This window comes from Nicotiana tabacum, chromosome 22 (genome assembly GCF_000715075.1).
Source record: "Nicotiana tabacum cultivar K326 chromosome 22, ASM71507v2, whole genome shotgun sequence".
In the NCBI taxonomy this organism is placed as follows: Eukaryota; Viridiplantae; Streptophyta; class Magnoliopsida; order Solanales; family Solanaceae; genus Nicotiana; species Nicotiana tabacum.
In genome coordinates, this window is record NC_134101.1 from 3,178,737 (window position 1) to 3,250,825 (window position 72,089).

A 72,089-nucleotide genomic window follows, 5' to 3' on the forward strand; every position below is an offset into this window, starting at 1 on the left:
GTCTCTTTTTTATTATCTTAGGAGAAAGATTCTTCAGACTAAGACGTTTATCCTAGGAGAATGATTCATCACACTAAGACTTTGATCCTAGGAGAAAGTTCATCAGACTATGTCTTTTTTTTATGGCATCTTAGGAGAAAGATTCATCAGACTAAGATTTCTATCCTAGGAGAAAGTTCATCAGACTAGGTTTTCAATCTTAGGAGAAAGATTCATCAGACTAAGATTTCGATCCTAGGAGAAAATTCATCAGACTAGGTCTCTTTTTTATTATCTTAGGAGAAAGATTCATCAGACTAAGATTTCGATCCTAGGAGAAAATTCATTAGACTAGGTTTTCTATCTTAGGAGAAAGATTTATCAGACTAAGATTTCGATCCTAGGAGAAAATTCATCAGACTAGGTTTTCCATCTTAGGAGAAAGATTCATCAGACTAAGATTTTGATCCTAGGAGAAAGTTTAACAGACTAGGTCTTTTTTTTTTGTTATCTTAGGAGAAAGATTCATCAGACTAAGATTTTGATCCTAGGAGAAAGTTCATCAGACTAGATTTTCTATCTTAGGAGAAAAAATCATCAGACTAAGATTTTTATTGGGAGAAAATCCATCAAACTAGGACTTTTTATCCTAGGAGAAAAAATGTGAAGAGCAATGGCAATATTTTATGCACACTAGCAAGACAAATAAAGGCAAAGATTTGAGAAACTTCCCTTTGTCGGCTCTTTTTTTTTTTTTTTGTTCTTTCTTTTCTTCTTCTTTTTTTTTTTTGTTTTTGAACCAACTTCCTTGCACTGCTTTGTTCCTGTTTCAAACAAAGAAAATTTTGTCAGTTTTAAAAGTGGTGGTCGGTTTGTGGCCTTGAGTCTTGGGCAGCTTGGCCTTTGCTCAATCAGCTTGAGTCAGTTTCAAGAGACATTTTGCTCTGCATCAACCCTGATTGTTTCACACTCAGTACCATTTGTATTTGTGGCTCAATCAGCCTTATCCCAACTGGAGATCTTTGCTTAGGTGACCTTTTCTATGTCTTGAATATCTTTATGCTTTTTGAGCAATTTGTCTGTCAGAGAGAATCACAACTGGTAAGTGTCTTTTGCATAATGTGCACACTTCATAGTTCTTGTTCAGTACTACAGAGAGCCAGAGCCCCTGATCAACCTCGAGGTTATCTTTGCTTGCTTTAGCCAAGTAGGCTGACAGGGGTATTTTGGGGGGGAAGCCTTTGCATGAATCCTCAAGGCATGTTGACTGTAACACCTGACTGTGCTAGCCAAATTTACTTTGTGCAACTAAAAAGCTGGTAGCAGATTTTGAAATCTTTTCTTGCTTGTTTTGACAAGAACTGACTCAGAGTGAAGGGAAACAATGGTGCGAAGAAACGGTATTAACAAGAAATTCCCCTGTCGAGAAGGACATAAGGAGGAGTTTTTTAGTAGCTAGCCTTAATAAATCATGACATGCATTTTGGACTTAATGGCTGATCCATCAAACTAATCCAATCTTTCCTTTTACTATTCTTATAAACTTTGAAGTCAGGCTTGTTCGTGCCAATCCTTTGCATCAACTTCACGACTCACTTTCGACTAGTGGTGCCCCAAGGAATTTTCACCAACAAGCCTCTCTCATTTATTTATCTCTGCTTACTGTCGCCTTACAGTGCCCGTGAGGGTTTTCATTAGTAAGACTCTCTCATTTTTCTTTTATTTTTATTTTTCTTTTGCTTTCTTATGTGAGCAACTTGACAGTGTTCTATGTCGCATAACAACTTTTGCTCATTGCATACTTCTCTTGGCATTCTTGAAGGCATATCAGGAGGTCTTTATTTGGAAGGTTTTTGGATAGGGTTAAAAAGAAGGGTTGACATGAAGGCTCAAAGTAGACTCGAAATGAGGGGTTGTAGACTTACAACTCTTGGAATCGACTCTATCAAAAGTGAAATAAAATCTTTGCCCCAGTTTCAGATATTGGGGATTTTTTGGATTTTCTTTTTCTGAATTCTTATTTGGTTGGACCGAACCGTGTAAGGCTGCCTACGTATCCTTTTTTAAAGGAATCAGGTCAAACGTAGTTCATACATCTGACCTAACTAATTTTTTTCATCTTTTTTTTGTCTTTTTCTTTCTTTTTTTCTCATTTTTTCCTTCTTTCTTCTTTTTTTTTGTTTTCAAAACAAACTGCCCCGGCTTCTATTTTCTAGGGGCATGGACCTTCGAATGTCCTTTTTTCTTTTTCTTTTTCGCTTGAACTTTCTAAGAGTTTCCCTAGTTTGTACTTTGGGAGCATGAACTTTTCTTTTCATTTTTTTTTTGACTTTTGACTCTAAACTTGATTCCAAAAGAGGGTGATCAAAGAAAATAACACAGGCTCAAAAGGTGTAACAAAGGGTATAAAGTGTTTGGGTAGCAGAACAAAGGCCTCCTAGCCTCTAGAGTGCCAATCATGGTTTCCTTTCGCGACACAGCATTGATGAGCATGTATGTCTTCTTGGTGTGTCGTGGTCGGAAGACACTTTTCACCCATTAATGTCAAACTTTCCAATAAACTTCAATTGATTCTTCCTCAAACCCGACCTTCATAATGATTTGAAGGTAAAGATCATTAACCTCTACGGGTCATTTTATTCGAGCTTAATTCCAAAGTGTTTCAACTCTTTATTCATCCTCAAAAGTTCCTTTTTCTCATTTATCCAATTCAAGCTTAAATCAGTTTTCTAAGATCTGGCCAAATTTTTTGCATACATGTCATATCACTAAAACTAGCGGAAAAAGAACTAAGCATGGAATGACACAAAAGGACAAACTATATTTCATTGAGTAAACAACAAGACAAACAACCTAAAATCCGAGTTACAACCCTAAAATAACCTGGCTAATGAAAATAGCAACAAAATGGACAGACAAGACTCACACAAACAAAATAGAGGGATAGAAGGGTTTGACTCAGTAAAACAAATAAAATCTGGATCACACCCTGGAATAACCCAGGTAATACAAAAAACATCAAAACAAGCTACCAAGATTCCTTCCTAGTGAGGAGGGAATGACTTTTCAATTGCTAAGCTTGACATTTAGCCACAAATTTGCTCATCAGAATCACCATGGCCTTCTCCAATTTCAGTTGGCAAGTTTTCGAGAGGATTCTCATACTTCATGTCACCACACATCATCCCCACAAAGTGTGCATCATCATGTGCATGTAAAGGATTTTGCATGATATTCTGGGTGTCATTATCTTGGATCACAATCAGTTTTTCCTGGATCATCCTTTTTATTTTTCTTTTCAAATCCCGACAACTTTCAATATTGTGCCCCTAGGCATTGGAATGGTAGTCACACCTTTTAGAAGGGTCAAAGCTTCTTGCACGTGGGTCCACATGATTTGGAGGAATAGGTGCAATCATGTCATAATGCTTTAATTTCTCAAACATACTTGCATAGGACTCTCCTATTGGTGTAAAATTATCTTTCAACCTTTGTTCCCCTCTATACCCCTGGCTTGGATGTGGGTTATAGGGCTCTTGAAAATTTTGTGGAGGCTGGTGGAGATTTTGCGGTGCTGGTGCTCGCTTTCTAGGGTGTCTTGGTGGCTGGACAACATACTGAGTGGAGCAATAGAGTATTGTGGGTTCTGAGGTGGATAGTAGTGCTCAGGGGAATCATCGGAAACCTGATGAGGCTGCTCATACCTTCGAGATGTTCTCCTAGGACCTCTTCTCGACCTTATTGTCATCATGGTTTCTTCATCCTTCTCATTCGTGTCACTAAAATTATCAGATTCAATCTGGACAGCCTGAGTTGCAGCTTTGAGAACTGCTTGACTTATAATTTTGCCTGTCTTAAGTCCATTCTCAACCATTTCCCCAATTTTGATTGCTTCCGAGAAGGATTTGCCCACTGCGGACATCATGTTTTAAAAATAATCTGGCTCTTGAGCTTGAAGAAAGACAGTGAATTAGCTCGTGGTCATCCATGGGTGGCTTAACTCTAGCCGTTTGCTCTCTCCATTTAATGGCATATTCCCTGAAACTTTCAGTTGGTTTCTTCTTCAAGTTTGAAAGGGAATTGCGGTCTGGGGCGATATCGATGTTGTATTGGAACTGTTTGACAAAGGCCTAGGCCATGTCATCCCAGACATGCCAGTGAGAGGTTTCTTGATCCATAAACCATTCAGAGACTACCCTTGTCAGGCTTTCCCCAAAATAAGCCATTACTAGTTCTTATTTTCCCACCACACCTCTTAGCTGATTGCAATACCTTTTAAGGTGGGCTATGGGGTCTCCATGTCCATCATACTTTTCAAATTTGGGACTCTTGAAACCAAGTGGCAAACAAACACCGGGGAACATACATAGATCCTTGAAGGCAATACTCTTCTGACCTGCCAACCCTTGCATGTTTTTCAACTTTTGTTCTAAGCTTTTCACTCTTTGGGTCATTTCTTCTTGTGCCATCTTTTGGGCAGGCTTCTCAATCTTTGAAAGAAGATCAAATAGATACGAGTGGTACTCAGGAGAATGGTATTGTCCTTGATGGGTAGCAAATTGTGACTCATGACTTTTCTTTTATACCACTATTAGTTGTGGGATAGTGAAAACGGGCATAACAGTAGTGATTGTCTGATTGGTTATCAATGGCACACTTTGTGAGCGCGCAACAGAAGTTCCAGCTGTAGTCGTACAGTTGGGATAAAGACTGAACCCAAATGGATAGGATCGATCAGACAATGAGATATGAGTGGTAGTAGTCGAGATGGGTGTGAATTTTGGGAAAACATAAGAAAGGAGTGGTCCTTGACCATTGGCTGATGCTTGACATATTTCAGTCATTTGCTGTTTCAGTATTCTATTTTCCTCAACCATAGTAGACTCTTGTTGAACCCTCTGACCCTGAGTCTCTTGACCACTCATAACAGCTTCAATGTCAGTTGTCAATGACATTTTTCCTTTGGATCTTGTGTTGATAGCTTACCACAAACCGACCACCTCAAACTTTCTTCTATGATTCAAAACAAGAGACACGTTAGAGTGGACTCAGTCGGTCCTTATTATCATCTTCATTTTTATTTTTTTTTCATTTTTTTTGGTCGATCGAACCTGATGTGGGTTGCCTACGTATCATGTGGGAACATGAATTAGATCGTGCGTAGTTCGGGAAGATCAGGAATAAAAAAAAATAAACTAACTCTTTTTTTTCTAATTTCTAAAAGAAAGACTTATAAATAAGAAAGAAAATATTTTTGGATTTCGATTTTTTTTTTTTTTGATTTTTGAAAAGAAAGACTTCTAAAGAAGAAAGAAAATATTTTTTGTATTTTTGATTTTTTATTTTTGAATTTTGGGAAAAAACTTCTAAAAAAGGTAGAAAATATATTTTTGGATTTTGATTTCATTTGTTTTCTTTTTCTAATGAAAGACTCCTACAAATAAAATATTTTTTGGTTTAAATTTTTTTTTATTTTTTATTTGTTTGGGACTTTCTAAAAAAAAGACTCCTAAAGAAGAAATTAAAGGAAAATATTTTTAGATTTTAAAAAAATGGGGGCCGAAACTGATTAGGTTTGCCTACGTATCTCACATCCGATGAGAATCAGACCCGCGTAGTTCTGCCAGTTTTGACGGAACAGGGGAAAATGTGACTTTTTGAAAACATTGACTTATTTTCTTTCTCTATTTTTTTTAAATTTCGGCAGAGTTTCGAAATTTTTCAAACACCTACCTCTCACTTTTATTTTTGTTTTTTGTGATTTTTTTTTTTTTTCTGATTTTCCTCCCCTATTCTAGAAGCCAGTCAACATGCAAGCCGAAACAGACAGATGCGCAAGTAGCACGTAAGATGCATCAGGATGGTCTTTTTAATTTGGGTACACCTGTCCTAGACGGACCCAACCCATGTGTTGAGTCCCAAAGTCAAATGCACGTGATGCAAACAAACGTTCCTACTAGGGATCCGGCATGAGGCTATGTTATTCTAAGATTAAATCCTGGGTGTATTGTTCTAGACCTGGCTTACCCGAGCGGACAACTCGAGCCGGGAGGGGAAGGGGGGCAGCATGCCGGGAATACAGAAGCTTCACCAGCTTTGCAACTTGTCCGAACCTCGTTCTAAAATTAGGATATGACTCTAACAGAAAAGAAACCACGCGAAGCGCACGCTTCCCAGAAGATTTAGAAGACTCAGAGAGAAGAAGGGTTTCGTAACAGTTTATATATAATTCACACAATATCAAAGCGGTAAAAAAAAGCGACATTTAGCACATTAGACTCAAACACGTAAAAATCAGACAATCATGAAAGCCAATCATAACAGTTATTCTAAGCTCGAATTCTGAACCCCGAACCAGAGATTCTGGGTTCTTGTCCCCAGCAGAGTCGCCAGAACTGTCACACCTCCTTTTTTTCGGAGGGAGGGTAGGGGAGTTTTTCCAATTAAAGTGACATTAATCGAAGTGAGATTATTTATTTGATCAGAGTCGCCACTTAAAATAATTTATGGTGTCCCAAGTCACCGATTTATTTTGAAATCCCAAATAGAGGAAATTTGACTCTATTTTTTTTTTTTGGTCTGCGAACATAGAAGACCGGGTAAGGAATTCTATTAATCCGGGAGAAGGTATGAGGCACTCCCGAGTTTCGTAGTTTTAGCACGGTCGCTTAACTATTAATAATTGGCCTAATTATCTGATTAATTACACATTTAGAACATATTGTACATTTTTAACTTCTAACCGCTTTCAATTAAATAAATTACCTTTTTAGTGTTTATAGAATTTATTTGAACAAGTCGTGATGTCGCGCACTTATTTGTTTTTGTACATATTGCGAACCGTGTCACGTGAAACGCACCCGCAATTTATAACATGTTAATTTTAATTATTATTAAAAGTTATGATCGGGTCACATGAAATGCACACCCGAATGGGGTTTACGTATCGTGACCATGCCACGGGAACCGTACCCATGGCCACGATGATTTATTAATCGCGCCTAAAGCACAACTACGAATGTTCATGATAGTTAAAACAATTCTAGATACAAAGATCAAAACAATACTAATTTTATCCACAAATTTCTTCAGTAAACTTACCTATCTTTAAATATAGCTTCAGATTACAAGCCAAGCAAAGAAGTTATATCTTTTGTACCTATTTTCTTTTATTGTCTATTTCAGTAAATTAATGCTCATGTTCATCTCAACAATCATGCACCTATACAGATTTATAGACTCTATTCATTCTAAATAAATCATTGCGTTCATCCTTAATCGAGATACTGAATTGAGAACTCATTAAAAATGAGCAAATCCAGACTTAAATTACTTATAAAAAATTCTATAGATACAAAGACCAAAACAGTCAGTATGCAGCATTTCCACAACTAATATTGAAGAAATGCACCAAAAATTTCAAGCCACACTAGCACCACTATTTCACAAAACATGTATTAGAGCAAATATATAATCCCTTTGCCTCCCCTAAAATCAGCGAACACAAAACAATAGCTGAGAATCATAAGTTACCCGACTGGTATTGCTTTCGAAATTATAATACAAAGCTAAAGAAACATACCTAAAATTCACAGATTGCTTAAGGTGCCACGTAAAGACTAAGAGAATGAGACGGAGCTCGGCACAAGCAGAGATCGGTAGATACAACAGCAGCGCAGTAACGTCGGACTCGACTTAAATCCAGAAAAAGCTCGAGCATGCAACTGGTTTGGAGCTTTCTTCATCCGCATTCACTTATAGCAGTGAGCAAATAAACGATGATGAATGATTGACCGGCAAAACAAGAACAAAGCCAGCCAGATCTTGTTAGATCTGAAACACCATTAATGAACCAAATGGGAGCTACAGTTTCGCCGACTTCTAGCGAGTTTCATCGTAACGAAAAAAGGGGTGAGAGAGATGGGAACGAGGGTGAGAGTGAAGGGAAATGGGGATGGCTGCTGGCGGAGAGGTGAAGGGGGAAAGCTGCTAGAGTTTTTTTGAAAGGGAGGCATCTGATCTTCTTCTTCTCTCCTTTAGGGTTTGGGAAAATGGGTGTTTTAAAGAGAGGGGGGATCCGATTGGGCCAGGTGGGTCATGGAAATTGGGCTTCTAAAAGGATGGGCTTGACTAAACCACTTTGTCTGGCTAAACTATTATATATATTTTACTCATTAATTGACTAATGACCTAATTAATTAACTAGCCTAAGAATGCATGTAGAGTTACTAATGTATATTTTGGTATTTTGGTATTTTAGTATTTTACAAATGCAATTGTATGCAATTAAAATCTAAATAATGTAAAAATTAAAAATATTTTGTATTTTTTTTAGGATTTAAAATACAACTTAAAAATGCATCAAACATGAATACGTACAAAGCAAACTAAGTAAAAATATATAATAAAAAAAATTAAAGCTATTTTTTGGATTTTTTAGGAGTAATTTTATATTAGGGCAAAAATTCGGTGCTCACAGCACCTGTAGAGCTGAGAGAGTTGAAAGAACAACTTAGGGATTTGCTTGAAAAAAGCTTTATCGGACCCAGTACATCACCGTGGGGAGCACTTATGTAATTTGTGAGAAAGAAAGATGGTTCCTTACGGATGTGTATTGATTACAGACAGTTGAATAAGGCGACGATCAAGAATAAGTTCTCGCTCTCGAGGATTGATGATTTATTTGATCAGTTGCAGGGTGCCATGTGTTTCTCGAAAATAGACTTGAGGTCAGGGTACCATCAGGAAAGGGTTAGAGAGAAAGATATTCCGAAGACAGAATTCAGGAACAGATACGAGCACTTTGAGTTTCGTGTTATGTCGTTCAGTTTGACCAATGCCCCAACGATATTCATGGACTTGATGAACCGTGTGTTCAGACCCTTTCTAGATCTGTTCGTGTTTGTATTTATAGATGACATTTTGGTTTATTCTCATTCAGAGGCTGAGCATGCAGATCATTTGCGTACTGTGCTTAGAGATCTATAAGAAAAGAATTTGTATGCAAAATTCTCTAAATGTGAATTTTGGTTGAATTCTGTAGCCTTCCTTGGTCATATTATTTCGGGTGAGGGTATCCGGGTCGATACACAGAAGATTGAGGCAGTGAAGACTTGGCGTAGACCCACGACACCGACAGAGGTTCGTAGCTTCCTGGGTTTGGCAGGTTATTACATGAGATTTGTAGAGGGGTTTTCTTCCCTTTCAGCACCATTGACAAAGTTGACTCAGAAGGCAACCAAGTTTCAGTGGACTGATGCTTGTGAGCGGAGTTTCCAGGCATTGAAAGACAGATTGATATCAGTACCGGTTCTGACACTTCCAGAAGGGACCGATGGTTATGCTATCTATTGTGATGCTTCGGGCGTTGGATTGGGTTGTGTACTGATGCAGCATGATAAGGTTATAGCTTATGCTTCTAGACAACTAAGAAACCACGAGAAGAACTACCCGACCCACGATTTAGAGTTAGACGCCGTGATTCATACACTAAAAATATGGAGGCACTATTTGTATGACATTCATGTTGATATATATATATACCGACCATCAAAGCCTTCAGTATATATTCAAGCAAAAGGAATTGAATTTACGTCAGAGGCGATGGTTGGAGCTACTAAAAGACTATGATGTTGATATTTTATACCATCCAGGAAAGGCGAATGTAGTAGCCGACGCCCTTAGTCGTAGATCTATGGGTAACTTATCATATTTACAGCCAGAGAAGAGTGAGATAGCTTGTGAGATTCATCAGCTAGCTAATCTTGGAGTTCGATTATTAGATTCAGGTGGTACCGGAGTTACTATTCAGGACACGGCAACATCCTCTCTAGTAACTGAAGTGAAGGAACGCCATTATGAAGATCCTGTGCTAGCTCACTACAGAGATACAACCCCTTAAAAGGAGAAGACACCATTGGAGATTACATGAGATGGAGTCCTCAGATATCGATGTCGATTTTGTGTTCCTAATGTAGTAGGGTTGCGCCAGCAGGTTATGGGAGAAGCTCATTATTCTCATTATTTTATTCATCCAGGAGCGACGAAAATGTATCATGATATCGGGGGAATATACTGGTGGGACGGAATGAAGAAGGATATAGCATAGTTTGTTGCTCAGTGCCCTAATTGTCAGCAGGTTAAGATTGAGCATCAGAAACTGGTGGATTATTGCAGGCTATAGAGATTCCGACTTGGAAATGGGAAGTGATTAACATGGATTTCATCATAGGCTTACCTCGTACCCAGCGTAAGTTCGATTCTATTTGGGTTATTATTGATAGACTTACAAAATCAACCAATTTTCTGCCTGTCAGGACTACGTATTCAGCAGAGGATTATGCAAGGATTTACATTAAGGAGATAGTACGACTTCATGGTGTCCCTATATCTATTATCTCAGATAGAGGTGCTCAGTTTACAGCTAATTTTTGGAGGTCCTTCCAAAAAGGATTGGGGACTCAGGTGAGTCTTAGTACATCATTTCATCCCCAGACAGACGGTCAGGTTGAGCGTACTATTCATACACTGGAAGATATGCTACGGGCTTGTGTGATGGACTTCAGGGGTACCTGGGATGATCATCTTCTACTTATTGAGTTCGCATATAATAATAGTTATCACTCAGCATTCGGATGGCTCCATACGAAGCTTTTGATGGACGAAAGTGTAGGTCACCTATCGGATGGTTCGAAGTTGGGGAAACTAAGTTTGTTGGACCAGATTTGGTACAACAGGCAGTTGAGAAGATTAAGCTTATACGGGAAAGGCTATTAGCAGCTTAGAGTCATCAGAAGTCATATGAAGATAATCGACGACGAGACTTGAAGTTTCAGGTAGATGACTGGGTATTCCTAAAGGTATCACCGATGAAAGGCGTTATGAGATTCGGTAAGAAAGGAAAGCTTAGCCCCCGGTACATCGGACCTTATAAGATCATACGCAGAGTAGGTCAGGTAGCATATGAGTTAGACTTTCCTTCCAACTTGGAGTCAGTACATCTAGTTTTTCACGTATATATGCTCCTCAAGTGTATTGGAGATATTTCTAGAGTCGTTCCAGTTGACGATGTTTAGGTCACACAACATCTATCATATGAAGAAGCTCTCATTGCTATACTAGATAAACAGGTTCGGAGATTGAGAACTAAAGACGCATCTTCAATTAAAGTACTTTGGAGGAACAATAAAATGGAGGAGATGACTTGGGAAGCTGAAGAAGATATGAAGTCTAGGTATCCTCACTTGTTTCCGCTTCCGGAGGAGGATCAGACTAAGACGTCACAGCATTAGGTACGTATATGGTAATTTATTCTTATGTTAGTTAATGTCATTAATCGTGTGAGACCATTGGTGTTATTACAGAGAAGACTCTGCCAAAAGTTTTTATAAATATCTGAGAGTTTAACATTCGAGGACGAATGTTTCTAATGGGGGAAGATTGTTACACCTAGTGCGTTCCAAGGTGACGTATAATTAATATGAGACTTATTAATAATGATTTAAATGAGTTTAAAGTCATAATATGACTATATATGATGTTTGGATAAAACATATAAAGTTTGGGGAAAATAAAATTAAAGTTGCGGAAAAACCAACTAAGGATTTTCCCTGTAACAGAGCTTTTTGAGAAATAAATTTTGTGTGCTATATGAGGTCTTTTTGGGACATATTATATACCAAATTGAAGATCTTGGAATGTAGTTTTCAACTCTCTTAACCGTTCATTCATATGATATCCAGATAAAAATATATAAGCATCGGAAAATGGGCGAATCAGAGGGTCCCAAGCTAGCACCTTTTGACTTTTCAAAAGTTGTTGTATATGTTTTAACTCGTCTCTGTCTCTCTCTCTTCAGTTTTACACAGATTCTGACCAGAGAGAACCATAAAAATAGTCCTTGAGCTCTCTAATAGTGCTTCAAATAATACTAACATCTCGGGTACGAAATCGAGAAGCGATAACATCAGAACGATCCCTACGACGTAAGTATCGCTATATCGCCTCTCTCTTTCTTTGTAGTTTGAGTTTTGGAATGTATTTAATAGTTAATAAAAATTCCTAATTTCTGTATTTAAGCTTTAAAATATCAAGAAAAGTTGATAAATTCATTTCCTAAAGGTTAAACCTCACGGAACGGTGATCGAAAGCCGTGAGTTTGAGTTATTTGACTTGTAGTGGACTGTTTTGTGGGTTGTTTCGTGTTGCTTTTGGGTTGTCTATTGTGATGCTGATTTATGGAGTTTGGAAGGCTAAAAAGGACGTGGAGAAACACCACATGTGGTAGGGTAGTAGGTTGGTCGCTCGTTGTTGTAGTTACATGCTAATTGGTAACTTGTTGATTGGGTGTATTATGGTATATTTGGGGGGGTTGTTGTATTTAAGGTCCCGGATTGTAATTAGGTTGGTTTTGAGTTGCTAATTGTATTATGTTTGTATCTCGCCTATAGTAGGCTTGAGGGAATAGTAAAATCAGGGGAAATGCTGCCCGTTTCTTTTTAGAATCGAGTTATCGTTTGAGATAAGTAATATACTACCACCATCTAAATTGTACACGTATTTCTTTGTTATAGGGTTGGCGCTAGTTTTCATAAGCTTGTTGTTGAGTTGCATTGATGACTTGAGGTATGTTAAGGCTATCCTTTCTTTCTTTTTGGCATGATCCAAATAATACAAATGAAATGAGCAAAATACGCAACTTTCATAAATGACTCTATTCATAAAAATACTAGTGGTGTCTATATTCTTGATTCCCTATGTGAATTATTATTATATCCTCTATTCATGGGTCTAAAAAAAATGTATTTGATAAAGTTTATCCGAAAGTCATATTGATTTTATGATATTCGAGAAATCATATTAACGTATTTCTTATGCATTTCATGCATTTATACATGTACCTTGACCCATGACCAGAAGGCGTTATATACGTATATATTATATGTATATGGGATATGGAAAAAGGTTAAGGCGTTATATACGCACCACCACCTGATTAGCTGGTATATGTTGATGATTTTGCCCACAGTGGCCGAAATGATACGATGAGATACCCTCAGAGACTTGATGATGTTATGTACACTTATACATATGCATGATACGACATTTACACATACGTGCATGACATTATAAATGTTTCAGGATTCACAAAGTTATTTAGACTCACAGGTGGAATTCTTTACCCCATGTTTCATCTATGTCTTTCATGTACTAATTTTCATGCTTTACATACTCAGTACATTATTCGTACTGACGTCCCTTTTTGCCTGGGGACACTGCATTTCATGCCCGTAGGTGTAAGTAGACAGGCTGACGGTCCCCCTTCTTAGGATCCTTAATCAGCGAGAGTTGGTGTGATCCATTTGATCCGGAGCTGCTTTGAGTTTCGGTACGATGTGTTTGCATACATATATGGGTACGACGGGCCCCAGTCCCGTCCTTTATACAGTTGTACACTCTAATAGAGGTCTCTAGACAATCATGTATAGTTAGATAGTATGTGGCCTTGTCGTCTCGCCCTACCGTATTCGCCCTACCTACGTGGGAAAACATGCCCAAAAGACATATATATATATATATATATATATATATATATATATATATATATATATATATATATATATATATATATATATATATATATATATATATATATATGTCCTTTGGGCATGTTTTCCCACGTAGGTTGTTCATATGAATTAGTAGTTTATTTCCAGACCTTATGCATGACCTACACTTATTTCATATTTATATCTTAGACGAATGCTTAGGGGTGTTCGATAGGTAGAACTCAGACACTCGTCACGGCCCATTGATTTGGGTCGTGACAGTAAGGGACCAGAATCGAGGCAAGGATCCCCTCGAGCCGAGGTGCAGGCAAAACGTCTTCCCTCAGGAATATCGGGGCCACGACCCCCTGGACCGGTTCGAATCCCAAAAATCTCGGAGAGCATTACCAGATAATCGAGCATGACCAACCAAAAGGTCGTGATATTCGTGACCGGTCGTATATCACGGCGTGAATCTCGGCACGTATCGGCAGAAAATTAGTGATTAGTTAAACGGAAGATTTTAACCTTTTGTGGAATTGCACTTAGGGTAAAGATCTCCTATTATATAAAGGGGGTCTGATTATTCATTAGATACACTGTAACACGCATATCAAGGCAATATATTCTTATTTTCTGTGTTATTCAAAGTTCTTACTTCTTTTCATTAATTCATCAATAACGTGAGCCCGGGATCGAAGACAAGCATTTTATTAAGCTGTTACTATGTCCGGGATCACTCTTCTTGATTGGTTTGACAATTTATTACGTCCTTCATCTGTTTAATCGAACGTAATTCATCATTTGTATTGAATTAATCCAACAACTTTTTAGGGAACAGTTTTAAAAGTTTTAGCCATTGATATCTAGAAAATATTTGAAAAATATGAAGAAAGGTTGGGAGATGAAAGGTAAAAGCTTTACTCAGAAAGTCAAGTGCACTAGTTTGGATAGAAAATTAGTAAAATCTTGCAATTTACTGAGGAATCTCGAAGAACATTGGTAAAAATGTTAGAGTATGAATAAGGGCAGCGATATCCTGAAGACTCATAGATAGAAGCTTGATCAAAAGGTAAAAAGTGAAAGAATGAGGGGAGTATTCATATAGGCTTCGTGTCGTTTCACATCCGGGGATGACCTGCCGATGGCTGACATGCGTTTAAAGTCATAATGACGTGACTGACGGGACATTTCAGATCCTTTGTCATTTTTATCATGACGTATTGAAGTGCACATATCGTTTCTCGTCATTTCCGTAAACTTACTCTCCGAGAAACGAGGGGACTATTTGTGTATGAATAAAACCGAGCCCATGGGATGCCTCAGTTTTTGATGAAGTAAACGGAGGAAGAGACGTGATTGTAAGAGACCAGAATCGAGGCAAAGATCCCCTCAAACCGGGGTCCGGGCAAAATGTCTGTCTTCGAGAGTATTGAGGCCAAGATCCCCAGGATCGGTTTGAATCCCAAAAATCTCGGAGAGAATTATCATATAATCGAGCATGACCAACAAAAGATTGTGATATCCGTGACCGACCGTATATCACGGCGTGAATCTCGGCAAGTATGAGCAGAAAACTAGTGATTAGTTAAATGGAAGATTTTTACCCTTTGTGAAATTGCACTTAGGGTAAAACACCCATACTATATAAAGGGGTTCAGATTATTTATTAGACACATTGTAACATGCATATCAAGGCAATATACTCTTACTTTCTCTTTTATTCAAAGTTCTTACTTTTGTTCATCAATTCGTCAACAACGTAAGCCCGGGATCGAAGGCAGGTATTTCATTAAGCCGTTACTATATCTCGGATCACTCCTCTTGATTGGTTTGACAACTTATTACGTCCTTTATCTGTTTAATCGAACGCAATTCATTATTTGTATTGAATTAATCCAGCAACTTTTGGGGGAATGGTTTTGGAAGTTTTAGCCATTTATATCTGGAAAAAGTTTGAAAAATATGAAAAAGATTGAAAAAGTCAAGTGCGCTGGTTTGGATAGAAAATAAGTAGAAGCTTGCTATTTACTGAAGAATCTCGAAGAACAGAGGTAAAAATATTAGAGTATGAAGAATGGCAGTGATATCCTGAAGACTCGAAGGTAGAAGCTTGATCAAAAGGTAAAAAATGAACTAATGAGGGGTGTATTTATATAAGCTTCGCGTCGTTTTACATCCGGGGATGACCTGTCGATGGCTGACGTGCGTTTAAAGTCATAATGACGTAACTGACGATTTGTTTTAGATTCTTTGCTGTTTCTGTCACAGCGTATTGAAGAAAGAATCGAAGAGCACATATTGTTTCTCGTCATTTCCGTAAACTTACTCTACGAAAAATGAGGGGACTATTTGTGTACGGGTAAAACCGAGCCCATAGGATGCCTCGATTATCGATGAAGTAAATGGAGTAAGAGACATGATTGTAAAAGACCAGAATCGAGGCAAAGATCCCCTCAAGCTGGGGTCCGGGCAAAATGTCTTTCCTCGGGAGTATCGAGGCCACGAACCCCATGATAGGTTCGAATCCCAAAAATCTCGGAGAGCATTATCATATAATCGAGCATGACCAATAAAAGGTCGTGATATCCGTGACCGTCTGGGTATCACAGTGTGAATCTCGGCAAGTATCAGCAGAAAACCGGTGATTAGTTAAACGGAAGATTTTTACCTTTTGTAGAATTGCATTTAGTGTAAACTCCCCTACTATATAAAGGGGGTCAGATTATTTATTAGATACACTGTAACACGCATATCAAGGCAATATATTCTTACTTTTCTGTTATTCAAAGTTCTTACTTTTGTTCATCAATTCGTCAATAAAGTGAGCTCGGGATCGAAGGCAGGCATTTTATTAAGCCGTTACTATGTCTCGGATTACTCCTCTTGATTAGTTTGAAAATTTATTACGTCCTTCATCTGTTTAGTCGAACGTAATTCATTATTTGTATTGAAATAATCCAACAACTTTTTGGGGAACAATTTTGGAAGTTTTAGCCATTGATATCTCGAAAAAGTTTGAAAATGTCAAGTGCGCTAGTTTGGATAGAAAATAAGTAGAAGCTTGCTATTTACAGAAGAATCTCGAAGAACGGAGGAAAAAATGTTAGAATATGAAGAAGGGCAGTGATATCATGAAGACTTGAAGGTAAAAGCTTGATCAAAAGGTAAAAAGTGAACGAATGAGAGGAGTATTTATATAGACTTCGCGTCGTTTCACATCCGGGGATGACCTGCCGATGGTTGACACGCGTTTAAAGTCATAATGACGGGGCGTTTCGGATTCTTTATCATTTTTATCACGGCGTATTGAAGAAGGAATCGAAGTGCACATATCATTTCTTGTCGTTTTCGAAAACTTACTCTCCGAAAAATGAGGGGACTATTTGTATACAAAACCGAGCCCATGAGATGCCTCGATTTTCGATGAAGTAAACGGAGGAAGATACGTGACTGTAAAAGGCCATAATCGAGGCAAATATCCCCTCAAGCCGGGGTCCGGGCAAAATGTCTATCCTTGGGAGTATCGAGGCCACGACCCCCAGGATCGGTTCGAATCCCAAAAAGCTCGGAGAGAAATACCATATAATCAAGCATGACCAACAAAAGGCCGTGATATCTGTGACCGGCCGGATATCACGACGTGAATCTCGGCAAGTATTAGTAGAAAACTGGTGATTAATTAAACGAAAGATTTTTACCTTTTGTGGAATTGCACTTACGGTAAAACTCCCATGCTATATAAAAGGGGGTCTGATCATTCATTAGACATATTGTAACACGTATATCAAGGCAATATATTCTTATTTTCTCTGTTATTCAAAGTTCTTACTTTTGTTCATCAATTCATCAACAACGTGAGCCCGGGATCGAAGGCAGGCATTTTATTAAGTCGTTACTATGTCTCGGATCACTCCTCTTGATTGGTTTGACAAATTATTACGTCCTTCTTCTGTTTAATCTAACGCAATTCATTATTTGTATTGAATTAATCCATTAACTTTTTAGGGTACAATTTTGAAAGTTTTAGCCATTGATATCTGGAAAAAGTTTGAAAAATATGAAAAAGTTTGAAAAATTCCAGTGCGTTGGTTTGGATAAAAAATAAGTAGAAGCTTGCTATTTACTAAAGAATCTCGAAGAATAGAGGTAAAAATATTAGAGTATGAAGAAGGGCAGTGATATCCTGAAGACTCGAAGGTAGAAACTTGATCAAAAGGTAAAAAGTGAACTAATGAGGGGTGTATTTATATAAGCTTCGCGTCGTTTCACATCCGGGGATGACCTGCCGATGGCTGACATGCGTTTAAAGTCATAATGACGTAACTGACAATTTGTTTTAGATTCTTTGTTGTTTCTGTCACGACGAATTGAAGAAAGAATCGAAGTGCACATATCGTTTCTCGTCGTTTCCATAAACTTACTCTACGAAAAATGAGGGGACTATCTGTGTACGGGTAAAATCGAGCCCATGGAACGCCTCGATTTTCGATGAAGTAAACGGAGGAAGAGACGTGATTGTAAGAGACCAGAGTCGGGGCAAGGAGCCCCTCGAACCGGGGTGCGGGCAAAACGTTTGCCATCGGGAGTATCGGGGCCACGACCCCCAGGATAGGTTCGAAAACCAAAAATCTCGAAGAGCATTACCAAATAATCGAGCATGACCAACAAAAGGCCTTGATATCCGGTCGGCACGTATCGGCAGAAAGGGGTCTGATTATTCATTAGACACACTGTAACATGCATATCAAGGCAATATATTCTTATTTTCTTTGTTATTCAAAGTTCTTACTTTTTTTTTCAATTCATCAATAACATGAGCCCGGGATCGAAGGCAAGCATTTCATTAAGCTGTTACTAAATCCGGGATCACTCCTCTTGATTGGTTTGACAATTTATTACGTCCTTTATCTGTTTAATTGAACGCAATTCATCATTTGTATTGAATTAATCTGCGTATCCTTAAAACTACCTACAAATTTAATTGTTATCCGTTTTTTAGGGTAAACACTCTCGTACATCTGTACTGCTTCAGCACTTGATGCTCTCACAAATAGGTGGAAATTTAGCTTGAAATGAGGTTTAGCATTTGGGCAAGAAAGCTTGTTGTTCCTACAACTTTTGAAGAATGCACTTTCCTACTTTAGTAAAATTAACAGATGTAACTATATTTTGGACCTTTATGATCATTTTATACGTGGATGTCCACCAAAATTAATGTATTAAAAACTAATCCAAGAACATCTTTTTTCTAAAAAAGTTGGCAAATTTTAATTTACAACTAAAATCAAATCCAAACGGCACATTCAGGGTAAAGGTGGGAAAAACAGGTTGGCCCAAACAGCTTCTTGGGCCAACTTATAGATTGCTGGACAACATTGTGGACAATCTCATGGCTAGGCCCGATCTATCACCTTTACAACTTTATTTCTCACAACGTAAAGCAAAAAATGAATATTGGTTAAATTATTTATGAGAAATCATTTAATTAAACTGTGTTAGTATTATGGATACATAAATGAATAAAATAAAATAACAAATTTTTTTGAAGTTACATAATAAAGCTAGTAATATAAGAGAACACAATTCTGATCGCAGAGTTACAAATTTAGATTTGTCTACTTTATTCTCTATTGTTTATGCAAAAAGGTAAAAGAAAAAGAGAACTAAAACACTCTATCAAATCGACACAATCTTATTTGAACAAAAATTCAAAAGGAGAAGGGATATATACCAAACTACTTATACACATGTCCAGTTTTCATATTTCTCATTTACAACATTAAGAAATATGAAACTTTCTCTCTAATGTTTAATATTCGTAATATATATTCAATTAGTTTAAATTTGCGTCACATAAAAGAAACTAGTATGAGTATCAATTAGTTCCCTTACGCATTATGACATTGTGTTACTTTTTGATTCTAACCAAAATATTCAGTGAAGAGTTATGTTACTTTTAAATTAAGCTTGCCTTTTTTTGTGGGAGTATTTGATGGCGGCTACTATCCCTGTAGAGACGAAATAGAGGACAAATCTACCTCCGTTAGAAGTTAATTTAGTTACCAGTTTCCTAAAGCATAGTATCAATTGGGGAAGTTAAAATAATTGAGTGAAGTTGTTGATCGTTATATGGTCCAAAGCAAGACCTTGTTTTATCAAAAGCATTTGTCCAATGAAATAATAGAGGAACGTTCCTGCTGTAGGCAACTAATGAATAAATTATAATACATTCAAAAGTTAAAGCATGAGACACTAGATCAAATGATATTTTGATAATTAGAAGTAAGTTGGTGATTTAGAGCCTTTGACTTTCGAATCCAAATGCTGTGTCCTATGCACAGTTCACACTTGAGATACAAAATAGCTACTACACACATCTCCATGGACATAGCGGGAGTTACTTTGTCTACTGAACAAAACACTGAGGAATAAATAATTAGACAAAAGAATGAATTAATATTACTGTAGTAACACTAAATTTAGTTCATAATCAGTTTAGAAGAATGTGCAAGAATATTTGATCTTCTAGATATATATAAATCTACAAGACACGCAATAAGTGTTTACAACACAAATATATATATCTTAAAATTTTATTCAAAAGAACAATTAGGCCGACCCTCCTTCTAGGCAGCCAAAACCGATAGATAAAGGCCATATGATCGAGATGAGTTTGATTGCATTTAGTTACTTTTCATGCAACCTTTTGATAAATTAACATATATAGTTAAAAAAACAAACGCCATCTAAGAACAACACGATGCTAATAAACATTAAAGTCCAATAATCTTAACGAAAAAGTTTAACACATTTAAACGTGTTGAACATTTTTACTGTTTTAAAATTTATTTTTATATTTAAGCTACAGTCATTATTGAGAGAACCCATATGAATAACAAAACTATTGTACCTACACATATTCTCAACAGCTAGCTACGTAATAAAAGGAAAACATCAAAGTGGCAATAAGTTACTCAAAGAGCATCTTTGCCGACCAAAGAAAAAGTTATCCAAAGAATACATATTATAGAAATGCAAAGACAACATAAAGAGGTCAATTACTAAAGGGAAAATCCGCTTAACCCACATGAAAAAACTTATCTTTCAACATAATCAACTATCCTCATACTCACACACTATTAAGATCAGATTGAGCAGCAGGCAAATCACAAAGAGAACAAAAAAAGTTCCTCTTTCCAGTATTCCCTTCAACTGCATCCTAAATCGGTTGTTTCTGCATAGCATTGGTGACCTATTTCTGATGCCTCTAAATGCACTAATTTTTGGAGAACCTAACTATTTAGACATGTCCCAAACAGAAAACGTCAATAGAGAATCCTAAAATGATGCACAAATCAGACCAGCAGACCCAAATCCCGCCAAACCCACAAATCAATGAAAACAACCCAGTGAAAATCTCACAAGTGGACTCTGGGGAGGGTAGGATGTACGCAACCTTACCCCTACCCTGGGAGGGTAGAGAGACTGTTTCTGATGAAAAAACGAAAGAAAATATAGATCACTAAATAAACCAAGCAATTATTTTAATCTTTTTATACAATAATGGTTTTTATTTATCTTTTCCAAAAATAGTAAAATGGGCAGTATTTACATACCAATAGTGAATCTCATAATATTATATTTATGTCTCCAACTGGCCGTAGCTCAGGCTTGTAACTCAAGAAAACATATCTTCAGAAGAAGGAGAATAATTAAATGAAGTATGTTCGTATCTATAGATGCCACCATAAGCTACTAAACATGTATATTAGCCAATTAACCTTTGCGACGAAAGATCAAAGTTGGTTGTTTTTCAGTTAAATTGACATTCAATCTAAAGTACAAACATAAGAGAAGCCTACAAACATACTTTGCTTGGTAGAGAGCAAGTACATCCTCAAATGATTAATTGTCCACCTAAATTACGAAAAGATTATTGTTCAGTAAAGTCATGTTGTAAAAGTAAATAAAAAATGAGCTTAATTGAAACCCAAAAAAAAGGTTGAATCCCTGAAGCATGTTGGCATATGCGGATGCGATTGTAAGCAACTAACATCTACATCAAGCCAAACAACATTTGCTTAGAATACAAGACAAGCTATGTTTGACACTATATTGCAGTTAAATTCACGTTTTTATATAACACAAAATTTCTAATTTCTAAATACATCACTCCTTTTTGTACTCTTGTTTAGAAACAATTCAAGAACATTGAACCTGTTAGCTAGATTAATTGTTATTGTAGTAGTCGTCATAATAACCAGTGAAACTTATCTCCTACATCATTAACATTGTCATGCCACCAAATTCTCTAAGATTTATATTCAGATTTTTTCGTTGTTATCATGCAGTTTATGAGATTTTCAAACTTCAGAGTATAAACAGATTAGAAATCTGTTAGATAGATCTAGTATTTTCAAATGCTCCAACATATATATCCAGATGCCAATCTAGCTAAAGAGCATTAGCAACATCCATCTCTAGCAATTTCGTCACACACCATCTCTTCCCCTTTTCCTGTGTGTGTCTCTGTCTTCTCTACTTCTCTTCCTTGTCCAATTTTTCAAGCCATAATCCAAATTAATTCCAAAGTACCCAATAAAATATTGAACCTCTCCAATTACAGTTACATGTTCTATTTGATCATTCGTACGTGCTTAACATCCTAGAAGGGTTATGTTTCAAAAACCTTATGAAGTCTTTTTTATTCTAAAAGTTAATTGTTTTTTTAATGACCTTACTAACTTTCTTCTCACAAGTTATTTGTTAACAATTGCTTTGCTGATGTGTATATTTTGTATGTAAAAAGTAAAAGAGAAGAAAGGTACTAATAAAAAAAGAGTGAAAAAATGTTAAAATGAGTATATATCAAAGCTAAAGGTGTAGCAAGTTGAAGCCACTAATACACTTCAAAAACGTAGCCAAGGTAGTGTCAGAGACACCATCATATTAATATACAAATCTTATGTAACGACCCAAACCGATGGGCCGTAACGGATACCCGATACCTTATTTAACCGAGTACCAATCTAACGTATCTTTTCGTATTATACTATCATAGGAAAATGAGACGGAAAGGTTGCCGTGAGATAACTAGAATAAAACATGTAATACCAACTTATACATAAGACATACGGCCTATAAGACCAAAATGATTACTCGTACACTGAACATAGGTCGATAGAGCCATACAATCTTTCATATACATTACATCTGTCTACAAGCCTCTAAGAGTGCATAATTTTCATAAGGGTCAGGACAGGGCCCCGCCATACCAATTAATACATATCCAAATCATACTGACCAAATAAGCAACTCCGGAGCAAATGGAGCGCACCAATACCTTCCGTTGAGCTGATAGTCAACTTGGAGGACTCTCAACTTGTCTATCGTGACCTGCGGGCATGAAACGCAACGTCCCCAGGCAAAGGGACGTCAGTACAAATAATGTATCGAGTATGTAAGGAATGAAAATTAGTAAATAATAGGCATGAGAGAAACATGGAGTAGAAGACTCAACATGTAAGTCTGAATAACTCTATGAATCATTAACATTTACAATGTCATGAATATGCGTATAAATGTCATACCATTAGGTATATGCGTTCATAACATCGTCAAGCCTCGGAGGGCATCCCATTATATCATCTCGGCTACTGTGGGCAAATCATCAACGTATACCAGCTGATCAGGTGGTGGTGCATATATAACGCCATAACATTTTCCCATATTTCATATACATATAATATACGCGTATATAACGTCATCTGGTCATGGGTCAATGTTCATGTATAAATGAATGAAATGCATATGAAATACGTTAATAAGATTTCTCGGAATGTCATAAAATCAATATGCCTTTCGGATAAACTTCATCAACTACGTATTTTTCTGAGACCCATGAACAGAAAATATAATAATAATTCACATGGGGAATCAAGAATATAGACACCCCTAGTATTTCTATGAATAGAATTTATGGAAGTTGTGCATTTGCTCGTTTCGTTTGTATCGTATTGATCATGCCAAAAAGAAAGAAGGGATAGCCTTAACATACCTGAGCCGATTCTCTTGACAATCCTTCTAACACACGTCAATTGTGACAACATGTAACGGCGGATCGAAGTAGAAAAAAATTCGTATGATATTCTTGAAAAAGATTGCACCGTATTCCTTAAAATTGCAAAATCTCACGCTATATTGTGTTATGAAATTTCAAACGAAATATTTTGAGGCTCCATCGTTAGCAAGCTTAGCATAACGTTGTTGGTCTAATTCTAAGCATGCCATAACTTTTCCTATTTTCTAAATTACATTACCAAATAAGGAACCAAACCAAGGTAGTTATCCAAAGGACTTTTACGTGTAAACAAGGCAACTTGTGTCTTATAACTCATCATTCACGTTGGTGACACTTTGTCTTGGCTTAATGCCACGTGGCAGCCCCAAAAAAATCCTTATCCATGTAATCCTACCTAATATCACAATTATACCCACAATTAAGAATTATCCCAAATTACTTAAAATACTACTTATTTTTAACACATTGTATACACCTTACTATCATGGTCATGTGGTACCTTGTATGGTACTAGTCCATAAATACCGGGTATTATAGCTCGGACCGTATTTTATCTCAAAATGACAAACTTCGACGAAACTCATTTTCTTCGATTTGCTTACTCTCTCACCTTCACGAATTTACTTATCACTTGTTTGAAATAGCATAATACTTATAACCTTCAAATAATCTCATTCTCGAGCTTACGCCGATTAACTTACGACGAAACTTTAACGTACGAAAATGCGGGATGTAACATCTTATTTCCGAGCTTTCATCGATTTACTTATAGCATACTTCCACGTACAAAAATATGAGGTGTAACATCGTAATCCTAGTCTGTCAATTTTTCGTTGACAATTTTTCGTTGACGGTGTACTTGAGTTTCTTGTATCCACCATGCCGACATGCATTTCATATATAATGGCCTCTAGCACCCTAGATGATTTATAGTTCGCATCAAATCTGACAATAAACTTTTTGGTGATCCATGGCATAAAAATCAAAATAATTTTAAGTGGTTTCCACATACCATGAAATAGAATTTATCCAGTTGTAAAATGCCAAGCATTGCAAGGATGAAACCAATTTCATAAAAATTAGCCATTTGCACATCAATCAAACAAATAAATTAACGCTATTAAGATCAGATCGAGCAGGAGGCAAGTCAAAGATCCTCCTCCAGTCTGCCCTTCAACTTCATCCTATATCAATTATTTCTTCATAGCATTAGACTTAAATCAACTGTTTAATAACAAAAATCAAACACACCAAAAGAAAAAATGGAATACGAACAAAACTAACCCGGAAAGCTATTAAGGCAAATCATGACAGCAACAATTTTTTTTTTTCCGACTAAACCTTCAATAGCCAAAAAATATTTTGATATTCAAGACATACTAAAGAAAAAGTAAGGAAAATTAATTACCTTACAGAGATAGATAAGAAATTTGCAGTAAAGATATCTTGTCATAGTGGTGGAGTATAGAGAGAACATAGGCGCTCAAAACACATGAATAATTTAACCATAAAACAAAAAATTTCAAAAGTAAATTGAATTTAAAATCTCAGTATTAACTTAAAAATAAAATTAATCCTATGGATAATCTGCCATATACAATAGTTAACAATAAACAATATATGTCACTATTAGCTAGTAAAATCAAAAAGTTGAGAAGGACATACCTTTGGCAAAAGTGAATATCGATAGAGCGAAGAAAAGAAGAGGAAGAACTTGAGAAGCAAAAAAATCACAGAAGAATTTACAAGTCACAAAGAACACCACGTGTAGGGCTAGCAATACAAAGTCATCTTTACACATTAACATGAAATTATAAAGGTACCCTCAGACTAACTATTAATTCCAGGGAAAGCACACGTGTTGACCCGGAGGAGCATGTATTCGCTCTTATTAAGAAGTAGGAAAACACTCCATAGTAAAAAATTATTTCTAAAATTCAAATTCAAACAATTTAAATAAAAATTAAGACACTCTAATCATCCCCCGTAATACTATTTTCAACATATTCGATTCTCTCAATTATTAGAACTGGAAATTCCATCACCACATTCAAAAAGTAGAGTAGGGCCAAGAGTGACGTAATTGGCAAGTCATGTGCATGCGATTCCCATTCCACATCGGCATATTCTACCTCACACGTGTTCCCACATCTTTTCTAAATCCGTACATAACAAATTTCTCATTTTCTTCACCACTTCACTTCCCGGACCCACTCCCCATCTCTCGCGCTCTTCATGGATACTCTTCTTCTCCGCCGCCAGTCGCCGGCGCTGGCGATGGAGATACCGAACCCGAACCCGAAACGTCCATGCTGCTCCGCCACTTCCGGCTTAAACCCTAAATTCACCACCAGTTCCAATGGTTTCAGTTCCTATATCGATCACGACGTGCTCTTGGAATCGTTTCTCGGTCTCTCCGATTCCTCCTTTGACATCTCCTTCAATCGGCTTCTCGGTTCTAAAGCTTCCGATTCGGAACAGAATGATATGATAAACCGCGCACTTCGATTAGGATCTGCGCTTCTCGAAGCTGGCAAACGATCTGCCCGCGCGCGCGATTCCATGCATAACGCCGTCGTTTGGGCTCTTCCCTCCGATCTAACTATAAAAGTATGTTCTATTCATATATACCTTCTTTTAATTATTGGTATATACGTAATTGTTACAAATTGCAAATATGTGTAGCTTATAGTTACTAATCTGATTTTGCTAATGCTTGTTTTTTGCTTAGTTATTTTTCCTTTTCCAAAATTTTATTCTTTTGTTTCTGAGCTAGGAGTTTGAAATGTGTGTAGTTTGCCTATTCATTTCATGTTCTTTTTTGTGTATAGAATTTATCCTAATGGATGAATTATTTTGAGAGCTGTTTGTTTTCAGTAGTTGGTGTTTATTGATAATCCCGTTTATTATTAGTTATGTACAATCAGCGAATAGGATTGCTCTGGTTCGGCTTCCATACTTTACTAATCCTAGTGAAAGTAAGCCACTAGGATAGCTTTTGAAATGTGCTTTTGTTTCATTGTTTGAAATTTGAGGTCTATATTGTTGATACTTGATAGTTGTACTAAGTACTCAGATATTTGGTTATCCTTGAAGATTTTTATAAATTGGTTCATATAGAGTAGAATGCATAGAGAGTAGTTGGGGTTGAGGCATGGTTGTTCGAGTTGCTTGATATTTTTCTGTATCTGCGGAACGATGAATACTTGTATTATCACGGCATTACAATAAATTGGCGATAAAAATTGTTGATGGTAAGATATTGGCTATTACTAAATTTACAGTTGAGGATGGAAGCAATTTGTGCTTATAAAAATAAGATAATGTTTTGGTGGTTATTTTTTTTGGGCAGGTGTTTTCATTGCTTGACACCCAAAGTTTATGTTATGCTGCGATCACATGTTCCTTTTTCAAAAATTGTGCCGCAGACCCTGCATGCTATGCTAATGTTGACTTGATCACAGTGGTTCCTAGAGTCAATAATGCTGTTGTGGCAACAATAGTTCACCGTGCTGGAAATGGATTCCAGTAAGAGAATTGCCGTCCTCTGCTTCATAACTTCAATCTTCTTCCTTTTAAATTTTTTTCAGTTGGTTTTTAAAAGACTAATTCACATAAGAGCCCCGAAGAACAATAGTGAATTGAATATGCTGAAAAATACTGTTATCACTTTAGCGCTACAGAGTAGACCCATGAAAACATGTTGATTTAGGTCTTACATGAGTAAATGTTATGTAAGAGAGTGAGTAAAGGATGGTAACTACCTTATTCTAAGCGGATATCTCAAAGAACATTGGATTTAAGTGCACAAAAGTGGAATACTTGAGATGCTATTCATCTTGACCTCAAAAGGCTGTTATACAAAGAATATAAATTGGTATTTGCACTGGTGGACAAACACTGACTTTACTGAATCCAGGTCTCTGAAGCTGGGCTGTGTACCTGGCCCACTTGCTTCATCATCGGGGTCTTCTCAACCAATGGTTAATTTTATAAGGAAATCTACAGATGCTGCAGGATTCTCATGGAATGATAAGAGGTCCAGGCAGGGCAAAGAGTATTCTATTCTTACAAGGTCTTGCCTAGCACCTCTGAATGCTAATAATGGAACTCCAGGGTATTGCTCCATTCTTGATAAAGCGATGTTATGTAATTTTATGTACTGATTTTGTATATATAAATACTGTATAATATCTGGTTATTTATTAATTAAAAGCTGAGGTACTAAGTTGCTTCTTCGCTCTGCCTTCTTGGAAAACTAAGGGCTTGCTTGAGAAGGTTGCACCTGTACAATATCGAAAGACTGGACAATACTGCACTTAACGCTGCATTGTCAGCCTGCCCATCTTTGCTTGATCTGGAAATTGTTGGCCTGTAAGTACTGGAATTAATAGTTTCTTCTGTTTTATTCCTTTTTGGTCCAAAATTGCTATGCATACTGCTGAAAAGTAAGTAGAAGTACCATGGATTTAGTGTCTTCATGTCTGATTGTTGTTTTTTGACTTTCATTGAGAGGCTAAAGGCATTCATGAACAGGTTCTTGGTGGGGTATTTCTTTGTCTTATTAATCACTCAAGATAAGCATTTGAAGTTAAATAATAGGTGGCAGCATGAGTTCTCTTTTAGTTGCTTTGTGGGAACAGCACAAGTATAGCCTCATGTTTTCAGTTTGTGTTTGTTATTATTGTGAACGACACAAAGCCCAAGTGATTTAAGTACTTCGTCTGAAACACCATATTTTATATCACATGTTTCCGGTTTGTGTTTTTCATTCTTATCAACAGTACATTCCAAGTAATTGAAATACTTCGTCTGAAAGTCATTGGTTTGTTCAAGTAAAAAGCACATTACTTTCTTTATTAAAAAAAATAGAATAACTCACTACTTTTTAGTTCCTTCTGTCACAACTCATTTATTTTGTTGATCATTTACTTTGAATTCTTTGACAACAACATGGATAGTACCGGGGATCCAATAAGACCATAATTTGTTTATACTAAGTTCTAGTACAGTCATGATAAATTCTTATTCTATTTTTTTTTTGTGAACGAATGGCTCCATTTCTAGTTTCGTCTCTAGTTTCAATGTCAGTGATTATAACATGAAATGTTTTGTTCATCTGATAGTCATGTGGAATTAAGGCAGACACTGGAGTCTATAAGTAAATTTTGTCCCCTGATTGAGCGTCTATTCTTTGAATCGTCAAAAACAGGTGCATTCTTTTATCCTTCTATTTGCTTTTCTTTTGCTTTCTCAATAGCCATTTAAAGAATTTTTTCCATATTCCACCTTTGTATTCAGGTCGAGACGACAGTTTGAAACTGCCAACATGCAGTGATCTAGTGAGCAATTGTCCTCGCCTATCTTCATTGGCCCTAAGGGGATTTAAGTTGCATGATTATAAAGCTCGCATACTCGTTAAGGTCTTTTTTTCGAGAATGAAGCTTTTCAGTATATTGATCTTCGTTTGCGTTTCTATCCAGTGTTTCAAGGCCTTGTTTGGGTCTGTATGCCGTTCAATTGGAATTACGTGGTGTGTAGCCATGTCTTACTATACAACTTGAGTCTAGTGCAGTGAAGCTATTTGAAGCTTTCTTGCTTCTAGCTCTAGCAAGTACCTAGCGCTGTCAAAATAAAAGGCTAATGTCTCATGCTATACTATTTCTTTGTTGGTACCACCGTACCAGAAACCAGTCTAGACTAGCCAATACATGAATTTTGAGTTTAATCTGGATGACATTTGTCAATGGTGCTGATTCTTGCTAATTTAAGGTGAGTTGACAACTATATTAGAAGTTGCACGGTGAAGCTACTACTTTTGTATAGACTACATCAACACTGTTTTTGCAAGCTCGGCTTTATCACTTTAAGCTTCACGCTTTATAACACAAAGATGGTCGCATTGAGATTATCTGCACCATCAGTAACATAATGCTTGTTTTCATCAATGCATCAAATTTCCTCAAAATTTGGTACTTTTTCATTTGCCATTTGTAAAGAAAAGGAAGCGTTTATTTTAGAATCAGCCGCACATGGAAAGTTTTAAGAATTTTCTTAATACTTGCTTTGTCTATGGTTTCAAGGCTCATCCAGACCATGTGGCTGAACTGATGAGATCATTGACTGGTGTGTTCGGCGGCCTGGAAGTAGGGGTGGGCGTTCGGTCGGTTCGGTTCGGTTTTAAGAAATTCGGTTCGGTTATTTGGTTTTCGGTTTTGTAAAAGTAGTAACCGAAACCGAACTGAAATAAGTTTGGTTCAGTTCGGTTTAAGAAATTCGGTTCGGTTTTCGGTTTGAACATTATCATATTGGGCTCTCTCTATGTAATAATTGGACTGACGAATTTGTTGGTTTTCTTTCAAAATTTCGGTAAATTAGACTGAAACCAACCGAAAATTTGTTGGTTTGCTAATAATTCGGTTTTTCGGTTAACCGAACCAAATAAACTAATAACCGAAAACCGAACCGAAAAACTGAAATTTTAAAATTTTAAACCGAAACCGACCGAAAAAACCGAATAACCGAAACCGAAATAAAAATATTTTCGGTCCGGTCGGTTTTTTCGGTTCGGACCGAAATATGCCCACCCCTACCTGGAAGGGAATACTCTATTTTATTTTTAACAGATTCCCCTAGATTTAGTATAACCACATTTGCAAAAGTTTGTTGATCAGACAAACAAATGACTCAGATCACTAATGCAGAAAAATAGAGTGAAGTTCTTAGATAGGAAATAAGGCTTCAGTGATATAGATACACACTCAAGATAAACTATTTTAGCAGGGAGTGAGGGAGGGAATTTTTTCCTTTGTTGACACTATTCATATTCATTTAATTATACACCGTCCAATTTTGATTTTTCGTGGTTGTAACATTGAACTACTACTTGTTGATCCAGTCATTTACCTGGTTCCAGTGATCTCTCTGTGTTAGCTAGGTGCAAAGCTAGCTTGACTGCAAATAGTTTAGTTTACTGAAGAAGGAACTATAGAAACCTCTCCCCTTTTGGGGCTGTATGAAAAGACTGCACATTGGGTTTTTTAGCCTACTCTTTCTTTTGAACTCCTTAAGCAACATCGAATTAAAGCATCATCTCAGAATTGCTATCTGTTGAGCATTTATCTGTATACTGTTGTCATTTCTCTCTTTTGGCCTAATTGATAAACTCTCAGCTTGTGACATACTTGAGCCAAGAAAAAGTTGAAATGCTATGCTGTTAGCAATTTTACCCCTGATGTTGTTATTCACACTGGAACTTGAATGTTCCGTAGCCTTATAATTTGTCAGGTAACTTCGAGAAAATTTCTTAAGTTAGACCACCTTTGTTCGAGTTGGATTTTTCTACTCTATGTTAGAGTTTAGGAGGTGTGTCAAGCTATGTGTCAATCGTGTAAATGTTATATTTTGGGCGACTACAGTGCAGTGTTATCAAAGGCGAAAAGCGCAAAAAAGCTCTAAGGTTCGTTGGGGCTTTGCGCAAAGCGCAACTAAAGGGCGGGCTTTAATGAAAAAAGGCGCAACTGGAGAAAAAGTAAAAATATGTATATGTAGTCCAAGACTAATAATTATAAGCATGAATAACAAATATATGGACAAAGAATTTAAATTTTTTTTACGATAAAGCAAAATATCAATTGTTTAATGTCACCTTTTCAGGATTACACTCATTGGCAAGGAAAAGTATGCCTTAGAGCATGCGACACTAAAGCGCCCACAAAGCGAGGCGAAGCGCTCAACATGTTTTGAGCCCCGCTTCAGGGCTTAAGCGCGCCTTTGACAACACTGCTACAGTGGTTGCTTTTCCAAGGGAACCTAATTGTACAATCCTCGGTTTTGTTTATTTTTGTAGGGATTTCGTAAATTGAGGTACATTGACTTTTCAACATCCTACTCGATTACTGGCGCTTTTCTCAAGTAGGTTTCCCATTAGGCCCTCCGACTCAAGTTTGTATATGAACTTACGATCTTTTTAGCACTATTTTTATTCTAATAGCATCCATATTACAGGAATCTAGGAGGCAGTGCGGGTGGGGGCTTACTCCAGGTATTGATTTTGAGGGATTGCATGCATTTGAAAGAAGTAAGTGTTCTTTCCCCCGAACATCCTCGTTTCCCATATCTGGTAGGAAATAAATGGGGAAGTAAGTCAAGAAAGGAAGTGGTCTAACTTATGTGCATTGTAGGTAGAAGTAGCAAGGTTATTAGCAGCAGTGCTTGCAGGGGATTTTGGGCATCTTAAATATCTTGTATGTATAAACTTCTGCTCATAACAGTCTTATTAAGAAATTTGCACCTTTCGTTTCCTGTTCTCTTTATTGATGGTTTCACTTGAACTGCTTTCACACAGGATATATCTAATCGAGAGGGCCTGGTATCTGAAGGTGACTGGTATCGTCGATGTTACAGCCCTAGGTAGTACAACTTCTAGTTAACTTTTCAACATCATTAAGAAGATAGACTTTTGACTTTCTGGTTGTGTGTGCCAAACAGCTTTATTCCTATAGCGCGATTGTCGGAAGAAAGGCCCGATTTATGTGTTTTAGCAGAGTTTCCTTTGGAAGGCAGGTTGGTTTGTTCTTCCATTACTTGAACATGAAAATAATTGGTGATCCACCTGTGCCATTTATTTGTTTCCCTTTATCCGTCTTTCACAGCTTTAATGATGTTGAACAACATAACAACAGTGATGTGAATAGCGAAATTAACTCCTCATCACACTTGAGCAGTCTTGCATCTAATAGCTCTTCATTCATGAGTACATCAGAGAGCAGTTATAGTAGTGATCAAGGTAGTGGCAGCGAGGATAGTTCATTCATGTATGAAGAAAACTCAGATGAGGTGGACCAAGGTTCCATCTAAGTTGGAAATGCCCTTTCACAAGTGTTGACTGCATGACAACCGTGTATTTGGTATTGCCTCTCTCTCTCTGATTCCCCTTTCCCTGGTCCTCCCTTAAAAGGAAAAAAAAACCAATCTGCAATAAGTATTTTGCATCCCCAGAGTAAGTGTTGATAATGCTACTCTGAATTGATTGTGTTGCCTATAGAGTTGCTTATTTAACTGGTTTTGATGTTGGTAACAGCATTTTCGGGGAGAGTATTCCGTAGTATAGCATCTGCTGGTGCTATTGAACATGGGAAGATAGTAGAGCCGAGTTGAGATAGAATTCACAAGCTCACGTCAACTCATTTTGCCTGCTTCATACGGTAGCCGGCAGTTGCTTTACTGAAGCAATACAATGACAGCGATTAGTTTTACCTAGATAGAACAAGGACAACTTTCTGTTCTTTCTTTTACTTATGAGCATACAGGCAAATCTGTTTCGAGGTCTCTTATGTGATGAAGTCACCAATCAGCTGTATACTTCTGATCAATTTTTTCTTGGGAATGTGCTTACAAGGCTGTATACTTATATCTACGCTGATAATTGAAATGCTGTTCCCAGATAATAAAAAAACAAGCAGCATAATTCTTAAAGGTGGAGACTAATGTTTTGCGCCATTTTTCTGTACTACTTATTTTTGCTCTTTAGGATGAGGGGTTGGGGACCGCCTGGGTCGGAGATGTCGAACTAAGAATATACTTATCGATGGGTCATTTTAGTTGCTTGGAACTTAGATTAATTCTAGGTAGCTCAAGTAATTGTCAGTACTATACATTTATAACTAAGAAAGCTTTCGTAAACCTTGAAAATCAATCTTATAAAGGACTTCTTTATTCTTTTGACACGAAAATTATAAAATCGAATGATATTCCTAAAACCCAACGTCAATTATATTCACATGGAACTTGATGTCATTGCCTGCTGAAAATCTTATCTCCTACTGGTGCAAATGGATTGTACCCACTTCTAACGACCAAGCTAATCTGAACATAGGTATTCAAAAGTTCGAATTGGCTTCTTTTTCACTCCATTGCATATTATTTCCTTTGAATTACACGAAAATTGGCTAGAAGTCTCGCAACAAAGTTGGAAAGGGGCATGTTTCATTGGTAAAGCCTTTGTCGTTGCGATTACAAACTTCTTGTATCTGCTTTGGTTTACAACAAATAACCACTTAAAAACAAATTTTTTAAAAGCCCGCCGAAGATAAGAAAAACTTCCCTCATCACATCATTAACCGGTGGACATTGCATTAGCTACTGTGAAATTTTTTATTTTTTATTTTCATGGAAGAACCTCATATGTTGATACTTTTTTCTTCCTTTCTTTTTCCCTTAGAACTTCATATATTGATTAGTATCTCATAATGGACCAAAGTGTTATTCTCATACTGGGGAATGATATAGGAAATTTTACCTCTTATAGCAAACATTTACATCTTATTTATTATAAATAAATACCTTTTTAAAAAATTATTTTCTATAGCTACCTTTTAGGTTTTATAGCAAATTATTTATTTATGGTCACTTCCTACCGTTAAGCCTTTAAATACACTGTAAAATATTTTTCTCTCTCCTACTTTCTATTCTTTCTCTCACAATAACACCGTATAGTATACAAATTTGCTAAACCCACAATCTCTCTCCATTATCTCTCTCCCAACCCAGTATCTTCCCCACGAATACAACCACCATTATCAACTGATTCATCTCCATTTTTTCTCTCAAATTTCAAAATTGATTGCTCCAAAAAGTTGTGGTAAGTGTTAAACTTGTTAGATTTTCGCTGGCACATGTATTCTTTTGTATCTCTTTACTGTTTTTTTTAGAAATAATTACCATTGTTATGCTTTTACAGAAAACTCGAAATTTCTTCTCCAATGGCTGATTCAACTCCTTACAAGAGGGTTACCAGAGGTATACCGACCAAAGCACTCAATTTCGAAGGGCCATCTTTCAATTTGTAAATCACTCAAGCGGAACATGTATTTTCAGGTTCAGCAGCAAATACAGATGCAGAAAAGAGAATAAAAATACGCAATGACACATCGAAACAAGCCTAATTTGAGAAATCTCCTAAAGAATCAACATGTATTTGAAGCTAGAACAATATACAAAAATACGTAATGACACATGTATTTGCATGTATTCAAAGTGTTTATTTAGCAATTTACAATTTCAAAGCTTCACTTTGTTTCAATATTTTGTGCAGCAGTATAATTTCAGCAGTTTGTATTCATATGTATTCAGCAGATGTATATATGTATTCAAATATATCTGGAGTATGTATTCATATGTATTCAAAAATATACATACAATATGTATTCAGCAGTTTACTAAAAATAATCCTTTAGTAAACTATGGAATGTATTCATCAGATGTATATATGTATTCAAATATATCTACAGCATGTATTCATACGTATTCCACTATATATTAAGCATTATGTATTCATATGTATTCAGCAAATTGTAGTGTATATATACTGCAGTTTGTATTCATATATATTCAAATATATCTACAGTATGTATTCGTATGTAGTCCACTATATATTAAGCATTATGTATTCATATGTATTCAACAGATTGTAGTGTATATATACTGCAGTTTGTATTCATATGTTTATTTAGTAAACAGAACTTCCACGAACGATAGCAACAAAGAGAGGCAGGATTGAATCTCTAGAGATTGCTCTGTTTTGGGGTAATTTTCGACTGAGAATATTCTATAATTGGAAATACAAATTATGCGTGTTATAATTGAGTTAGTTGAGTTATATTAGGAGTCTATCACGTTAATTGATTCACTTGCCGTTTTTAAACAGCTGAAAGGACCATTTTTCGCACATTTACGTTACTGCATTCACGAATACAGCTCGCGAATACAGTCGAATACATTCTCTGCTTAGCTGGACTCCCCTGTTTTTCGCCGAGTTTTGCTACTGTATTCATGAATACAGTAGCTAAAATACATCGAATACAGTCTATAACAACTGAAAACATAACTATAGGAAGTAATTTAGTAAATGGTAGCTATAACAAGCTAATAACCACTAAACAATCGTGTTTTGTAAAAATTTCTTTATAGGATACTTCAATGCCACTATTAATTTTTTAACCTCGGTGATAGAAGTCTTGGAAAAAAGACGCATACCAGAATTTAATGTTAGCTCGGTCGACAAAATTTTAAAGCATGTTGGGCAAAATTTTAAAGCTCGTAGCAGTTATGGTGATCGTTAGAATTTTGTTATAAATCCTAATAGATCACCAGATTTTTCAACATTGTGGCTAAAAGTTTTGGTGATTGTCAAAAATTTTGGTGCTTCAAAATTCCGGCGAGCGAGTTTTGTAATACTGGCACTGGGCTATTTCTTTTAGGAAAAATGACAATGTATAGCTGCTCTTAAAATAATAAAAAAAAAAAAAATATATATATATATATATATATATATATATATATATATATATATATATATATATATATATATATATACATTTTGTATGTTATATACAAAATTATATAAATTTTATATACTTTTTTGAGTTTGATATGTTAAATATAGTTGTAATAAAATTTATTAATTTTATTTGATATTTAAATAAACTATAAAATAATAACGAGAAATTTTCAGAAACCACTATTGTTTAGTAGCTATTAACTTCCTATAGCTACCATATACATAATTACTTCCTATAGCTACTATTTAGTTGTTACGGTAGTGTATTCGTTGTATTCGCGCTGCTGTATTTATGAATACAACAACAAAAAGTGCCTAAAAATCAGGGTAGTCCAGCTGTACGCGCATGTATTCACATGTATTCGTGTCATGTATTCATGAATACATCAGCAAAAAGCGTCTAAAATCAGGGCAGTCCAGTTGTACGCGCATGTATTCGCATGTATTCGTGCCATGTATTCATGAATATAGCAACAAAAATCCTCTAAAATCAGTGCAGTCCAGCTGTACGCGCATGTATTCACATGTATCCGTGCTGCTGTATTCATGAATACAGTAGTAAAAAACACCTAAAATCAGGGCAGTCCAACTGTACGCGAATGTATTCACATATATTCGCGCCATGTATTCATGAATACAGTAACGACAATCACCTTAAAATAGGTATGTCCAGCTGTCTAAGAGAGAGGAAAAACATAAATAGCGTATTTCATGCCTCAATGGTAGTATATACCATAAATACTTATTTTGCTATAAAATATAAAAGGTAGCTATAGAAAATAATATTTTAAAATAATTTTAATTTATAATAAATGTTGAGCCCAGTAGGACAAGGCATTTATGAGATTTTTATCTTCCTATACACTATTTAAAACCTTATTACCCTCAATACTCAAGTTTCAATTTAATTATATGGTCATATACAATTTACCAATTATATACAAATAAGTTTTAAATGAGTATCCCTTTATATTAGGAATTGAATAAGGAATATCGGTTATTTTCTTATCCCTTTATACTCCCTCCCCCTCTCTCTCTCCGTCTCTCTCTCTCTCTCTCTCTCTCTCTCTCTCTCTCTCTCTCTCTCTCTTCGTCTCTCTACTCTCCTTTCTGTTTTTTTTCCCAATTTTTCTTTATTTGATGTTCTCTATTTTTTATGCTTTTTTGTTGTATAGAGTTTTAATGGAATTCATCAGTGGATTTCAATCGTTTTAACTTAGCAATTTCATTTCATGTTGCACAATTGGTGTTCAAATTGAAATTGTCAATCAATAAATTTTGAAGGTGTTTGACTCTCCACCATTGACAACCATTAAAAAGCTTTTAAAGTTTTGAAATCGAATTTGTGTTTTCAAAAATCACTATTTGTTTGGATTGTGTGTTGTTGCAAGTAATTGAGAATATTGTTTGGAGTTTATATCTCAATTAATGGTGTTTCGGTGAAGATTAGACTTGATTTTGGCTGAATTTCAGATTGAAACTCGAAGAAGAAAAAGAAGAACACAGATTGAAACTCGAAGAAGAACACATGGCATATAATATACTTATGAAATTGTAGTAAAGTTATAGTATAATTATATGTAAACTGTATTCTATTGTAGTTAAATACTTTTTTTTATTTGAATGTTGTATGAAAATTAAAAAATAGTTGTATAATGCATGAATCGTTGTATAAAATTTGTATTTAAGTTATCAATACAATCGTTTTACATAAAGTTATTGATATGTATCAAAATTGTATTAAGAGAGTAAGTCTTGATTGGAATTTTAGAGAGGAAGAGGCACACACCATATACAAAATATATACAAATCAGATACAAAATATATAATGACATATTGTATAAAATTTGTATATAAATTATATTTAAGTTGTATGATATTGTAGTTGTATTTAACTGGTTATAAATAATGTATGAAAGTTGTAGATAAGTTATAAATAACTTGTATAATGTATAATTAGTTGTATGAAATTTATTTTTACTAGGTATAAATCAGATACAAAATATACAAAAGACATATTGTATAAAATTTATATTTAAATTGTATGATATTATAGTTGTATTTAACTGGGTAAAAATAATGTATGAAAGTTGTAGATAAGTTGTATAATATATAATTAGTTGTATGAAATTTATTTTTACTACGTATGCTGTTGTAGATATTCAAATTTGCATTAAATTTGTATGAAATTTATTTTTAATTTGTATGCTGATGTACCATATATTGTTCTTTTCTCAGTTGATTTATTAACGAAAGAAAAGTAGAGAATGAATTTCAAATCATGAATTCCAAAGATAACACATCGCTAATATACTAGAATTAATCATGAAGGTTATTAGCTTAGGCGATGGCTCTCTCTCTCATCCCTTTTCGATTCAAAATTTAATTGGGGTGAACTTTAATTAAGTTGAGATAATGAGTTTTGAAATATATATATACCTAACTATGATCTATATTGGTTTTTCCTACAGACATGTTGAATTCGACCACAAATTACCGTGTTTCATCGAACCAGCAAATTGGCCATGGTTGGACCATGATTATTTTTTTCCCTTCTTCTTTAAGGAACTTTTTGTTAGGGAAATATACATTATCTAGCTTTGAAAAGGACATGGAGGATACCACAAATCTGTTCGGAATTAACTTCATATGAAGCGTGGCTTTACTGCCCATGATTTTTGGCTCTCAATTACGAGAATTTTGGGTTGAGAGAGGCAGCAGAGAATAGGGAAATTGAGGGGAGGAGAGGAAAAAAAAAGTAAAATGGTGTAACTAAATCCCCTAATTTAAGGCACTAATAATGGATTGTATATAAATGGTAATAAAAACTTATTTAGGGCGGATAATTTACAAAAAATGAATAATTTTAGTAAATAAGTTTTAAATATTATACGGGAAGGAAAAAATCCCATATAAATGGTGGTTTAAAAAGTCCATCCAGCGTAATCCACAACGGCCCACTTTGATGCTCGATTAACAATGGGCCAGCTGGTCGTTGATTGGCCCAATAGTATCATGGAGCTTTTAAAGACTTAAAACCCTAGGACAAAAGCCTCCATTTCTGCTAACTAGAGAAAGGTCTGTGAGGCAGCAGTCAGAACAGGGGCGCCGGAGTATATTGTAGAGGCATACAAGTATAATTTCTATTCAATTTTATCTCTTCATTTTCTTTAGCTGAATTGTGAATGCGTATATGTAATGCAAATGCAAGTAAAATTTAGCTGAATTTTTAAGGTAAATTGTTTTTAACAGAAAAATGGCGGACAAAGCAGTGACAATTAGAACAAGGAAGTTCATGACCAATCGTCTTCTTGCAAGGAAACAATTCGTAAGTCTTTTAAGACTTATATTATCTATGTTGTTAGTACTAAGAACAAGCTGCACTACATATCTAAAAGCTCATACCTGTTACTAGTATGTTTTCATCTGTTTTAATTGGCATATTTAATTTTTCAGATTATCGATGTCTTGCATCCGGGAAGAGCCAATGTTTCCAAGGTTAGACAATCTATTGCGTCCGCCTTATTTCCTGTTGTTTGATTATTCTTGTTGAGTGCCTTTTGCAATTTCAGCAATTTTAGTTGTTAATACGACTTATACTACAAGATCCATTCTTTTCTCCTTGATTCTACTGAGAGGTCCCGAATGAATTAAATGGTACTAAAAATGTTAGAAAAGTGAACAGTAGTCGTAATATTGGAAATAGAAAAAGAAGGCAAAATATGTGCCTTTTTTCAAGTATTTCTATTTCTATAAACATTCATAATTGAGTACTGGAATTGGTTGTAAGGATTCATATAGCCGAGGCCGACTCAACAAGACTGGAATTGAGGCTAGTTGCTATTATCTTAGTTGTCGTTGAGGGAGAGAACTCCACTTATGTGTGGATTGCAGAACATAGCTTGTTACAAGCTAGGGTAAATGAGGAAGGTTGAGGCAGGTTAACGGCCAGCTTGAAAATAGTCCAGTAATAATGAATCCTTTTCGTGGATACAGAGGATTCGAATATTAGAATCCAACTAGTTCACAATTGAGATGTAGTTGATTGATATAGGAGAGAGAGAAAGCAAAGCATGTATATCTTATTCAAGTTTCATATGCTTTTGATTCGAATTTCTTATGTCCCACCTGTTTAATATGTCATTGCAGGCCGAGTTGAAAGAGAAATTAGCAAGGATATATGAGGTGAAGGATCCAAATGCAATCTTTGTGTTTAAGTTCAGGACCCACTTTGGAGGAGGAAAATCTACTGGTTTTGGCTTGATCTATGATTCTGTAGAGAATGCAAAGAAATATGAGCCAAAGTACAGGCTGATCAGGGTAAGAAATCATATTAGTTATTTATGTTAGCATAAAAGCCATTAAGTAAAGTAGGTTATGTGGTACTAAAACCCGTTTGATAGTTGGAAAGGATCTGATATCACCTGATGGCTTATTATAATCTTTTGAATTGTTTTGTAAATTCATTCGTGAAACATCCCTATGGAGCCTTAGCGTGAAAAATGCCTTGATATTGCTTTTCAATTGCACTTTGTACCGGTTTTGTTCTTCAAAAGAGTATAATCATGAAAATTATAAAAACAATTTATCTTGTTGCTGTGCTAAGATTTGAGACAAGTACAAGATTTCTTGCATTTATTTATCTCATTGCTTCTTGTTTGTTTTAATGCATAAAATATCTATTAGAGAATTTTGCAGTAAAGGATCTTTGCATATTATCTGTCAGCTCAATAATATTAATCCCAGATAAAATACATGTTATAATATAACACACAAGTAAATGTGATTTATGAGAAATGTTTACAGCATATGCCATCTTCCCTTGGTTCTTTTGCTATTTTTGTTGGAAATGTTTATCAACAAGGAAAACCCGTATGTGCAGTTTTTTCATTTTTCAGAAGTTGACAGTCTTATACATTCTCAATAATGTTATCTTCTGCTCTTTTGCTATCAAAAAAGTAATTGGTTGCTGTAGGGCTGCAATACTTTGAGCTATGTTGTATAAAAGGCTTCGTTAGTTTGTGCTATGTTGTGTAAAAGGCTATTTAGACCATAAGTCATGTGGTTTTGTACCTATTCTCTTCCTCCAGTCATATCCTTGCCCATTCAAAAGATTCGGGGTTGTGTTGCATTTGTCGCTATTGCTTTATTGTGAGTATATCTTATTGAGCTGTTTTAGTGATGTGGCCGACTCGATTTCTTTTAGTATAACACTCTTTTCTTTAGGTAAAGTAAATGCTTTAGTTTCATACTCCATTATGTTGAGTGCACGTTCAGCGGTCGAGTCAGCAGGCTTAATGATTAAATTGGGTTGTATGCTTTCGGCTAACTTGTTTGACTATTGAACACTTGTAGAATGGATTAGACACAAAGGTCGAGAAGTCTAGGAAGCAGATGAAGGAGCGGAAGAATAGAGCCAAGAAAGTACGCGGTGTCAAGAAGGTAATGGTTTTTGTTTTTGTCTCTGCGGCTACGACAATGAGAGGGTTTATTGGTTTTGTATCATTTATTTTATTCTTGTGCTGATGTTCTTCTTGGTTGCACTAATTTTGCAGACGAAGGCAGGAGATGCGAAGAAGAAATGATCTGCCAGGAACAGTTCCTTTAAACCAAATGCAGAAATGTTTGCCGTATTTTGTGTTTCTCTGGACATTTATGCCGAATCCTTTCAGTTTTGGTTGAGTCACGCAAATTAAATTTGCTTGTTTATGTGCTAGTTTTTCTAAACTTAAGAGAATTTGGGTGAGTGTAGCTTTTTTCCTAACATGTTCTCTGTTTTATAATTACCATATCAAATGTTCGGACAAGGAATATGATTAGGAAACCAACTTATCGAATAGAAACAGTTTGTTCTGGATGACCAACTTCCATTGATTTCTTACAAGTATAACTTAGAAAGTGGAGAGTAACGATTAGTATATGTGAACATTTTTACATATATTTTTTCTGCTCCAATCTAACACCTGCTACTTTTCAAAAAGATTTTTGGAGTGAAACAGAATTTCTTTCTTAAGCTTTGTTTTAGGAGGGTAGTTTAATGTGATGAACTACCCGTGCTCCCGTTAGTTTCAATATACTCGGATGGTATTTCGACAATGTGGCCATTTGATTGACAAACCATCTAATTTACTCGAATTTTGCACAAATTTACGTTGGATTATTATATTTTCTAGTTCTCTGTTACAGTCACTCTTATGAAATGACGAATTCAAAGCTTCATCTTTCTACCTGCTCAAACGAGAGTTGGTTATTTCATGAGCTACAGATTTTACCTAAGGCTTTCTCTTTTTCTTTGTTTAGTATTGGCGGGCTGGTTAAGATTTAAGCTTTATGCATTGACTATGCAAAAAAAAAAAAAAAAAAATCTACACAATAATCAAGTCACTTAAACATTAATTATAAGTAACATTTTTATGTAAGTGTTTGTTGACATTTATAAATATAGTGACTAACCTCCTAACACATGTTGAGTTATATTGGTACTCTATTTTTTTTTTTTTTTTTTTACTTTCATATATATAACCTAAATCCGCCTAATCCTTGTTTCTACATGTTGGACTACTACTGCAACATTACTACGCCCCAACAATTTTTACACTTAAGTGTGTATAGCAATGTGGCACTGTAATCTGCAAAACTTCCAAAAGCAATCCAACAAGAAGACACTGTACTAAAGGATGATAGGAGACAGATTCGAACTATGAAAGACAACAAAATATACATATTCTTGATCCCGTAGACAGTTCTGAGATACCATAAGGGCCAATATCTCAATATCATCTTTGTCTAAAGCTTCGAAGGAGACTTAATATCCGAAAGGCAGGAACGATCTAACTATTCAATCAAAGCGATTTCATAACCATAAAGAAAGACCTCTCTTTTGGGATCAGTCCCGTCCCCAGATGTAGTAGTCAATCAGCAGGACATTCAAAGAAGCTATGCACCTTCACTGAATGTTAATGAAAGAAAGCCCTTTCATCCTAATCTCATCTACTGAAAAGGGGGTCGGGCGTAGCATGTTCTTTTTTGGTACACAGGCTATTACAGACGCATTAAAAATGACTTTTCGAAGCGCAGAATCCCAGAATGAAATCATTGCAGAAGAAAGGTATAATGCTCATATTTCAACTAAACCTAATACCTTTATATGAAACATAAATATACATGTGAAAAGTCACTAAAATTATAACAAACACATTAAAATTTGAATCCAATTTCAAAAGTACTATAAGTTAAGTGCTAAGAATTTAAAGGTTGAATTCATCAAATTTAAATCCTGAAACTCTCTCTCAATCTCGACGTACTGCTTTGGAAGCCATGAGGCTGACAAGGAGGTCAGCAAATGCACAAACTCTGTATTTGTGTGTGCTCTTTGGATTTAAGGCAAGATAACACATGAGAAGCTCATGCAATGAGTCCCAATTGGCTCTTGTATCACTCAAGTTAAATGACTCCATATTTCTTGCATAGATCTCCTGAAGTCCAAATATGGGTTTGGAGAGTAAGTTGGAATAGCAATGCAGCCATCTAAAAGTGTTTCAGATCCCTGATGCTCAGCCTGCAATCAGAGGCGGATGCAGCCTTTGTTTAAATAAATTCAACTGAACTCTATACTTTTAATATGAAAAATAAATATAAGTGTGAAAATACCAAAAAAGAATTATACTAACAAAGATAATTTTGTATGGATAATTTCAAAAGTACGATGACTTTAGGATTAAGAACCTTAAAGGCTGAACTCGTCAGTTCTGTTGCGGAAGCCAAATGTATATAGTGTAAATGAGTCACAACTACTATACCAAAAATTATGACAACCACTAAATAATAAATAAGACAATAAGACAACAATAAAAGAATACCAGAATTTATGAGGTTCGGCCAATTTTGCCTACTTCATCGGACACAATCAATATTTTATTCCACTCCAATTTTACAAGTGAAATAATACTAAAGAGAGAAGATACAAATGCCTTAAGAAGATAAAAAAGGCAAATGAGAGGTGTACATAAATCCTAAACATTAGGCCTCCTTTTATAGGGTGAAATTCCCATTCAAAATTGTCATCCACCGATGTGAGACTTTTGACAATTTCAATAAATCTCCACCTTGGCAAAATTTCACATCTTCAATTTTCTCTCAGTAACAAATTTTGGTTGTGTCTTCATCTTCAATCTTTAGTGTTCAACAATGTTGATCAAATCCAAACAATGTTGAAACTTGACCGCAGTCACCACTTTTGTCAGCATATCAGCAGGGTTCTCCGTAGTATGAATTTTCTTCACCGTGATTCCACCTTCTTTTATGATTTCTCGTACGAAATGATACCGAACATCAATGTGCTTCGTCCTTGTATGATAAACTTGGTTCTTCGCTAATTGAATAGCACTTTGACTATCACAAAAAAATGTAATATTTTTTTGTTCAATACCAAGCTCCTCTAGCAATCCCTGAAGCCAAATTGCCTCCTTCACAGCCTCTGTAATAGCCATGTACTCTGCCTCTGTTGTAGACAAAGCAACTGTTGACTGCAAAGTAGATTTTCAACTAACTGGTGCCTTTGCAAAAGTAAACACATAACCAGTAGTTGACCTTCGTTTGTCCAGATCACCCGCAAAATCTGAGTCACAATATCCAACTACAGATCGATTGCCTTCCTGCTCAAAAACTAACCCAACATCTACAGTACTATGAATATACCGTAGAATCCATTTCACAGCTTGCCAATGCTCCTTTCCTGGGTTATACATATATCTGCTAATAACTCCAACGGCTTGTGAAATGTCAGGTCTCGTACAAACCATTGCATACATCAAGCTACCAACAGCATTTGCGTATGGTACCCTTGACATATACTCCTGTTCAGTTTCATCCTTTGGCGACATAGTAGTACTTAGCTTAAAATAGGGAGCAAGTGGCGTACTAATTGGCTTAGTCTTCTTATCTATGCCAAAACGCTGTAGTACTCTCTTCAAATATTCTTTCTGAGATAAACAGAGTTTCTTTGAACGTCTATCTCTTATTATCTCCATGCCAAGAATTTTTTTTGCCTCACCCAGATCCTTCATCTCAAACTCCTCCTTCAGTTGAATCTTCAACTTATCAATTTCTTCCGAATTCTTAGAAGTTATCAACATATCATCAACATATAGGAGAAGATATACAAAGGAACCATCATTAAGTTTGCGCAAATATACACAATGATCGTATTTGCTTCTCTTGTACCCTTGCAGCAACATAAACTTGTCAAATCGCTTGTACCATTGTCTAGAAGATTGTTTCAATCCGTACAACGATTTTTCAAGTTTGCATACCATATTTTCTTTTTCAGCAACTTTGAATCCTTCTGGCTGATTCATGTAGATTTCTTCCTCCAAGTTTCCATGTAAAAACGCAGTTTTTACATCTAATCTGAACTAGTTCCAAATCCAACTATGCTACCAAAGCCAACATAATTCTAATGGAGGAATATTTTACAACTGGAGAAAATACTTCATTGTAATCAATTCCCTCCTTCTGAGCATATCCTTTGGCCACCAATCTTGCTTTGTAGCGAACATCTTCTTGGATAGGAAATCCTTCTTTCTTTGCAAATACCCATTTGCACCCAATTATTTTCTTTCCCTTCGGGAGATTGGCCAATTTCCATGTATGATTCTGATGAAGGGATTGCATTTCTTCATTCATGGAAATCCTCCACTTATCTTCTTCTGAACTTTGGATAGCATCTTTATCAGTGGTAGGAACACCATCAACTACAATTGTGGTTACACAAGCAACCGTCTCTATGAGACGAACAAGTTTCGTTATTGTCCTTTTTGGCCTGTTGGTTGCTATTGATTCAAGTTGTTGTCGAGGTTCCTGAATTGGAATCTCCCTCTCTACTGGTTCTTCTTCCAGAGGGTAATCTTCATTTGTTTCCTCCTCTACTTCTTGCGTAGGAAAAATAAATTTTCTCTCAAACTCCACCTGCTTTGATGCACCACCAGCTTGTTTGACATCTTCAACTATCACCTTATCTGTTATGGCAGATTCATCAAAGGTAACATCTCTGCTGAATATAATATTCCTTGTCTCTGGACACCATAAGCGGTATCCTTTGACTCCAGAAGTAATCCCCATAAATATAGCCTTTTTTGCTTTCGGATCCAATTTTGACTCTTTCACATGATAGTATGCAATTGAGCCAAACACGTGCAAAAAGTCATAATTTACAGTAGGTTTTCCATACCATTTTTTAAATGGTGTCTTGCCATCAATGGCAGTAGATGGTAGACGATTAATGAGGTGGCATGCATATGTAATTGCCTCAGCCCAAAATTCTTTGCCCAAGCCAGCATTGGACAACATACACCGTACCTTTTCCACTAAAGTCCGATTCATACGTTTTGCCACTCCATTCTGTTGTGGTGTATGTCTGACAGTGAAGTGTCAGATGATGCCATCATTTTCACAGACCTTATTGAAATTATCATTTTTGTATTCACCTCCATTGTCTGTGCGAATACACTTGATCCTTCTGCCTGTTTGATTCTCCACCATCGTCTTCCATTTGAGAAAAATTTCCAACACTTCATCTTTCCTCTTCATTGTATACACCCACACTCTTCGGAAAAAATCATCAACAAAGGTTACAAAATAGTGCTTCCCACCCAATGAAGGTGTTTTTGGAAGAACCCCAAACATCAAAGTGTACATAATCCAAAATGCCTTTAGTATTATGGATCGCTGTACTAAATTTAACCCTTGTCTGTTTCCCGTTTACACAATGCTTGCAAAACTCCAAGTTGCAAGTCTTTACGTCTTTTAACAATCCTTGATTAGATAGAGCTTTCAAGGATTTCCCTCCAGCATGTCCCAAGCGCATGTGCCATAGCCTGGTTGCTTCTGCCTCTTTGTCATCACTGGATGTCACTGTCGCTGTCCCAATAACTGTACTACCACGATAGCGGTACATGTTATTGTTCTTCCGATTGGCCTTCATTACCACTAGTGCACCGGAGCATATTCTCATCACTCCATTTTCTGCAATGATTTTGAACCCTTTTGATTCTAGGGTTCCCACAGAGATGAGATTCTTCTTCAAATCCGGTACATATCGAATATCTGTTAATGTTCTGATCATTCCATCATGGCTCCTTAATCTTATTGAACCAATGCCATATGAGGTAAGAGGGCTGCTATACGCTGTGTGGATGACTCCATATTCTCCTTCTTGAAAATTCACGAACCAGTCCTTGTTGGGACACATATGATAGCTACAAGCCGAGTCCATCAACCATATGTCTGATGATGTTAATAACTCTGTTGTAACTAATGAGAAGTCTGAATCATCACAATCAGCTACATTTGAATCCATAATGGCCTTTCCATTGTTATGTCTGGCCTTATTCTTCAACTTCGGACAGTCTTTCTTCCAGTGCCCATTTTCTCGACAAAAGGCACATTCATCTTTGCTGGGTCTAGATCTCGACTTGGATCTTCCCTTCTTAGTCCTCATTTGATTTTGACGACACCCCTCACAATTAGTGCTTCTCCTTCTCCGCCCTTCTGTTTTTCTCCCTTTCTTTGTTCATAGCTGTACAAAGCCGAACAAACTTCTCTGAGAGAAATTTCGTCATTTTCATGGAGTAGAGTAGTTTCAAGGTGCTCGTATTCATTAGGAAGTGACCCCAACAACATCAAGGCCAAGTCACCATCATCAAAAGTTGCATCCATATTTTGCAGATCTGTGACCAACTTATTGAAACTGGTGATATGTTCATTTATTGTGGTACCAGGAACATAGGTGAAGCGAAACAGTCTCTTCTTCATGTACAATTTATTTTGACTGTTTTTCTTTAAAAATTTATCCTCCAGTGCTTTCCATAATTTACTTGCAGAAGTTTCCTTTGTGTATGGATATTTCTGCTCTCTAGCAAGGTAGGATCGAATGGTACCGCAAGCAACACGGTTGATAATTCTCCAATCTTCTTCTCCAATAACATCTGGCTTCTTTTCTTCAATGGCAAGATCTAGCCCTTGTTGGAAAAGAACATCTAGAATCTCGCCTTGCCACATCCCAAAATGTCCTGACCCGTCAAAAATTTCTACCGCAAATTTCGAATTTGACACAATTCTTGTCATAAGCGAAGATGCCAACGATGACGTATTATTGACACTTGATGTAGATTCTTCTTGTTTATTGTCTGTCATTTTGACACAAATATTATTTAGTAGCTGACGACATAAATCAAGATTATTTCCTTTCTGGTGTAGAAGATCAGACTAAGCTGCAACTACAGAGCATACTCAGACAGAACCTTGACTCAGTTACCAAGATAGATCTTTTCTGATGTGGAAGATCAGACTATGCTGCAACACAGAGCATACTTAGACAGTACCTTGGCTCTGATACCAATTGTTGCGGAAGCCAAATGTATATAGTGTGAATGAGTCACAACTACTATACCAAAAATTATGACAACCACTAAATAATAAATAAGACAATAAGACAACAATAAAAGAACACCAGAATTTACGAGGTTCGGCCAATTTTGCCTACTTTCTCCGACACAATCAATATTTTATTCCACTCTAATTCTGTTGTGGTGTATGTCTGACAGTGAAGTGTCGGATGATGCCATCATTTTCACAGACGTTATTGAAATGATCATTTTTGTATTTACCTCCATTGTCTATGCGAATACACTTGATCCTCCTGCCTGTTTGATTCTCCATCATCGTCTTCCATTTGAGAAAAATTCCCAATACTTCATCTTTCCTCTTCATTGTATACACCCATACTCTTCGAAAAAAATCATCAACAAAGGTTACAAAATAGTGCTTCCCACCCAATGAAGGTGTTTTGGAAGAACCCCAAACATCAGAGTGTATATAATCCTAAACATTAGGCCTCCTTTTATAGGGTGAAATTCCCATTCAAAATTGTCATCCACCGATATGGGACTTTTGACAATTTCAACAAGTTCAAATTCTAAATCTACCTCTGCCTGCAATGACGAAGAAGTTGATGCTATGGAGGAAGACATGAATGAGGAGCCAATAATGGAGTTGGAGTTGCCGGGGGAAGAGAAAAAGAATCGTCGCGAAGCGAGGACAGTGGAGAGATCAGGAATAGTTGCTTCTTCGATGTCACATTCTAGTGTAAATTCGTAAAGGGAGTTGAAAAATGGCATGTTATGATGTTCTTGATTTTCATGGATATTGGAGGATTGTGATGGCATTGGATGTTTGGATTTGGTGAAGCAGAAATGAAGATTTCTTCCTAATGTAACGGGCATGGTGTGGTTATTGACGATTGTTCCTCTAAGTCTTAATATCAGAGGCAGAGAAGTAGTTGCAGCAAAATGGTTAGGTTGCGAAGTTGAGACAAGAACAGGGCAGTCCAACAAAGATATATTTACGATAAGATTTCAAGTTATACACAGAAGGGAAATCTTGGAGCAACGGTAAAGTAGTCTCTGTCTGATGTACAGGTCAGGGGTTTGAGCCACGGAAGCAGCCACTAATGCTTGCATTAGAATAGACTGTCTACGTCACACCCTTATGGTGCGGCCCTTCCTTGGCCCTTGCATTAGAGTAGAATGTGGCCTGCTCTGTGCGCTGGACTGCCTTTTTTGTTATTTCAAGTTATACACCATGGCAGAATAATTTTTTTTTTGGTGTTGTTAGAGGGAGAGAAGTTGGGGCATCAAAATGGTTAGGTTGAGAAAAGAACAGGGGAAGTCCATCAAATATATATATAATTTATACACAATAACAATGTAATATTTTATGGTACCATCAATATCATTTACATATCATAATTTGCATGTTACTAAACCATGCTTATTAGAAAATATTTTTTTACATCGTGAGACTCACAAGTCCTATTAATTCTGATTCGCATCGTGTAAGCTCGGGGGTACAACACTTTGTCAAGAGGGTCTCCTTTTCCAAAGCTCAAATGCGAAACTTTAATGATGAGTGGAAGAATTTTAACTATCCGGTGGGTGATATATTATATATCTGTTTATATGTTCATTTCTTCTTTTCTTGGACATTCCTGTCACATGTGAAACCACGGCGAAATAATAAGGTTTTGTTTATCTCAAAGAAAAAAGACGACAACAATAATAATAACTCATTGTATTTCCGCAAGTGGGGAGGGTAGAATGTAGGCAACCTTACTCTATTTTAGAAGGGCAGAGAAAAAGAGAGAGAAAGAAAAAAGAAGGAAAAAAAAATTGCAGAGAGCAAAAGAGGGATCAGGGGTGGGGTTGGGGGCTTGGGGGTGGGGGGGTGGGGGTTGTTTGAGTATGTGAGTGGTCATTGTCTGTCCATCTAAGTTACAAAAGCAGGAAAGTGAAACATCAACTGCATATGATTGTCTCAATTGATTGTGAATTATAATTTAATGGTTTTCTGAATGTGCATAGAACTAAGTACAGGGCGGACCTAGAGCATTGGCTACGGGTTTTCGAAAATCCAGTAATTTTTGCGTAGATTCTGTATTTATATTAAAAAATTTATTAAATATTTGTAAATATCTAACTGTGAATCCAGATATTATTGCATATTAATTTAAAATTACGGTAGGAATCCATAAGCTTCAAATCCTGGATCCGCCTCTGACTAAGCATATAATATTATTAGAGTAAGTGGTACATCTAGGGACAATTCAGATTTTCATAAGCGATAGAGATTAATGAAATACAGTCAGATTTATCTATAACAACTATCCTCTATAATAACACTTCACTATAATAGCTAAATTTTCTTTGGAACCATTCTTTATGTTAAATTATAATTCATTATAACAGCAAAAAAAAAATCAAAATAACTAAGATTTTTGTAGAGAAATTTGAATGTATGTATTCCACGAGAAATATCAAATGTCACATTGTTTCATTATCCTTTCTTTCGGTGCACGAAGAATGAAAAGAAAAAAGAGAGGGAAACAACTAGAATACCTCACCTCCCCCACCCCACCCCACCCCAAACTTTGACATTTTCTTGACTAATACATCAAGTTATGATGATTTTGGAGAAAAATATTTTTGACATCTCAGAAGTTTGGCTAAACAGACTTCTACTATAAGACTAGTGCACAAGGCTTTGAACAAGAGGCACGTGTGAGAAAGATATTACTCCTTCCAAACATGCGTGATCTAAGATTTCAAAGTAATAGGTGCGAAATATTACTGCACTCACTTCTTTTTGCAACGACAGACATATATAATTACTACTATATATTTTGAACTTAATTAATTATATATATATATATTCATAGTTTGAGTTGAAAGCACGAGTGCAAATACATCTAGTTTACGATAATGTACATCTGGTCCTATCAAAATTCAAAGGTTATAGGTAACCAAACTTTGGAAGAGGAGACATCAATCCAGCCAATTCACCAACCACATTTCTTGCACTTTGTTAATTGTCATCCTTTTGCTTCTTCAAGTCATCATTTTTGTTGGTAAACTGGCTGGGACAGAAGTTTCCCACGTTGAAATCATTATCACTAGTCTTTAATTCAATCCAAATGCATGCTTTTGTTTGGCACTTACACTAGTGGGAATGTACAAATGTCTTTTAGTTCTTTCTTAAAAAAATTGATATTTTGAACATTATCAAACTTGTAAATTTATTGTTTTCCTGCCTTGGCACAAATGTGCAGTAATACAATAGATAATCACACTGCCAATCAATTCATAAGTAATGAATTTTCCTGCTAAATACTTTGCGGAAAGTATTATATATTTGTTATTTAACATGCAATGTCAATTTTTTCCTAAAAAAAACATGCAAACTTTCCGACGTAAATAGGTGGATGCAGCTAACGATGGAATTCATAATACTTTAATATAATTGCGTATACAGTTGATGAGGATCAAGCAAAGAAGAAATCACAAGATCAACCCTCTTTAAGATTGAGCAACTATTACGCGGCGCCTCCTGATATTTTTTGGAAGGAAATCGTAAGGTTAAATAACCGAAGTCCGTGTGGTTACTTTTCGCCAACCGAAGTCCCCTCCGTACGCTAGATGAGACTGACAATGCCGTATAAAAAACCCGATATCAAAAGCAATTGAGAGAACAGAAAAGAGAATGAAAATGAAAGAAACCTTAATTGTATTAATAAAAGATATTAGAGAAGGCAACACAGGGTAGAGAGGGGATCAAGTAGAAAAACTTTCCAACTCCCCTCGCCAGCTTTATCTTTGTGAGCCCAAAGTTGACAAATGCCAATTCAACTACATACTTGTACTAGCCCAAATTGTAGAAATGCCCACAGACCACATTGGCCCATTTGAGATAAGCTAAATCGAAAGATTAAAGAAAACCAAGTAAGTTTTTGGGGGTGTTTGGTACGAAGTTCTAATTTTTTTTATGTTTGGTTGCCTTAAATATTTTCCTTAATAATAGAAGGAAAAATATTTTTCAAAATACCCCAACCTACCCACCCCACCCCACTTACCCACCTTACCCACCCTACCTTACCTCACCCCTACCCTAAATAAAAATATTATTAATAGTACTTTCTTTTCATCGTTTTATATATATATATATATATATATATATATATATATATATATATATATATACACATTTTTTTTATTTTTTTTTCATTTCAACAAATGAGTATTTTCTTTTCATGATATAAAAAAGTATTTTTTTTTATTTTAACAAAAAAGGTACTTTCTTTTCATGATGTAGAAAATGTATTTTCTTTCATTTAAACAAAATGATTATTTTTTTTTCATGACATAGAAAAAAACAAAAAGAGTATTTTCTTTTCATGATGCAGAAAAAATATTTTCTTTCATTTCAACAAAATGAGTATTTTCTTTTCATGATATAGAAAAAGTATTTTCTTTTCATGATGCAGAAAAAGTATTTTCTTTTATTTTAATAAAATGTGTACTTTATTTTCATATTGTAGAAAGAGTATTTTCTTTTTCAACCAAATAAAGAGTTTTTTTTTAGTTATGGAGCACAAATTTCAACGTTGTTTTTGTATCAAAAAGTAAATCAACACATTAGTTACTTTGGGTTTGTGTGAATTTTTAGAAGAATAATAGAATTTTTGAAGAAAATAGAGTCCTGAAAACGTTGGATATTTGGGGGGGAGGGGGGGGGGGAAGCTAGGAAACATGGGGATTTGGGGGAAGGGGGTAAAGAGAGTAGTATAAAAAAAATATTTTCTACTTTCTAACCAAACACTAGAAAATATTTTCCGGAAAAAGGTTTTCACTCACCAACCAAACAAGGGAAAATAAGTGATAAAACCACTTCATTTTTCATGAAAATATTTTCCTTCGTACCAAACACACCCTTTGTCTACTGTCTAATTAAAAGTTCATTTATGTTTAAGTATAAACTTTCCTATATGAAAAAATGGATAATCAAACGCCAATGTGATATCAATATTCATATTTATGTTTATCTTTGATAACAAATTAACACAATAATGTTGTAGAAAACTCAATTTATTCTAATAATGAAACTATTTTAGTATTAGCTAAAAAAAAAAAAATTTTAATCTTCTTAGTGCTATTCTATTGTGATTGAAAATGACCGATCAAGACTGGAAAGAAATGTGCGGTTTTTATAAGGTGCTCAAAACTACCGTTGAAAGTGAGGCCACTGAGAGTGATCGCTGCCTAACTGTGAGAATGGACCCCTCAAGCAGAATCTATTCCTGTCCCAGTTACATAGATAGGATGAGAAAAAAAATGTTCACCTTTACTTTAATACCAGAAAAATTATTTGTTACAAAAACACAGTGATGTAAATTCCTTACACTTCACTCGCTAGGTGATGAGATTCATTCACTTGCATTGCATTACTGCTAGCACTACAAAAAGCTCCGATTTTAACGCCCCTAATACTGCCGTGCAACCTCTCCTCGGGTTCGTGGAGTCGGGTGTCCCGTTGAGGAACCGCCCCCACCAGGCAGGGTTCTCAAAATAAAAGTCGAACCCTCTTCACATTGGATGTGGAATAGGTTGAAGAAATAATTAAGTAAATAAAAATATACACTCTATCACAACCACAACTTAAGCTTTTAGCATGGTGTCAAGCAGGCACAAGTAAAATGCACCATCTCTAGCCGTTTAAGCTTTTAGATGAAGTGACAACATTATTCAATAGAGTGCTGGGGTATCGTGAATTGGATGGCAAGTGAGAGAACACACCTAACATACGCAAGTCTTTACTTATCTCATCATAAAGTTACTTGACCATCTTGTGGTTAATCAGAATCCTTACAGAAGAAAATAATCAAGATTGTAACAACAATTGGAAACAAAACACAGATTCAAATTGCCAAACAAGTTGGTGTCTTCAAGGTTACCCCATCGTTCTTTGCGAGAACAATGTGACAGAAACAAACACATTACACATTCTGCCAAGATTTCCTTCGATGCTAATGCAAATAGACATTTTTATGAAGTTAATGCAGAGAGACCTATTCTAGGCATCTGCTGAACAACACTCTAAAGACAAGAATCCATATGAAATCCTAGTCAATAAACATGCATCAAGAACTGCTCACATGTTGAGCATCTATAAACATACAAATCCTGTGCTTGCTCTGGTATAAATAAACATTAGGATTCACGTCTACAACGGATAGAAGACTACTTGGCACCAGCTTATGGCCAATTAACCAGGGATTTTGAAGTAACGCGTTGATATCTGCAACCAGTAGGCTGCTGACTGTTTAAGGCAACAAGAAAGAGAGTGAATTCGTAAAATGTGCTGTTGACGCCCCATCCTCAAAGAATCATGATCATGTAAAAATTAGTTCTACTTTCCAAAAGGATGATAGTGAGACTAAACACGAGTCCAGCTATATCCTCAAAGGTCATGATATCAAATCCAACTTTCCCAACTTCAGAGAGCCATGCTTACCAATTCCTACCTAATAAAGGGAAAATAAATAATTCAATCTTATTATAATACTAGAAATTTCTCCAAAGGTTTTTCGTTTTCTTTTTTAATTTCATTCTCTTTACTTCAGACCCTTGAAATGCAGCTTGGCTCAGCTCTTCAAGCCATTCAATGATCTGAGTTATTTCAATGCTTTATCAACGAAAACCTGCCCTAGGTAGTACAGGCTATATATAGTAAGATAAGAACGAGGAACCATTACACAATGAGGGAGAAGATAAATAAAATCTCGAAAAAGATGGAACCAAGAGCCACCGGACAGAATATTATTGCAGAAAACACCACAAATGCACAACTAGCGTGAGAAGCTGCTAAAGAAAAAAAAAACTACAAATCCAGCAAGGATCAACCCATTGGCAACACAATTATGAGAAATGCATGTAACAACCGAGTGAAATGTCAAGAAACGTGATCTTAACCAGAAGGACCATACAAATAGCACAAAGACAGCATAAAAGTAAGGGATGATTTTCGCCCAAACGCAGCTCAATTATATCATTGTCATACTTATGCCACTGAAGTTCATTCTAAATTTCTTACAATAGCCAAAGTGTGTCTAATTCTCAGAGATCATACTCTAATAACAAACATTTTGCTCTATAAGATCCTTGAGAAAATCAGAAGATGTAGTTACGAAACCAGCCACATGATGAGTCAGCAAAAGAATTGGAAAAATCAACTTATATATGGAGCCACAGTGCTGTAATCATATAAAATAAAAAAAGAACTTAAAAAGATGGCAACCAAATATTTCAGATGAACTTAAATTTCTGTAAGCAACGAGGCAATCTTATTGTGGACTACTAAACGGAGATATAAATTATGAGAAAAAGGAAGAAATAAGTAGAGAACAAAGAGGACATCCACATACACACATATGGAGAAATCATGATTTTCTCGAGAGTTTAGACCATAGCAACGAACAATCACCCAAAAAATAATACTATATAAAAGAAAAAAATCCAGTCTTTGGCAATCATAAACCTTGTGTAATATATATAAATCAAATAAGCAACTCAAGGTATGCCATCTTGTGATTATGAAAAGTTCATTAAAAAAAAACGAGAAACAAACCTATATGCCAACTTTGACTATGCATTGCCACTGGAATTTGACGAAAAGCTAGTCCTCTTAGTTTCTGGGGTTGACAATTAGAGGATTACTAACACACTAAACATAACGGATTTAAGTTATCAATACATATATATTGATAGTATCAATATAATTTAATAACAAGTTCGTTACCATTTATTATAAGGAATGATATTAAATAGGATTCGCCATAATTATTTTTTAATTAACCTGACTGTCGGTTCATAGCACTTAAAAAAAATCAATGATATAACCATAAGAATATTTCATTTAAACGCCAGATAATTCAAATTCAAAATTAAAATTTGAAAACAACATAGCTGAAAATTGAGAGCGAAAAAGGGAAGAGGAATTAAGAGGATTATTTTACAAGAACAAGACGACCAGCTCCACCTATATCACCATCGTCTCCGCCACCGTCGTCATCCGACCCTTTGGGCACCGTCACCACCAGCTCGCCGTCACTAAAAGCGGCGGTAGCCAGCTCCGGCGAAGTTTCTGCCGGAAGCCGAAACCGCCATAAGTCGGGCTCCAATCCAGACAAAGACAACGAAGTATCAAAAACATTATCACCTCGGACAACAATCTTAGTAACACCCGGATAGATCTCGACTATGTGAGCCGCAATATTACGGCCCAAGCCCACATCATCAGCATCAGTTGGGATAACGAAACGGAACGAATCGGAGGTTTCTTGGATTGACACGTCGGCATCGGAATGGAACGGAAGTTCCAGAACCTTCGCGAAGATATGGGGGAGTCGCCGGAGCTTCTTTTGAGAGAAAGCTGATAATACGATGTCGTTCCGCAGCGTGATGTTGCGTTTCCTTATTGGTATTGGATGAACCTTCATTGTTTTAAGCTTTGAAATTTGAAGGAAACAATTAGACCCTTTTTAACTGGTTACAGAAAAAGATAGGATTTTGATTGATTAGAAGGAAGTAATATCACTAAAACTGAGCAGAAAAATGAAGCAGATGAAAAGTTGGGTACAAAAGAATTGCAGAAAAAACTACTCTGTGTGTGTGTGTGTGTGTGTAAACTTATAGGAGTGAACTGTAGTGGAAATCTTCGCTTTGGATGTGAGGGTAACAAGGGAAAGGTCTACACTCTACAGTCTGTTAGTTATTTCTTTTTGGAAATATATTTATTTGACACGCCAATTCAATGAGTATATATTTATATTGTTATCGCAAGATTATTAGAGTAATTAATTAATATATTTTATTAATTATAAGAGTACAACAACAACAACAACAACCCAGTAAAATTTTACTAATGAGGTCTGGGGAGGGTAGTGTATACGCAAATCTTATCCCTACCCCGAAGGAGTAGAGAGACTGTTTCCGAAAGACCCTCGGCTCAAGAAAACAAAAAGACGAAAGGACAAAAGGAGACAATATTAGTATCACCACAACAATCATAGAAAAAATAGGAACACTATGGAATGCAGAAGAAAGATGCAAAGCAAAAACGATAGCTAGTAAATAGGACATGCACTGAAAAGCGAGGTAGTAAAACACAACATTGTCACTACCTATCTTAGATAAAAACCCTACCTGGCTAGTCCCATAATGGTATAAAGTAAGTCAAGATTCAACTACATCCTAACCTACGACTCTAATACTCGACCTCCACATCTTCCTATCAAGTGTCATGTCCTCGGAAATCTGGAACCTCGCCATATCCTGTCTGATCACCTCTCCCCAATACTTCTTAGGATGCCCTATACCTCTTCTCGTGCCCTTCACAACCAGCCGCTCACACCCCCATATCGGAGTATCTTAGCTTCTCCTTTGAACATGTCCGAACCATCTAAGCCCCGCTTCCCGCATCTTGTCATCAATGGGAGCCACATGCACCTTCTCCCGAATAACATCATTCCTAATCTTATCTATCCTATTGTGCCCGCACATCCACCTCAACATCCTCATTTCTGCTACTTTCATCTTCTGGATATGTGAGTTCTTAACGGACCAACACTCAGCCCCATACATCATGGCCGGTCTAACCACCGCTTTATAGAACTTACCTTTGAGTATTGGTGGCACTCTCTTGTCACACAAGACTCTAGATGCTAACTTCCACTTCATCCATCCTACCCCAATACGGTGTATGGCATCCTCATCGATCTCCCCTCCCCCTTGGATAACCGAACCAAAGTACTTGAAGTTGCCTCTACTCGGGATGGCCTGTGATTCAAGCCTCACATCCACGCCCACTTCCCCCGGCTCAGCGCTGAACTTACACTCCAAGTATTCCGTCTTCGTCCTGCTCAGCTTGAAACCCTTAGACTCAAGAGCCTGTCTTCAAACCTCCAGCTTCTCGTTAACACCGGCTCGCGACTCATCAATCAGAACTATGTCGTCGGCGAATAACATGCACCATGGCACCTCCCCTTGAATATGGTGTGTTAACGCGTCGATCATCAGGGCAAATAAGAACGGATTGAGCGCAGAACCTTGGTGTAACCCTATTACAACCGGAAAATGTTCAGAGTCGCCTTCTACTGTCCTAACCCGAATTTTAGCCCCATCATACATGTCCTTAATCGCCATAATGTAGGGAATCGACACACCTTTTACCTCCAGGCATCTACAGAGAACTTCTCTAGAAACCTTGTCATACGCTTTCTTTAGGTCAATAAAGAACATGTGCAGATCCTTCTTCCTCTCTCTGTACAGTTCCACCAACCTCCTAACAAGGTGCATAGCTTCTGTAGTCAAACGACTCGGTATGAACCTGAACTGGTTATTGGATACAGATACTGACATCCTCACCCTCGCTTCAACCACCATCTCCCACACTTTAATGGTATGATTCATTAATTTGATACTCCTATAATTATTACAACTCTAGATATCACCTTTGTTCTTATACAATGGGACCACCGTACTCCACCTCCACTCATTCTCACCCTTTGTTCTTTTACACTAATAAATTAATATGATTTCATATAAATACACTAATATCGATCATGTTGCCTTATTAGTGTAAACTTGTTCAGATGATATATCTAGTTTCGATGGGGTAGACTTTTTTTTAGTTCGATGTCCGTATTGAGGTCAGACAAAATTTGGATTCGCCTCTAAAAATCCAACGTTAGAAGGTAAAGCACAAAAATAAAAATGTATTTACTAGCCATCACGTTCTATTACACCTAGAATCCATTTGCATATGGTACTGTCCTTTTGAAGATTTAAATCTTTTGAGAGCATATATTTAATTTTTACTCTAATAAATGAGATCTGATCAAAAAGAAAATGATTACTTATCGAATCTTATAGTTATGATTAATCACTGATATCTATACGTTGACTTAAAAATTAAGATATCATTAAATACCCCGTATTAATAGTTTACATTATTTTCCAGCCCAAATCTATTTTTTTTTTCTTTTTTCTGTCGACAAAGTAAGGGAAAGAACGAACTTTTAAAGGACGAAACTTTAACCTATCTCTTGTACTAAAACACGTGTTATTATGAATATAACTCTACGGCACTTTATGATTTCCATTTTGATATATGGAATGTATTTCCTCAGTTCGCTTATACTTGTTTAGTATTCTAAAAATATATTTTTATTTTTATTTGTCACTTTTAGCATATCAAGAGAAAATAATTTCTTTTTTCCTGTTATACTCACAGTACTAATTATTTATTTTAAATTATTTTTTCAAATTTATTAAAAATATGCATCAATTAATATGAGTATCATGATAAATTATGTATTTCATTTATTATTTCTTAAGGGGGGTGCAAAGTCAATAGTGGACAAGTAAAAGTGAAAGAAGCGAGTAATTACAAAATATTATTGTATTATAAGATAAAATACACACAAAAAAGCTGTAAATACTTCCCGTGCGTATAAAGATTGACTCATACATTTGGTTAATCTCAAAGTAAGTAAAATTACAGAAGAAAATTCTTAGAATATATTTGATCGAAATTATGTATTTAAAAGATATATGTCTTTTTTCCATTTTCAAGGAATCAGAACAATTATATACGTTGGGCTCAAAAACAAATCTAAAATGATAGATAAAGTTGTAGAACATTAACTATATGGTTAAAAAGCCCGTTTACTGAATTAAATTTTATTCCTTGGAATTAGATAATTGTAAATTAAACACGTTTAAAATTACGGATATGTTTGGTTGTGATAATATCGCAGGTATTTTGTAGCTAGATTTGAGCATGCAGGACAAAAGAATAGGAAGTTACGCCGACGCTTCTAAAGAATTCTTTATGAGACGGGGAGACGTACGATTTTATAACTGTAGGAAAGTGTCCTCCTTAAATGAAATTATGTCAAAAAACAGTCCTCCTCAAATTGCTATTTACATCATTTTCACTTAGGTGTTCAATATTTTTATTGAGACCCGATTAAATTTTAATTCACACCGAAAAGTTTTATTTTGGGGGTAAAATATTTCTTAAGAAAGGCGACTTCATACCTAGCTTTTGGATCCGAAGCTTGTTTGACCAAAATGAATAGATCTCGGTTCAAAATAATTAAATTTATACGAATAAGGATTAATCTTAGCTAACAATAATATCCTTAGATGGAGTTCTTAAAGAAGCAACAAATATTACGTAGATCGGGTCGGATAATGGCGGTGGCATATAGTAAATATTCCAGAAATCTAAAGTAGTTGTCACACCCTAAAACCACGTGACCGGTACTCGGTACTCTATTCGACCCGAGTGAAATATCCCATAAATTAATACTCACCTATGTGCATAACAGGAGGATGCAGAAACCTCTTCAAGTACAATTATTTTAAGATATAAAACAAGACATGAATGATATCTTTAAGTAAATATTTTCTTTGAAAGAGAATTTCATAAAGATAAAAGAAAGTTTCATTCATGCATGCCATATGAGTAACCATAGAATTACAACCCAAAATGAATACTACTATTGTCTATGGAATCTCTATGACACAAAATGGAATAGCCAACCAAGGCATAACCCGGTGGCTCAAAAGGATAATAATATAATAAAGTTCTCCACGGTTACGAGTGTGGAGTCTCACCAAAAGCGTCAACAGAAAATGTAGAGCTGCCCTAACAATGCGGTCCAAGCTGTTCAGGTCTAGTCCCTGAAAACATAAATGAAAATGTGGTCGAAAGGCCTAAACTCCACATGCCTAGTACAAATCATGAATCGTTTCCCAAAAGAAAATAGGACAAGACTTAAGAAGATATAAGATATGCAATAACAATTGATATAAGAAAGAGGCCTTCATATCCATTAATAATTTAGAATATAAAATAAAATAATATGGTAAAACATATTTCAAAGTCTTCCTTTAGCATTAATCTTTGCAAATCATGTTACATATTTTATATACTGGGAGCACTATACTATCAGCGACACGAAAGAAGGTCAACTAGGTTATATACCTAGCGACAAGTATCATATACCCTATTTGCTCAGGTCGTCTCATCGTTGTGCCGCACGAATCGACTCAACCGTGCTAATAAAGTAGCACAATAGTACCCCCATAATGGGAAGTACTCTGCCATAGTTCCCAACCGTAAGGTAGGTTCTACGCCTACACCGGCACGTGTAGTTTCATGACCTAATGAGAAAAAGTATCCAAAGTCAATCTCGGTGAACTTAAGTAACTCCACATTAATCAATGACGATGTTTATAGCCAAATCAACTATTTGAGAATAGTTAAATCCAAGATATTCCACAACTCATGTATTTTCATTTCAAAAATACTACAAGTGCTATTCCTTATTTTAGTTTTATAAAAAATTTGAATAACATTTCAAGAAAATAATATTCATAGCACTTAAATATTTTATGATGCAAGAAATGGTACAATCCCAACTCGCTCGTCCCCACAAGCTAGGACTTACATCTAGAAACTCAATTTAATCGTGTTTCGATATGAGTTTGGAGAAAAGCTCCGAGGGTTACAAGTTTCAACGCACCTCAAATAGCTTCCAACCTTACCCCAAATGATCCAATAATGCCGATGAGTCGCAATCTACATATACGAACTCGCATAATTTAATAACGTGTCACAACAATACCAACTAAGCCAATTAAGTGTCTAACACTTAAGTCCAACTTAATAAGTTTATCAAAAATCTCCATTTCATCATTTGAAGTTTAATCCTTGAATTATAACTTCAACTCATTCATTAAACTTGTTATTGGATCTAGTCGTTCCACTAGAAACTCAAAATAACATCGTTCAAGCAAGACCTAACACTATTCATCATCCCTACCAACCAACTCTTCTGGGGTTTCATGAATAGATGTTTAAATACAAATCTATCTTCATAAACATACTCTACTACGTCCATGGAGTATAATATATAAGTTTAGAGTGAAGAAATTACCTCTTTGTTAAACTCTAAAAGTTTCAAGATTTGTGTTCTTGAAGTGCTCTTGAGATTTTGTTCAAAGATCTATAATTTTCATGTAATTGAAGAGTTAAGAGATGTATTTAATGGACCAAATCTACCAAGAAGGACATTAAATTCTTACCTTGAATAAGTATTAATGGTAGAGAGCTCCCTTCTCTCTCTCTCTAAGTCTTTAAGAACCAACTCCCAAATAATAGTACAACCCTCCCGTAATAGCCTTTACAGACATTCAACAGATTGAAGCCATAAAGGAAGCGTCGCGTCTCCATCGCACGCGTCCTTCTCATTCAGCAAATTTGGACGCGAGGTTTGACGCTTTCAATGCAGTTCACTGCCTACGTGATGAGCTTTGCCTCATTTCTTTTGTTTAGATGCTATGTCCATCTCATGCTTTTGAATTTTTTAATCTTTTCACAATCATCTACCACCACTACAACTTTTGTTCCTTTGTATATTATTCAATTTCATGGCATTTAATAATTAATTCCTTGGGTCCCATAATGTGTATCTATCCCAGCCATTCCAAAATTTAAAACATTGATCCAAACCTTCATCTTTATGACATTAATAATTTCCTTTCAAGAGTTGTTAATAAGCTTTTTAATTACCATTAATCCAACACTCATTCATTGATAAAATAATTATTTCTAAGTTTCTCAATAGCTTTGTTCTACTCAAATAATTCATGTAGCTTGGGTTTGATGAAATTACATCCTTAAGCTCAAATTAAATTCAAATTCTTCATAGAAGTTACGAGGCTTTACAGTAGTAATGTAGCATTCAATGATAATGAACAACAATAAATGATATTTAAGTAAATAGAAAAAATGAGTCACCCAAGAAAGGATAGAATGAATGGATGTTCTTTCTGACAATGATGAATGATAGACAATCCCATGATGTAATGACCCATTTGTCGTTTTGAGAATTAATGTTCCGTTCAGCGACTTAAGGTCCCGAGCATGGTATTGGAAGGTTCAGAATTAAATTGGAAAAATAATCCTTATTTAAGAAACTTAAAAGAAAAGTGTTGACCGGGAGTTGACCTTGATGTATCAGGCTTGGACTTCGATTCCCGAAATTTTAATAGTTTCGTTAAGTCATTAACGACTTGTGTGCAAATATTGAGATCATTCCGTATCGATTTGTTATGTTTCGGCACAAGACCTAACTTAGGACGAGAGTATCTACATATATATAAGGAGTTATATGATGGACAACCTATCAAATAAAAGATCTTCGAGTCTAGTTTCTAACGCTTTCGACCGTTCATCATTTGGATATGTCTACAAGGACTTATGACCAAATTATCTAAGGCTGGCAGAGGAGACTGCGGATGCGAAGCATCCGGGGCCGCATCCGAAAGAAGGGCTGGCAGTGAAGTGCTGCCATAGCATCCGAGGAAGCATTCGAAACCCAGAAATCTGGTCCTATATATACAATTTTGGAGTTTATATTTCCCACTTCACTTGGGCGGATTTTGGAGCTCTTCTCCGCTCACTCAAGACCACCAACTCCTCTCACTACTGGAAAATGGCAGAATTTCGACCTATAAAATGGTCGAAAATCGGTTGGAAATAACGAATTTCTGACTACTTTCCGACCATAATTGGTCGGTCGGAAAATAGTTGGTCGGAAAACTATTTTCGACTGAATCCGTCGGTGATTTCTGACCAAATTAGTTGGAACGTTCAAAAGGTCACACGACCAAATATTTTCAAATTTCCGACCAAAGTGGTTGGAATTTATCGACCGAATCCGTCGTAATAATATAAATAAAAATAATTATTTATTTAAAATTAAATAATATCAATATATAATTTCCGACCGAATCGGTCGGTAATAACTGAAAAATAAATTTTATTTAATTTCCGATGGAATCCGTCGAAAACCTTTAAATATTAATTTATTTTTTTTAAATTTCCGACTGAACCGGTTAGAAATCTGGAATATTTTGGCAAAATCTGGCAACTACTGTTTCCGTCGGAAATCAGTCGGAATTTTCTATAAAAACTGGGCATAATTCTGCCCAATTTTGAGCTACACCATTTGTCAAACATTATAATACAACAACACCAACAACCAATCAACCATTAGTACAACCTAAACACAACCAATCAACCATTAACCAACAATACAAATCATTAACATGTTCCGAATTGAGAGTCCAATTGTCGCTTCAAATCACGAATTTCTTTTCTCATATCTTCCATTTGTTCTTGATTTTGAGAAAAAGAAGAATTGGCTAAGAGTGGGTTTGGATGATTCGTAGTGCCATCTCATATGAGGAGCAAAGCTCATTGATGCATACAACCACTTTAACCTAGGTATAAGAGGTAAGTAATGCATCGCTTTAACTGGAACTTTCTTTTTTGTATTGGCATTTGTGACTTCCTTAAAACGAGGCTGATTACAAAATTCACAGTTCTCTAGAGATGCATCATCCTTATAGAATAACATGTAACCTTTCTCATAACAATCAATTCTCTCTGATGAAAGACCCAACTTAGAAACCACTTTCTTAGCAGTGTAGAAATCTTTTGGTAAGTCAATGTTACTCGGATTAAGTTCATTCATAATCCCAATAATAGAATCCATGCCCGCTTGGTAAATAAAACTATCCGATTTAATACTTAGCAATCTAATCGCAACAGACAACTTGGAATGCACTGAGCCTTCATACAATGGACGACTAGCTTCCTCTAAATGTTCATAGAAACGCTTAACCTCATCATTTGATTCGGATTGAACCCCAGGAAACATCCCAAAAGCATCCCTCATTGTTTCATTGTATCGAGAATTTTCGACATTACGCTCCGCAATGAGGCTACCCTCACCACCAAAAGAATTATGAAAGTTAATATCATCGAAGCTAGCATGATTCTCCCCGTGAACAGTCCATATGTAATAATTTTCTACAAACCCTTTATTGTATAGATGAACTTTAACTTCGTCTAATTTCAATAATTTAACACACTTTCATTTCACACAAGGACACCTAATCCTTCCTCCAATAATAAAATCATCAAGTGTTTGAGCCTTAGCAATAAATTCAGCAACCCCTTCAATAAATTCATCCCTAAATCCCGCACGATTAGGATGATTCCTATTATACATCCATCTACGATGCATAAATTCCATCTACAAAAATAGAAATCTAGAAATGAGATATTTAAAATAATTTGATTAATTTAAGCTGGTTACAAAGTTATACTCTTTCAAAGGTTCATTTTAGATATAAACATATCATTGTGTCAAAACACTTGAATTGATATATTTTATTTTTTAAATTAATATTTTTTAACACTCGAAATCCCACATTAATCCATATTCTAAATAATATAAGTCTTTAAATATAATAGTTAAATTTGAATAGTTTCTTAAATGTTCATATAATCTAAATTAACTAATGATTTCTCAAACAAAAGAAATAGTCGTAATTAATAATTATTTAAACTATTTCAACATATAAAAATTAAAGAATTCAAATAGGATATAAAAATTAAGGAATTTAATTTAAAGAGCATAATTGTTTAATATAAAGTAAAATGAATTCAAATATTTGAGATCTACATTAACAATTATGCAAAATAAAATGGACTAATCTACAACAACAATTTAATAATTTAATGGATGAAAATGTTAATAGATTTCGATTAAGCTTAATTCCATGAAAATCAAAAGATATTAAAAAAGTTAGGAGTAAGACATATTATCAAAAGTAGTCAACTAGCACTAAGAGTTTTAATAGATTCTTCATACTTTCTCCTGTTAAAATTAGTACCCTCCCTAATATAATCAAATGAGATGAATTGCTACATATGTTACAACTCTACAAATTAGTTAGCAAAATTATTTAGTAAAATTATCCCCAACTTGGTAATGTTTTCCCCAAATTAGTATGTAATTTACCAACATATAACTTTAACATATAAATTTAATTTAGCAACATATAACTCTAAATTACTAGCATATAACTTTAACATATAAGTTTAACATATAACCCTAAATTACCAACATATAACTTTAACATATAACTCTAAATTACCAATATATAACTTTAATTTAGCTACTAACAATAGTCATAGATTTACTTTAGCTAACACCAATCAATTTTTACAAACCAAACTAGGAGCAATTAAACAAAATCAGTGTATTTTAAAAAAAAATAATAAAGGAGGGTGAGGGAAACTTACCTGGCAGTGGAGGGTCGTCGACGGAGCTGCAACGGGGCAGCGTCGCCGGTGAGTGGCACTGGTGATGGCAGCGGCGGGTTGGGTGGGGGAGGGAGAGGGGAGGATTGAGTGTGAGAGAGAGAAGAGAGAAGGAATAAAACAGGGAAAGAAAAAAGAAAGGGACCGGGGGGTTTTAAAATTATATTCCGACCGATTCGGTCGGAAAATAGGTCAAATAGTTAAACCTCATTTTAATAAAAAATTCCGACCGAATCGGTCGTAATTTTTTATTTTTTTAAATTGTTTCCGACCGAATTGGTCGCTAACAGTTGTGCGATATTTTTCGCCAAAATTTACGACTGATATAGACGGAATATCAGTCGTAATTATTATTAAAAATTGAAAAATATAATTTTATGTAATTTCCGACCGATTCCGTCGGAAATTTGTGACTACTTTTTTCGGTCGGAATATGTCGGTCAGAAATTGGCCGTTTTTAGTAGTGCTCTTCTTCAAGGTAAGCGATCCCCTTTATCTTGGTATGAAATTTCATCATTTCTACACTAGTATTGATGAAATCTACACATAAAATATTTAGATCTTTAAGAAATTTCTTCAAGAACTCAAAGGAGGGTTTTGTAAGATTTCTTCCAAAAAGGTAATCCTACACCCTTAGACTTACATGTACAAATTTATTTTGGGAATATGAGTATGAATTAAGTATTGAAACTCATGGTGTGGTGATTGGAAGCCATAAACTCCCAATTTTAATACATAGCCATGGTAGAGATTGAAAGGTGATTAATTGATGTAATTTTGTTGGTTGGGTGTAGATGAATGGTCACGCATGTGATGATTGGAAGTTATAAATTATTGGTAAATTGTGGTAGTTGGATGAACTAATTTCATGGTTAAGAGATGTAGATATTTATGCACTCTAGGTGTTTGATAAAATGTCTAAATGACCTAAAACCTGAAAATTTTACTAATATTGGTCCAATCGAATTATGTTGATATAGATCGAAGTTGTAAGAGTAGTTAAAGGTTTTAATATCACTAAAGAGCTGAATCAAGAAAGCTCGGTTTGTAGCGATTTTCCTGAAAGATTTTCAAGGAAATATTCATCTGGATTCGAGCCATTTAGAGTTGGATAATCACGAAAAAAGGCTTACCAGTGGATTGAGTTGCTTGAGGTAAGTATCTTGCCTAACCTTGAGTGAGGGAATCACCCTTTAGGCATTGAGTTTTATGTGAAAATTATGTGATTGAAAGCCGTGTACGCAAGGTGACGAGTACGTACTTGGTTTATATGTGCAAATTATATCGGTTAAAATTCGTAGACACCCTTATGTATTAAATTGGAAAATTGTTGGTACTTATTAAATCCTTTATTTGTCATGCCTCTTTTCCTTGTTTGACGACTTTTTATTTTATATGATAATTTGGCGTGATTGCCACTTGGATTGTTATGTGAATTCCGTGTGTTTGTTGATTTGATATTTCTTGGAAATAATCACATTATGGATTTTTTATTTGCAAATAATTAATTAAATAAGATTAAATCGAGGTATTTATATATTTATCTAAAATTTGGATTAAAGAAGGCGTTGTCCTATGATGATTATTTTCCCATCGTTGTGGTTGTTTTGAGATTTTATATACACTGTGTTGAGCCGCGGACTATCTGTTATGAAATTAATTGACTTTGTTGTACCTTTGGAATAGTTGTGGCCTACAGGCAATTTGTAAATACGAGTTGATGATGCTGTGTTATTGTGATAATATTCTTTGTGATTTGTTGTGTGATTTCGGTTACTGTTATGCGGCGTATAAGGGTGAAATTCCATTGTTGACATAATGCGAGCATAAGGGTGATATTTCACTATTGTTATGTGTGTCGGGATATTATCTGGGCGGAGTGATAAGGGAGGCTGTGAAACAGAGAGATAAGGGAGACTATTATAGGAGCGATAAGGGTGTCTATAGGAGCAATAAGGGTGGCTATTGATATTGTTGACGAGCGCAAAACTGGCGTATAAACTTTGGCTTGCTAGTCGAATATAGTATAGAAAATATCGTATCTACATGGATTGGATTTAAACAGTATTTTCGTAATTTATAGCTTGAATGCTATCCAAGATGATCAACAATTGAGAATTTTGTTATTAAACTAAAATTTAACTAAAAGTCTAAACTATTGGCTAATGACAATCTAAACAAAAGTAAGTAAGGAAGATATCAATGGGAGAAAATAGAGGTTGATTGGATAGGTGCAAGATACTTGTTTGGGAATTAACTCTAGTTGATTCACTTTTAAGGTTCAAGCGAGACTCTCGAATTCACTCAATTATAGTTCAAATGTTCAGTATAACTCCTCTCTCAATTAAGTCTCATCCTCGCAATATAAACTAAGTTAAGCTAGGTGAAAATATGCAAGAATTCGTAGTGGATTGATCTTTAGGAGAATCTTTTTCGATTATTCTCCTAACTAGGCCTAAACAATAATTCAACTAGCCTCTTTCGACTACTAAGACGAATCAATGAATCCACCCAACAAGATAATGCAAAAACATCACAAGTTATGCCTATTTCGATTACATTAACAAGTGAGTATAGATGCAATAATTAAAATACCTAAAACGATTCAATACATAAACTAGAGTTAATATCCACAAACAATTCTCAAAACACCAAATCCATCAATCCTGTAACGACCCAACCGGTCGTTTTGACTGTTAGAACCCCGTTCCCCTAAATAAAACTCCCCGTATGTACTTTTACTAATTTATGACCTGCGGGGATGGTTGGTTCGGAATTTGGAAGTGATCGGGTTGAAATCGAAACAATTGGTTCCTTAGTTTGGCTTTAAAAGGGCAAGTTTGACTTCGGTCAATATTTTGAGAAAACAACCCCGGAATCGGGATTTGACGGTTCCAATAGGTTTGTATGATGATTTTGGACTTGGGTGTATGTTCAAATCGGGTTTTTGACAACCCGGGAGCATTTTGGCGATTAATAGTAAAAATCAACTATTTGAAGGTTTAATGTTCTTTAAATTTAGTTTGGAGTAGGTTTTGGAGTAATCGAAGTCCGTTTGAAATTTCGAGCCTGGGAATACCTCCGTATTATTATTCTGGTCTTAGGAGCATTTTCGAAATTTTATTTGGAACTTCGTAGTTAAATTAGGCTTGAAATGGCTAAAATAGGAATTTAAGTTTGAAAGTTTGACCGGGGAGTGGACTTTTTGCTATCGGGGCCGGATTCCGATTTCGAAAGTTGGAGTAGGTCCGTAATGTCAATTATGACTTGTGTGCAAAATTTGAGGACAATCGGACGTGATTTTATAGGTTTCGGCATCGATTTTAGAAGTTTGAAGTTTCAAAGTTCATTAAGTTTGAATTGGGGTATGATTCATGATTTCAATATTGTTTGATGTGATTTGAGGTCTTTAGCAAGTTTGTGTTATGTTATGGGACGGGCTGGTATGATGGGACGGGTTTCCGGCGGCTCCGGGTGTGTTTCGGGATAGTTTCGGACCAAATTCACCTTGTTTATGATTGCTGGTTTCTCGTGTTTGGGTTGTTCATCACGATCGCGTTGATGGGCACGCGATCGCATAGTGTTGATTGTGAGCTAGCAAAGTTGTTCTTCGAGATCGCAGAGGCAAGTACGCAATCGTGGAAGGCATTGGTCTGAGGCATGGGAGGTTGTGCTTTGCGTTTGCATAAAAAGGATCGCGTTCGCGAAGGTCTGTATCGGTGTGCTTCACGTTTGCATGAGGAAACACACGTTCGCGTAAGAGAAATGCGGATCCAGTGTGCTTAGCCTTCACGAATGCGAAGGCACTCCCGCGATCGCGAAGAAGGGTGGACTGGACTGGGAAGAACGTTTTAAAAGCGAGGTTTGAGTTCATTTCACCCATTTTTCACACGACTTGTGCGATTTTTGGAGCTTTTGAAGAGGGGATTTCATCATCAAGCATGAGGTAAATGATTCCTACTAGTTGTGAGTTAAATATAAGGTTTATACATGGATTTAGACATGAAAATTTGTAAAAATTTGGGGTTTGAAGAAAAACCTAGAAATTGGTATTTTTGAATTTTTACTATGAAAATGGTTATGAAATTGGATGAAAATTATATATTTGAGTTCTTGAGATTATGGGTAACGATTACCTCTGGAAGTTTCTGAAATCCGGGCACGTGGGCCTGGGGTGAGTTTTAGAAATATTACCATTTTGGGTTGGGTAATTGAATTAATAGCCTCATTTCGAATTATTGAACATATACTAATTATTTTGTATAACATTTGGATAGTTTCGGATTTTCGGCACCGAATTGGGATTTTTACCCGACATCGTGATCGGAAGTGGGCTTTGAGACAAGGTAAGTCTCTTGTCTAACCTCGTGAGGAAGAAATTATACCATAAGGAATTGAATTAATAATTGTTGCTAATTGTTGGGGCTACGTACGCACGAGGTGACGAGAGTCCATGCGTAGCTACTATTAATGCTAAAGTTCGGGTAGTTTAGGACTCAAAGCATGAATTACTTGTGTAAATTGTATCTTTTACTTAATTTAATATATATATATATATATATATATATATATATATATATATATATATATATATATATATATATATATATATATATTGTGAATTGTTAGGGAAAGATATTAAAAGATGAAAGTCTCATATGCTTAATTTTCTGTTTAAATTAATTAATTGTTAAAAAAAATTATCCATCCTCTCGAATTGATCTTATATAAATATACACTCCTTCCAGAAGTACATAAGAAAATGTCCTCCTTTCTTGTGGAGCGGGCCGAACGCCTCGGCAGGATAGATGCATATATGGATCGTGCCTAACATCCCCCGTCAGTGTACACGACACTCTGGATCGGGCCGTAGGACCACGACAAAAATTGCGCCTAATAATAATTACACGATACCTTGATATTTTAATTCAGTTTGTGAAGCTAATTTGATAAATTGGAAATTATTGAGAATTGTTGCATTTGAAGGAATTTAATTATTTCTGTTGGTTAAATAGAATTATTTTTAACTCTGTGAATCATGTTAATTTAAATATTTCTATTTTCATATTATTTAATATTATTGACCCATAGTGAGTGTCAAAGTCGACCATCTCGTCTCTACCTCTTCGAGATTAGGCTTGATACTTACTGGGTACACGTTGTTTACGTACTCATACTGCACTTGCTGCACTTTTTGTGCAGGACCAGATATGTCTAGCGGCCTTGTGGGCGCAGAGGTATGATTAAAATTCGGGGAACTTAGGTGAGCTGCATTTTATTTTACGATCCGCAGCCAATAGAGTCTCCTTCAGAGTTATTATCTTTTTCCTATCTAATTTGTATTCTGGACAAATACTGTATTTTATTTTTAATTCCCTAGTAAATGCTCATGCACTTGTGACACCGAGTTTTGGGAATTGTTGTGAAATTTAGTTGCTAAAAATATTTATCATTTACTCTATGAGTTCTATCTTTATTATTTCATTAAAGAAATTTTGATTTC

At 35.7% G+C, this 72,089-nt stretch overlaps 3 protein-coding genes, 1 long non-coding RNA gene and 1 pseudogene across 7 annotated transcripts; 2 read left to right on the forward strand and 3 right to left on the reverse strand.

Moving 5' to 3' along the window:
- Positions 1 to 22,702: 22,702 nt before the first annotated feature.
- On the reverse strand, positions 22,703 to 25,465 carry LOC142176322 (uncharacterized). Of its 2 annotated transcripts, XR_012704812.1 has the most exons (5): positions 25,276 to 25,465; positions 24,895 to 24,951; positions 23,587 to 24,794; positions 23,120 to 23,185; positions 22,703 to 22,925 (listed from the first exon to the last, which is right to left on the reverse strand). It is a non-coding gene; the product is annotated as an uncharacterized LOC142176322 (long non-coding RNA). The 2 variants fall into 2 exon arrangements; XR_012704811.1 differs by having other exon boundaries at positions 23,120 to 24,794.
- Positions 25,466 to 25,755: 290 nt separating this feature from the next.
- Positions 25,756 to 33,087, forward strand: LOC107832421 (F-box protein At4g02760). 3 transcript variants are annotated; one of them, XR_001658558.2, is made up of 13 exons: positions 25,756 to 26,220; positions 26,963 to 27,138; positions 27,530 to 27,727; positions 27,874 to 27,984; positions 28,737 to 28,822; positions 28,912 to 29,033; positions 31,460 to 31,524; positions 31,618 to 31,690; positions 31,794 to 31,856; positions 31,958 to 32,022; positions 32,101 to 32,175; positions 32,265 to 32,519; positions 32,693 to 33,087. XR_001658558.2 is itself a non-coding variant. In XM_016660267.2 (12 exons), exons 1-12 carry the CDS (start codon positions 25,846 to 25,848, stop codon positions 32,467 to 32,469), a joined length of 1,614 nt encoding a protein of 537 aa, XP_016515753.1. In that variant the 5' UTR covers positions 25,756 to 25,845; the 3' UTR covers positions 32,470 to 32,614. The 3 variants fall into 3 exon arrangements, 1 of the variants encoding a protein (XP_016515753.1); XR_001658559.2 differs by having other exon boundaries at positions 28,912 to 28,952; XM_016660267.2 differs by lacking the exon at positions 32,693 to 33,087 and having other exon boundaries at positions 32,265 to 32,614.
- A 5,859-nt stretch (positions 33,088 to 38,946) lies between these two features.
- On the forward strand, positions 38,947 to 41,807 carry LOC107801095 (small ribosomal subunit protein eS24z). Its single transcript, XM_016624375.2, has 6 exons — positions 38,947 to 39,084; positions 39,203 to 39,278; positions 39,407 to 39,448; positions 40,100 to 40,270; positions 41,306 to 41,392; positions 41,506 to 41,807. Exons 2-6 carry the CDS (start codon positions 39,207 to 39,209, stop codon positions 41,533 to 41,535), a joined length of 402 nt encoding a protein of 133 aa, XP_016479861.1. The 5' UTR covers positions 38,947 to 39,084; positions 39,203 to 39,206; the 3' UTR covers positions 41,536 to 41,807.
- Positions 41,808 to 43,239: 1,432 nt separating this feature from the next.
- LOC142176747 (transcription repressor OFP16-like) lies at positions 43,240 to 49,125 on the reverse strand (annotated as a pseudogene).
- Positions 49,126 to 56,342: 7,217 nt separating this feature from the next.
- Positions 56,343 to 56,834, reverse strand: LOC107794912 (uncharacterized). Its single transcript, XM_016617471.2, has one exon. The coding sequence runs from the start codon at positions 56,832 to 56,834 to the stop codon at positions 56,343 to 56,345; it is 492 nt and encodes a 163-aa protein (XP_016472957.1).
- Positions 56,835 to 72,089: the final 15,255 nt, after the last annotated feature.

What these genes read in the sequence shown, in the direction of transcription:
- LOC107832421 (XM_016660267.2), top strand. Translation starts at nt 25,846, where the DNA reads ATGGATACTCTTCTTCTCCGCCGCCAGTCGCCGGCGCTGGCGATGGAG. An exon ending in ATTACTGGCGCTTTTCTCAA is followed by an intron (nt 31,525 to 31,617) that starts GTAGGTTTCCCA and finishes TCCATATTACAG; the next exon opens with GAATCTAGGAGGCAGTGCGG. An exon ending in GAGTTTCCTTTGGAAGGCAG is followed by an intron (nt 32,176 to 32,264) that starts GTTGGTTTGTTC and finishes CGTCTTTCACAG; the next exon opens with CTTTAATGATGTTGAACAAC.
- LOC107801095 (XM_016624375.2), top strand. Translation starts at nt 39,207, where the DNA reads ATGGCGGACAAAGCAGTGACAATTAGAACAAGGAAGTTCATGACCAAT. An exon ending in TTCTTGCAAGGAAACAATTC is followed by an intron (nt 39,279 to 39,406) that starts GTAAGTCTTTTA and finishes TTAATTTTTCAG; the next exon opens with ATTATCGATGTCTTGCATCC. An exon ending in AAGTACGCGGTGTCAAGAAG is followed by an intron (nt 41,393 to 41,505) that starts GTAATGGTTTTT and finishes CTAATTTTGCAG; the next exon opens with ACGAAGGCAGGAGATGCGAA.
- LOC107794912 (XM_016617471.2), bottom strand. Translation starts at nt 56,834, where the DNA reads ATGAAGGTTCATCCAATACCAATAAGGAAACGCAACATCACGCTGCGG.